The sequence below is a fragment of the Hemicordylus capensis genome, chromosome 7, assembly GCF_027244095.1.
Source record: "Hemicordylus capensis ecotype Gifberg chromosome 7, rHemCap1.1.pri, whole genome shotgun sequence".
Taxonomy (NCBI): domain Eukaryota; kingdom Metazoa; phylum Chordata; class Lepidosauria; order Squamata; family Cordylidae; genus Hemicordylus; species Hemicordylus capensis.
The window spans coordinates 16,441,772-16,507,595 of NC_069663.1; the positions used below are offsets into that span (position 1 = coordinate 16,441,772).

Here is a 65,824-nt window from a genome sequence, read left to right on the forward strand (position 1 = left end):
CAACCCAAGTATCTGCACGGTTTGGCGAGATTTGGGGGCAATTTGGTGTTTTGTTTTGTTTGCTTGCAATTTCAAGGGGTGATTTCCAGGGGTTCGGGAGTGATGTTTTCCATTTTTAACGGTATTTTGTGGTCTTTTCCCAATCGCAATTCCCCTAACCCTGTTCCCAATGCATTTCTATTGCTAACTGCAAAATTAACCAACCGAGTTCCCCAGAATGAAACCCTCGCGGTTTGCAAGGGATGACTGTGATAGGGTTGCTAACTTTCCAGGATCAGTCTCAAGCAGCCTGCTCAACCCTCCTGCAGATGTTGGCCTACAACTCCCATAATCCCTGGCTATTGGCCACTGTGGCTGGGAATTATGGGAGCTGTTAGCCAAAAACAGCTGCGGGGGTGGGGTGGGGGCAAAGTTGAGCAGGCCTGGTCTCTATCAACATCCATCCACATCCATCCCCAGGTGACTCTTGAAAGCAATCCTGTAAATTTTAAAGGCCTGATATTGTGAAAAAATATTGAGGTGGGGTGGGGTGGGCATTAGGAAAATAATCTGCAGGAATAGCTTCAGTCAAGGCTGGCAACCCTGGATCCAACGGGAACCCGAGGACACTGCCCTCTGAGCTACTGATGTCCCCTTGAGTTACCGACATTCCTTGCAGAAATGAAAATCTTCTGTAGAGCCACAAGGCTCCGGCATATCTAGGTGATGCTGTCAGCCCTGATAAACATCAGTCAGATCTCCTGTCTTTTTCACTCACTAGTATGGAGAGTTACGATAGGCATCTTAGCACACACGCTGGTTTCTGCAGGCTAACAAACAGGGACCACCTCGACTGAACACAAACAAAAGCCACACAGGACTTCTGGTTCACTTCTAGGGTTTTTCTTAAAGGGGAAAGGCAAGTTAGCCTCTTTGGATGGCACCTAAAGTAAGGTGTTTGTTCAGTGTTGACTCTTGGCGACCACAGAGCCCTGTGGTTGTCTTTAGCAGAATACAAGAGGGGTTTACCATTGCCATCTCCCACGCAGTCTGAGATGATGTCTTTCAGAGTCTTCTCTCTCTCTCTCTCTCTCTCTCTCTCTCTCTTTGTTCATAGCCCAAACAATTAGGTTTCCTGGTAAAAAATAAAATAAAAATCCTTCTGCTTTCTCATTTTGAGGGTAAAAGCCACACAGAGAGGAAAAAAAACTGGTCTCTGGCACCATCTGGTGGCTGTTCAATATCCCACCGCTGCCACCATGTAGCAGATTTAAAGCCTTTGTCTCAGAGCTAGCTCATGTGAGGGTAAGAAAACACAGAGTCATCCCGGCTGAGCTGCCTGAGTGGGCTTCTCATAAAACTATTCTATATTTCCGGTAGAATTAAAATGCTGCCACCGCCACTCCTCTTATCGACAGAGCTTGAACCTCCCTGGGCTTGGGGTGGAATCCCAGGGGAAACTCTCTTTATTTTGCTATTGTATAAGTACAAAAACCTTCCACATGTAGACTTATATGTGATGAGAAAACTGATAGCTTCTGAGTGCTTGAGGAAGTGTTTGCACCAGAGAAATCCCCCCCTTCACTCCCCCTTTTTCCTGAGTTAGAAACCAACTCTGAGAGGCTTGTAAAAAGAAAAGAACAACAACAACAACCAAAAAAACCCACCCAGTTTTATTCAATTACTACAGACTGCTTCCATCTGAGGCTTCTAGCTTTCTTAGATACACTCAAAAATACTTAGTAGGTAACAAAAATAGGTTGTCTTAGGCTTCAGTTTAGGTTGCATTTAGGTACGCTCAGATCTTTATAGAGCCTTTTGCAACACCATGGGTTGAGCTTAGGCTAGTGTTTTTTATTTGAATTACATTACAGGTAAACTATAATAGAACAGTATCAGGGATATGAAGAGCACACACACACACACACACACACACACACACACACACACACACACACACACAGAGAAATAAAAATCCCTAACGCACAGTCTGACTAAGCAAACTGTTCTCTATGCTGAATTCCCTTTTCCTTGAAAACTCACCCAAACTCCAGATGAAAATCAAGCTTCCTGCAATCCTGTCTTTCAAGAATCTGTGGAGTAACTCAGTGAAAGAAATCTTAATGCTGGCCTCTGCCATGAGGGAGCAAACTCCATGCCCCTCACTAAAGCCTTTCTGCATGCACTTCTCTCCAACAAAAACTGCCCTTCTGGTTACCAGAATTCCCAGCACCCACTCTCTAGGTCCCACCCACCTGGTGTACTGATTGGCTGCCCTGGAGTTCACCAGGCTGTCAGTCGAGACAAGGGTTCACTCCCTGTTAACACTTTAGACGGAGGCTAAAGGCTAGTCATTACACACATAATACAGTCCCCTTGTTGAAGCGAAATGTTTATGGGTCTGATTAGCATTTGGATGGAAGACCAAATCCTTAGGTATACCATGTTCAGGGGGCAACTCTAGAACAAATAGTTTAGGGGAGCAAGAAGGTAGCAAAGAAAGTTAGCAAAGAAAAGCCAGCGTGGTGTAGTGGTTAGAGTGCTGGACTAGGACCGGGGAGACCCGAGTTCAAATCCCCATTCAGCCATGAAACTAGCTGGGTGACTCTGGGCCAGTCATTTCTCTCTCAGCTTAACCTACTTCACAGGGTTGTTGTGAAAGAGAAACTCAAGTATGTAGTACACTGCTCTGGGCTCCTTGGAGGAAGAGCCGGATATAAGTGTAAATAATTAAATAATATTAATATTAATAATAATAATAATAATAGATGGGGCAAGAGAAACTGGGGAATATTTTGAGGGGAGCACCTTGAAATCACCCCAAACATTGGGGGGAGCACCTTGAAATCGCCCCTGGCCACCCCTGAGCTCTCTCATGGAAATCAGATAAGATATAAAAGTAATAAACTTTATCCCTATCCAAGGCCTCCACACCCCCATCATTACTGCACATGGCTGAAGACTCTAATATACGTTGTCTTCATTTACTTGGCAACATCCTGCCCTCTGCTGATTTAAAAGCCAGAAGGATGTTTATAATGATGATATATTAACCAACATAATTGGCCTACAATGGGTGATTGGCAGTTTCCAACACTCCTCAACAGCTGCAGTGTGTGGGAAATGGCAGGCTGTGCAGAACATTAGTGCCTGTACACCATGCAATACATGCCAAGATGCATCCACCCCGGAGATGACCCTTTCACTCTGGGAGAGGGAACTGAACCCTGAAGGATGCTCATCTAGCCCATTACACTCATACACCAGGGCTGCAGATGCAGAACCTCAGCCTGCCTGCAGATGTTGGCCTACAACGCCCATCACCCCTTGCTCTGGGCCACTGTGGCTGGGGATTGTGGGAGCTGTAGTCCAAAAACAGCGGGGGGGGGGCAAAGCTGAACATCCCTGCACTAAACACACCAGGGCTATAGAACTTCAGCCTGCCTGAAGATGTTGGCCTACAACTCCCATCATCTCTGACTATGGGCCTTTGTGGCTGGGGATTGTGGGAGTTGTCATCCAAAGAGAGCTGGGCGTGGGGGGTCTGAAGATAAGTCTCTGGCCCCATTTTGTCCCTTTTTTTTTTGCCTTGGGGAGGGGGGGTGCCATTTGCAGTACTGAAGCCCATGAACAAGGCACCCCCCCTAGCAAAAACAGGGGGGAAATGGGGTCAAGGATTGAAGGAGAGGCCCAGGAAACAGGGGCAATTGGTAGTCCTTAGTCCAGTGATCCACTTTCTGAAGGGGCAGGCCCCCCTAGGGTTTGCGGGGACTGACCAGGAAGCAGTGGTTGGTTTGCCTCTGCAGCCAAGTCAGCAGGACTCACAGAGAGGTGCTTTTGCTCATAAAGGTAAAGTGTGCCGTCGAGTCGGTGTCGACTCCTGGTGCCTACAGAGCCCTGTGGTTGTCTTTGGTAGAATACAGGAGGGGTTTCCCATTGCCGTCTCCCGCGCAGTATGAGATGATACCTTCAGGGGCATAATAAGGTCGGAGTGGGCCCAGAGACAAGATTTTATAATGCCCCACACCCACTGAAGCTCAGCTCATAAAACCTACGTGCCACAATTGAACATCATCCTAAATTATTGTTAAAAAGGTTTTGTAAATTGTGGACGATGCGAGTCATTTAATTGTACTAGAGAAAGCCATGCTGTTCTGGTAGCTCCAAGTCTTAACACTCACATCAGTTTCCGAGGAGGAATACAACTGAAGGAAGCCCAGGTGGGTGCGCGGCTGGGGGAGTCAATCATGTGACTTGCCACGGGGGGGGGGGGGCAAGGCAGTAGGCCCCCAGACAACTGTCTCCCTTTGCCCCATTGTAGTTACGCTCCTGGATACCTTTCAGCATCTTCCTATATTGCTGCTGCCCAATATAAGTGTTTCCCATAGTCTGGGAAACATACAGCGGGGATTCGAACTGGCAAAGGATTTCCAAGTAGACGCCTCTCCTCCTCATCAGCAAGCATCTCTGCTTAAGAAAGTAACAGCCACTGCAGGCCCAGTTACACCGTCAGGGGCATAGCAAGGTGGCCCTGCAGCAAAAAGTGAAGAGGAGTCCTTTTCCCATGGGCAGCTGGACGGCGGGGGGGGGGGGGGGAAGAGGGAACAGTCACCCCTCCCAGATTGAGCCAGTTCTTATTGAACTAAATGCAGCATACTCCCAGGAATGGGGGATAGGAAGATAGGAAGCTGCCATATACTGAGTCCAGCCATTGGTCCATCTAGCTCAGTATTGTCTTCACAGACTGGCAGCGGCTTCTCCAAGGTTGCAGGCAGGAGTCTCTCTCAGCCCTATCTTGGAGATGCTGCCAGGGAGGGAACCTGAAACCTCAGATGCTCTTCCCAGAGTGGCTCCATCCCCTCGGGGGGATATCTCCCAGTGCTCACACATCAAGTCTCCCATTCAAATACAACCAGGGCAGACCCTGCTTAGCTAAGGGGACAAGTCATGCTTGCTATTTGCTACCACAAGACCAGCTCTCCTCTCCCTGGCTATTCCAGGGCATTTTGGGGGATTGGGGGTGGCAGCTTCCACTTGTTTTCCCTGGAATCACACTTATGTTGGGGGCATTGCAGGGCCTAGAAATGGTGGGCCCCTGGTACCTCCCTACCTTCTTCTTTGGAGAGGTGGTGGGGCGGAGGGAGGGAGTGAAGAGCAACCTACCCTTTAGCTCAGGGATCCTCAACGTTGGGCCCCCAGATGTTATTGGACTTCAACTCCCATAATCCCCAGCCCCAGTGGTCTTTGGTTGGGGATTATGGGAGTTGAAGTCCAAGAACATCTGGGGGCCCAACGTTGAGGATCCCTGCTTTAGCTAATGGGCCCCTTCTCTCTCCAGGGCCTAGGGACATGTGTCCCCCTTTGTTCAACTATAACGACATCCAGTGGGCTGGGAAACCAGCCCACACAGCTCTTGCTGACAAGTGGCCAGCCCAGAGGCAACACAACTCCTGTTTATGCCAGTTGGGAGTGTTCATGCACAGGCTCCATTTCTCTTGTCAGGTTTATCCGACATTCAAGCAAGTCAGCAAGACTACTAAGTGTCTTGAGACCTCATTTGTATCTCTACACCCACGGTAGTATCCCTAACATATTTTCCAAAGCTAACTTTGACTATATCTTTATATTATTCTCTGAAAGGACAAAGAGCTCCCTGCTTTCTAAAAGCCTTTTAAAATATTTCCAAAAATAAGGCAGCTTCCTGCCCTTCCGAACCAACTGACACAATAGACATCATGTACCTGGATAGAAGGGATTCGCCTCCTAAACAGAACTACATGCGATACCATCAATAAGACATGTGCCAACGCACCAGTGACTATGTACCCAGAGTGCATCTTTGAAGCATTGTTTATGGAACTCGTGTTCATTTTTGGATACAGACACATTTCTGTAAATCCATTATCTACAAGATCATTTGAAGTTAATCGAAGGATGCACTTTCATAGGTTTTTGACCCAATTATTATATTTGTAGGGTATCAGTGATATACGATTGTCCTCCTGCCGATTTACAAATCATTCATACGCTTTTTCATGATTTTCATGGTGTTATTTGTATGGTTTTCCGATTTTCTATATTCCTTTGTGTAATCTTCTCTCCTCTGTAGACAGTCAGAATTATATATGCTTTTTGACATTATACAGTAATAAATTCCATCTGCACCATTTTTGCAAAATGTTTCATTTTTCTCGAGTATAAAAATGACAAATCAACCTGACAGGAAGTATACAATATTAAACACTGCCCATTTTACAATTGTCAAGCTATTTCAGTGACACCAAAGCAACCTGAGCAGCTGAAATGAGAAATCCTTATAAGTCCATCTTGTAAACCTGAGTGATTCTACACCACAAGCCTTTTATCTTCTCCACAATATGGCCAAGAATTCAAGGGGGGTGGGCGGGGGGGAAATCTTCTAATGCTTGGCTGGTTAACATCCAATTCTGTATATGGCGGCGTTTCTGCAGCCTCTGCATCTTCAATTACTATGTACAGAGCGATTCAAATTGGTTCGAAGCAATCCGATTTGGCAAATCCATCACGGCCATCTTCATCCTCACTGGATCTCTCCCATATACAGCCTTTTGTCACTAGATGCAGAGAGTACTGATGGGAAGGAACACAAATATGTTTTTAAAGAAAAAGTGAAGGCTTAGTTCATCCTAATCCTCCCCCCTGCTTTCTTCTCCAGCATCACTTCATGACTAAATTAGCTCCCTCACTAGCCTGTCTCAATGGACTAGCAACTAAGTGCCTTATGCTTCAAGCAGATGCTTCTTAAATTTCCTTGGATTTAAAAAATAAAAAATTGGATATAAACTTACTGCTGTACAAAGAAACGAGTTAGCCAAACCCATGAACACAATCTAGTTCACCATTACAAGATACAAAGATGGAAATGTATATTGAGTTGGACACATCCTTTCCCTTCTCGAGTCTCTAGAAAGTCCAGCAGCCACACATTTAAGGATTTTGTCCGACTAATTCAAGAGTCTGCATTCCCAGACTTGGTAATGATCTCCTTGTCTTATTTAGCCAATCCCTACATGAACTTTTCCATCTATGCATCCAAACTATTTTAGCCAGGAAGAAGAGACTTTAAATACACATTTTATGGAGGACTGTTTGCCTCCAAAGCTGCAATCCAGATACTGCATATTATGTTACTCCATTACCTTGCTGGCAGTTTATTGATAAAATATTTGTTATGTTTCCTTTCAGGAAACAATCAGACCTTTTTTTTGCAAAACAAAAAAAATGCCAGTACACTTAATATCAATTGACAGCCACTCGAGATTGCATTGTCTACTAAAGGATCTCCTTTTCTACCAAGAGAATAGAGATTACAGATGGACCTTGATATTCATGGGGGGTCCATTCCCGGCTATAGCCGTGGATATGGAAACTGCGAATATCAAGACATGAACACAATGGGTTCATGGTGGTTAGGTTCCTGGTTGGCTAAAAATTGGTTGATTTTCGGGGGGGGGGATTCAGAGAGAGCTCCTTACCCTGCTTTGCTGCTCCCCTCAAGTTGTGATGTATCCTGGAATGCCCCCAAATCGACTGAAAATTGCCAACGTCTCCTTTTAAAAACTTAAACTGAGCCATTCATTTCATTTCACTGTTCATCCGGCGAACAAAATGGCAACTGAAAATGACCTCTGCAGTCATTTCCGGCCACCCCCGACCAGCGGATATGCGAGGTCAAATGGATCCCCCCTCCCCCGCTTTTTTCACGTGTACGCCAAGGTTGGATGTCTTTTATCTGACCATGGATATGCGAATCCACAGATAACTAGGTTCTCCTGTATTCAACAGCCCCTTCAATTAATGGAAGCTTCTTTCATCCAGAACTGTGTCTGAGTACATAGCGTTCAAAAAGCAGCAAATCTATTCAGATATATGGAAGAGTCAATAGAGATTCTAGGGAAAGGAGCCAAACTTCCAGCACTGGGCTTCTCGGGTTACAATGCATGTTATGTATGCATGCTTACTTCAGAGTAAGCCCGATTAAACTCAGTTGCATTTACACCCAACTAAATATGCATAGAATTGATAAAGCAGAGATGTACAAATGGAACTCATCTTAATGATGAGAGAGATGGGTCTCTACTTTACAGAAACACTTTGGGCATTACTTAAGTCTAGTTTTATTGCTTCCTTAAACTATCCTGAAGGTTGGATTAAGTGGCCGGTAAGCCTTTGACTGCAGCGGTTAGATCTGGGCAAGCATGGCATGTCTGCGTCCAGGAGGATCTGGCTGCTACTACACTGAGGCAAGATGAAATTCTGAAAGCTGAGAAACAGCTTTTGAAAGCTTGTTCCCAGAAGACTTCCCTCTCCCAACCAAAAAGGGAGGGCAGAGCCAGTAAAAAAAGAAAAGAAAAATGAAACCAAGAACAGCTCTCTATATAGTACGACACTGGTCTGGCAGATGCAAAGATATTGGCAGACATCCTAACTGTGTGCTTGTGCAATGAGCAAAGTTGCACCGTCACAAGCCTGCTCCACTTCGGCCCTCCTGCAGATGTTGGCCTACAACTCCCATAATCCCTGGCTATTGGCCACTGTGGCCGGGCATTATGGGAGTTGTAGTCCAAAAACAGCACCGGGGGGGCGGGGCGGGGAGCTGAGCAGGCTTGCACTATCACAAGAAAACCACATAGCAGTATGAAGACACGGGTTTTTTTCAAAACTGCAATATAGAGCCGGCATAGTGTAGTGTTTAGAGTGGACCGGGGAGACCCGAGTTCAAATCCCCATTCAGCCATGAGACTTGCTGGGTGACTCTGGGCCAGTCACTTCTCTCTCAGCCTAACCTACCTCACAGGGTTGTTATGAGGAGAAACCTAAGTATGTAGTACACCGCTCTGGGCTCCTTGGAGGAACAGCGGGATATAAAATGTAAAAATAAACAAACAAACAAATCAAGCACAAAAGTTCCCTTTAAACCATGAGATATGCCACAGATTGTGCAAGCACAAGCATGCACCAAACTAGTCTGGAACGCAAGCTCCAGTCCTAGCACAAGGACACAACACTGAATTTAAGACAACCTCCCGATTTGTAATAGAAAAGAAGTTGGGGGGAAATCTAGTCTTGGATTCAGGTACATACAGTAGCTAGTGTAGCAGCCTCACACAAGTGCAGAGTTAGCCAGAGTATCAGCCATTATTTCTGCAATCATTACAAGCACATTTAGAGCGTCTCTTACCTCATAAAGGTGCCAAACGTTCCAGGGAAGAGAAAGATGCAACTCAGTGGGGCTTAATTAAAATTAACACACACATTCCCCAAGAACATTCTGCTACTTGTGTTCTGTACATTATTGGAAAGACAAAGCTCACAACCAAGATGAACTGATCTAACGGGGGACGGGACGACGCCTTCAGAGCCCAACGGCTTTTCTCTAGGATTACTTCAGAGAAAAGTCACGTCCTCTCCCTAAGCACGTGCTTTCAGGCTGCTTGAGAATTCAGAAGAGGACTTACTAATTGGTTCCTCGGGATGAAAAGCAACTTCATTTATTGAACCGGCATGGCCCGGCAGCTTGTAGAGGATCCTTCTAGAGGTTGTATCCCACACGTAAACAAACCTGTAAAAGGCACAAGCATTGAATGAGAGTTCCCCAATGGCAGAAACTCAAAGTAGGAAGAAAGAAAGAAAGAAAGAAAGAAAGAAAGAAAGAAAGAAAGAAAGAAAGAAAGAAAGAAAGAAAGAAAGAGCAACCCACACCTGACATCCTATATATCAGGGTCCCTTATAACCCAGTTATAGTCTGTTGTGTACATCAAGCAGTTCAGTTTTATTTGCACTGGACACAGATCATCCCAAAGCCCTTCTGTTGTATTAAGATCTGTGCTGTATCAGTCCATCATATTATAACAGAAGACAAAGCTGTGGCCAGTATGACATTCTCTTAATTCTGTCAATATGCTAATGAGAGCACATCGGCGGTCTAACTTCTGGATCTTTGCAGAGCCATGGAGGAGGCAGGAGGTGGTGCATCAGGCTTTCAATTTCATTCCAGCCACATATACAGAAATGCTCAGCCTGTGGAGTGTTCTTAGATTTCCCATCTGCCAGAAACATGACTGAAAGCATCATCTAATGAAAAGTCTTCTCAAAGAGGGGTGAGAAAGTTCAAACATCTGTGAACAATTTCCAATCAAAGCGATACCACCTTAATTGTTGTTACACGGCTCTTTGGATTTTTGCTAGGTCTAGCTTAGTAATGTACCTATCCGTTCTTTGTCCTTGACCAATTTTTCAGGCTGAAGAATCGATAGGAACAGCTGCCAAGTTACATTCCAGCATCGCCCTCTCACACCGGCCCAATCGCATGTGGCTATTTGTTATGCCAAACACACATTTTTCAGCATAACCGTTTTCATGAAGGCTCTGCAATTTCTGCTGTACAATCTCAATTTTTCTTTGCCCTGGCTTCCAACGGGGGCAAACTTATCACTGCAGCTGAACTCGACAGTACAGCTCTTGCTCCACAATGTAGGCAGAACATGCCACTGAGGAGTCAGTTTTGTAAAATCTCTGCGGAGTTCAAGTCACTATGGCTGCCATCCCAAACAGAAAAGGGATAAACTCCATTTAACACAGTGGGGCTTGCTTCTGTGGGGAATGAAAAGCCAAAAATAAAATAAGTTTTTAGGAAAGGTTTCCGATGTAATGGGCTCTGTTTTAAAAATAACCTAGTTTAAAGTGATATCTGAACTTAAAATCCCATTTTTCACCCTCTTAACAAGAAGTTGCTCTTCTTTGTAAAGAAACAATTGTGAGAAAAACATTCTACAGGACAAAAGTTCAGATGCTTACATTATGGCTTGATACTGGGGAACAAGGACCACTAGCAAGTCCCTATAGGTGTCCACTAATCTATTTTATTTATGTTTATTTATTGTTCAGTTTCTATACTGCCTTTCATAATGCATCTCAAGGCAGTTTACAAGAGTTAAAATACAATAAATTTCCATAAAAGTTGCATCTAAAACCTTAAAAACAGTAAAAACCATGAAACCCTCCCTGGCTTCTACAAGATAGGGCTGGGAGAGATTCGTCCCTGCAACCTTGGAGGAGCTGCTGCCAGTCTGTGAAGACAATACTGAGCTAGATAGACCAATGGTCTGACTCGGTATATGGCAGATTCCTATGTAGGCTACAATCCCGTGTATGTTTAATGGGGAGCAAGAACCCTTTAACTAATTCCAACACACATAGGTGCTTTTACTCATTCAGCACACATGGGAATGAACTGCACACTGCTGAGGCATTAACGTTTTATGTAATAGCTTTATCTGCAATATTATAAAAGACGGACATAAGCTGTCACATAGACATACGGATAATGCCTGCAACCCATTTTCAAGGTGCACCAGTTTTATACCAGACCGAGTTATGTAGATTGCCAAGAGGGGGACGGGGGAACAATTAAATATATACTGTATATATATATATCCCAATATATATGGCTAATTAAAATATTAGCATACAGATGTAAACTATTTTGTGTACACATACATCATTGTTTATTTCTACCAACAGTCCTTTTACTGAACTTGTATCCGGTTAAGATATTCATTCACCTTTGATGCTTTCATTATTAGGTCCCTCTTTATATCAAATGTATCAGTTTCCAACTGTTACATGCTCTTGGGTGAAGTATTGACCCTGCCAATACTTCATGCTGATACACGTGAAAGACTGAAGATTGCAGGATTTAGGGTGAAAATGAGTGCCACAGTCTGGAGCCTTTAATCCCAGCATCCTATCTTCAGATTCTTATTGTTTCCACTAGCAGACCTCTCAAAACTACTAAAGCTATTTCTATGACTCCTGCTATTGTAGCAGATTTCTGCACGGAATGGTGTGGGGGGCGGTGGGGAGAGATAGGCTAGAATACCTCCAAGGTCCCAAGCAGTGTTCCCTGTAACAGAGATTCCCAGATGTCGACGACTACAACTCTCAGGATCCCTAACCAAAGATCACTGCATCTGGGGATTATGGGAGTTGTAGTCCACAACATCTGGGAATCCTAGGGAACACTGGGGCTCCGACGTCTAAAATTCTATGGTTCTCCTACTTCATACATGCCCGACCTGGATACTGCCTCAATGATATGTTTGCATTTCATTTCTCCATCAGTTCAGCCCAGCAGATTGAAGAGTGGAGACGCAGGACTTATGCTGCAGAATGCCCAATAACTGAAGCTCTCCATCGGACTCCAGTTCAGAGTTAAGAGACTCCAGCACCGAAGAAAATCATGACCTTGTTTCTGTCAGATCTGTTAGTTAATATTTCTCGAAATGACAGCCCTACTCCTTTCATGCGTCTCTGGTTGTGCCAAATTGGAGTAACAGGGCAACTGAACACTGTCAAAAAGCCACAACAGTGTTGAATACGTTGGTTTGAAAAGGACACTGATGGTACTAAACACAGCCTAGCTTTTAAGCTTATATTTACAAACTAGTCAACAGGGAAAGATTTTTCTGGAAGTCACAGTAAGTAAGTTTACTATTGTAACCACAGGTCATAACACTCATATTAAAGCATAATAAAACATTAAATGTTAAATGAATGTTAGAACAGTTAATATGCAGAGCTAAGAAGAACTAGTGCCTGGAATGCATTCATTCCATCAGAACTTCCATAATGGTTACAAACAATGTTCTCTCTAATTTTTTTCACCTGTGTGTGGAAAGAGTTTTGTTCTGGGCAGCAGTTATCAAAACAGTGTGTGCACGTGCAGTCAGAATGGGGTCTTCCTGATTCAACCTGAGTGGGATCTAAAATTAACTGAGTGGACATCAAAAAATCTGTATGCAGCATGTGCACATGAGCACGCCTTAGAGGGAACACTGGTTTACAAATGGTTGCTGAAGGACTGACCTTTCAGGGCTGGTTCACACAATCATTTCAATGTCAGTTAAATGAAAATCAGAGGTCCCTCCTAGTGATGTGTGTCCTCTTGTGGAGCATGTCATGCGAATTCAGGATTTTCCATCGATCTCAGATTGGCACTATGACCAACATGTAACCTAGATCAGCAAGTCAAATTCGAATCTGAGATTACTGGATCTTGGTTACATGTTTGCTGGTCACGGTGTCAATCTGAGAGTGGCAGAAAATCCTAAATTCACACGACACACTCCACAGGAGCATGCACTTCACAGGGATATGTGGTTTTCCACTTAATGGACATCGAGTTGATTGCATGAGTTACTTGAGTTTCTTGTTGCAGTAGTTACAAGTTTCACCAGAGGCAAAATGGGAGGCCTGTCTTGGCTGTAGTGGAATTTGCACCATTTTCTGCATCAGGAGGTGTTTTATTTATTTGATTAATATGTCACCTTTATGCAAGAACTGGAACTCAAAGAGGTGTACAATAAAAATAAGCAATTAAAATACAATTTAAAATAAAGCTCAATAAACCAAACCAAGCACTAACAACACTACACTATACTCACACCAGACCAAAATCAGAAGTATTTCAAGTTAAAAAGGCTGAATGTAACAGTAGTCTTCTTGCCTGTGATAGGACAGGCAGACAGAGGCCTGGCAAACCTCAAGGAGCAGCCACAGAAGCACCACTACTGATAAGGCCTTGTCACAGGTCATACTACATCATGCCTCAGAGGAGTAAAATTCAGAGCCAGGACCCCCTGCTCCAAGGAGATCTCAATGATGGGCAGTGCTCCCTCTAAGGTGTGCATGCGTGCACGCTCACATGTTTTTTGATGTCTACTCAGTTAATTTTAGATCTGGTTCAGGTTGGATCAGAAAGGTCCCACTCTGAATGCATGTGCGCACACCCTGCCTTGGTACTGCCACCCAGATCAAAACTCATTCTGCACACAGATGGAAAAGAAAGAAGAAAACACTGAAGGGGTAGGCACATATGGGAGGAGGTGATGGTCCCTAAGGCACTCTGGTCTCAAGCCATTTAGGGCTTTAGAAGTGAGACCCATTCCTCCAATTGTGCCCAGAAGTCAACACAGGGATGATAAAGGAGCCAACATAGATGCAAGTCACAGGCACCCTACCCCATGTGCTCCCAACAGAAATCTGGATTGGCTGCAGTTTCCAAACACTTTTGGGGGTTGCCTCATTTGAGCATATTAGTAATCAAGCTGCGATGTGATCAAGGTGTAGATTATCGCAGCCAGATTTGCTGTCTCCAGGTAGGGACGTAGCTGGAGCACAACATGAAGCTGCGGACAGGCACTTCTGGCCACCGCCAATACTTATCCAGGGGCAAAGCTGGAGAGGAACCCCCAAGCTGTGAACCTGATCCTTCAGAGGGAATGCAACCCTGTTCAGAACAGGTAGCCCTACGCAACATCCTGAAAGCCAAGCCAAGCTGCAGCATATCCACCACTTCTTGCCAGAAATCCTACTTATTCCTTAGGAACATAGGGAGGAAGGCCTCTACTGACTCGGACTATTGGTCCATCTAGCTCAGCACTGTCTGTTGCTTCTCCAAGGTTTCAGGCAGGAGCCCTCCCAGCCCTACCATATGCATGCAAGTACCACTGAGCTAGGAGGGAATCATCGGAGGGGAATATCTTACAGCAGACAGTGCTCACACAGAGACAAAGGAACCTAGGAAGCTGCCATATACTGAGTCAGACCACTGGTCTACCTAGCTCAGTATCGTCTACATAAACTGGCAGCGGCTTCTCAAGGTTGCAGGCAGGAATCTCTCTCAGCCCTATCTTGGAGATGCTGCCAGGGAGGGAACTTGGAACCTTCTGCTCTTCCCAGAGCGGCTCCATCCCCTGAGGAGAATATCTTGCAGTGCTCACACATCAAGTCTCCCATTCATATGTAACCAGGGCGGACCCAGCTTCACTAAGGGGACAAGTCATGCTGGCTACCACAAGACCAGCTCTCCTCACCCAAAAGCAGACCAGGGCAGATCCTGCTTGGTAAAGGGGCCAATTCATGCTCACTGCTGCAAGGCCAGCTCTCCTCCTCCCTTATTCCATGCAAGGCCACCAGACACACATCACCGATCACCATGAATCCATCAACAGGACTGAAACCAACTGGCGTTTACACACCAAGTTCAGAAAACCTTGTCGTTCAGCTTTGAAACTAACATCTTCTTTCTGTAAACATCTAAACATTAAGGCTATGCACACGAGCAGCCAAACCCAGGCTAGGGCAGCCCAGCCTGGGTTTAGCTGCCCATGTGCACTGCTAGGATCAAGCCCGATCCCGCTGCTACCCTCGTGGGTAGACCAACTTTTAACCCCAGCCTTTAGCCAGGGTTAAGGACATCAGTGCATCCTTAACCCCAGCACTGGGGTTGGTGCATTTTTGGATTCCAGGAGACTGGGACACCAGCGATCCATGCTGCCATGAGCAGCTTGGATTGTGTGGATGAACAGCAGCGCACCCCAAGCAACTCAACCATTGTCTGGGGGGGAAGGTAGGTCTATCCTTGTTTTCCCTGCCCATCCGGGGAAATAGCCAGTCATGTAAATAGCCTTACTGTCTGCTAAATGGAAAATAAAATCCTCATAATAAAGTAACTGTCTGGGCTGGCCAGGCCAAGGTGGCTTTGAAAGCGAAGCAATCATTTTTATCCATCCAAAGATGCCTTTTCAAATAATCCAAGGCCGCTGGCTGAACTGCAAAGCTATTTCTTAAGGTGCTCTTTAGCTCAGAAAATCAAGTCCTTCCTGTCCCTCTCAGTTCATTCATCATGACTAATAAAAGAGATTCTGTAATTACATTTCCATTCCTACAGATGTAAAATTCGAAGAAGAATGGCTTCTACATCCTCTAGATATTGAAGTAATCTGCTGAATAGAAACAGTAACTTTTTAAGATTAGGGCTACATTTCCAAACGACGGATGAAGTAAGGGCCACACACAGTTACTACTTCTGCCCACAAATTACATCAGATGATTTTGCAGAAAACAGCTCCAGGTACCTTCTGGGATGGAGCATGTTCTCCTTCTCTGCCTATTCTAACTTTACATTGATCTCAAACACAGACAGTTTCTAGTCAGATTCTATTTGACTCTGAACATTTTTTCAACTGGTCATAAGCAAGACAATCAGAGGCATGGTATGAACAACCAAAGCAATATTGACCAATATACTGGGGAGGCTGGAATTTAAGCTTCCATTCTAGATAGGAACATAGAAAGCTGCCATATACTGAGTCAGACCATAGGTCCATCTAGCTCAGTATTGTCTACACAGACTGGCAGAGGCTTCTCCGAGGTTGCAGGCAGGAATCTCTCTCAGCCCTATCTTGGAGATGCTGCCAGGGAGGGAACTTGGAACCTCCTGCTCTTCGCAGAGCGGCTCCATCCCATGAGGGGAATATCTTACAGTGCTCACACTTCTGGTCTCCCATTCATATGCAACCAGGGCAGACCCTGCTCAGCTAAGGGGACAAGTCATGCTTGCTACCACAAGACCAGCTCTCCTCTGATGAAGAGATCATCACTGTCCCATAAATGCAGCTTATATGGGACAATGTCAGCTGAATGAGTTCCAGTCTGTGTGCATGCATTCATATTTAAAAGGGCCAGATTTGTGAGTGGAAAACCTTCAGAGGAGGAAAAGTGAAAAGGAGGTCTGAGGTATCCAAAACAGATCAGGGTCTTGGTGGAGGGAGGGTAAAACTCCCACTCCCTGCCCTGCATCCCGTGTCCTCGCCACCCAAAGCTGCTATTTGCAGAACAGAGGAAAACCTACAGCTTCCTGCAGCTGCCTTTACCTTTGAAAAAAGCCACAAGACATTTCATCACAAACACGCAGAGGTCACATCTAGTTTGGCCATTTTAAGGGGCTAGTTAAAAACCTTGTATTAGCGGCTGGAATCGTGACTATATTACTCAGTGGAGGCCCCACTGAAATTAATAGGTCAAGTTAGTCATGGCTAAAGTCCTATTAATTTCAATGGGACTTGCACTGAGTAATTTAGCCAGGATGTCAGCCAGTGTATTTAAAAGTAGTTAATGGTTTTCAGATAAAGATAACATGATTTTTTTTACCTGTCTGCAGATCCGGCTGCTATTTTACTTCCATCTGGTGACCAGGAGCATCGCAGAAGATTCTGGCAAACACAAAAACATGCCATGACTTCAGACCAGTCTTCGCGTCCCCCGTGGCATCCAATATTAACAACCCTGCCGTAATGCTTTTCCTTTGGAAGCTTAGTCTGCAGTTGTATATTTTATTGCCAGAAATATCCAGTATCTTGTTATCGTACATGAAAGAGATTGTAAATGGCAAGATTCTTAATTTATAGACAATTTAGAGCTGCACTTGGAGGGGAAAAAAATCGTAGTAACAGCCTTAATTGGAATTCCACCTTGTACATTAATCTTAGGTGCAGCCTTCGCTAAAGGGTTTGAGGCGATCTGAAGTTTTAGAAGCCATTTACTTGGAAATTAAATTTCAACTGCCAACCACAAACAAATGGCATTTCAACTAGCACTGCACTCACCTTCTCAAAATTGTGCACATTCCCTTGGAGAATCTTCACACATCTCTCTTTAGGAGCAAAGGGACGGACATCCCATATACGAACTATAACGAAGTTCATACAAGCAGTTAAGTGTCAATATAACCAGGTCATATTATTATTATTTATTCTGTTTCTATACCGCCCTTCCAAAAATGACTCAGGGCGGTTTACCCAGAGAAATAATAAATAAATAAGATGGATCCCTGTCCCCAAAGGGCTCACAATCTAAAAACTAAAAACTAGCCCATAATATAACAGATCTGATGCTAGGTTATACACTTAATGCAAATATCATTAAAACCAAAAGTTACAGCTGTAGATTACTTCTTGGCTCCCATTGATTATAAATGTTTGAGGCAGTGTACAAATGTGATAGATAGATAGATAGATAGATAGATAGATAGATAGATAGATAGATAGATAGATAAGATGAAGGAAACTGACATCAATGCTTTGTAAGAAGTGTGATTAAGGCTTTCAAAATGAAACCATACATGATCACTACACTTCACTGGTTTTGAGGGTGGGAGAATTTGGGCAAGCTCTCTTATACTGGCAAAGTGCAGAATCAAAGAAATAATGTACCATAATAAAAAAAGTGAATTCTGACTGAAGCAGCTGGCATCAAAGGTAACACTGTCTGTGCCTTCAGATATTTTCTGATTGCTGGTGGTACCTTCAGCTAAAGGAAAGCAGCTACTAGATGTCTAAAGTTCTCACAATAGGAGATTACTCCCTTGAGTATCCCCTTGTAGTGCACACAAACGGAAGAATCTGGGATCAACATGGCATTGTGCTTGTGGCTGTGAAACCTCAAACATTGACTGGCCAAGCATGCAGGTTGGCGTGGATCGTTGTTCAGTGGAGTAATGCAGTTTGTCTTCCAGCTTATGCGAGAGAAGGGAAGTTTGTCTGAAATTCAAGCCTCACATGAGGCAGGCGAAAGACTGCGGAGATGTACCAGAAAAACGGGGAATACAATGGTCAGGATAGGTGATGGAAAGATTAATCAAGGAGGCAACAGGAAAAACAGGAGTGCTTAAAGGCAGGGAAAGTGGTATGCTGGGGAGGGGTCAAGAAGGAAGCTGGTCACAAGATACGGCATCTAAAGGAAGCTGTTACTTCCCTCTTGGAGATGTTGGCCTGCAACTCCCATAATCCCTGGCTCTGGCCACTGTTGCTAGGGATTATGGGAGCTGTAGTCCAAAAACAGCTGGAGAGCCTAAGTTGAGCAGGCCTGGCTTAGATTCCAATAGGGGAACTCTGATCATTGTGGCTTAAGCAGTCATTGTAGCATTCTGAACTGGCAGCCTCAATAGGGCAACAAGGAACAAAACAGCAGCAGGAGAAGGGGAGCTGAATGTTGTAGATTGATTGGAACCAAGCAGCATATGTGACTGTGGATTCCTAGCTAGAGCATACTGCACCATGCTTCACTCTTACAATTTGGGCATTCGGCTCTCCAAAGTCTATGAAGCCTCTGGCACACAGGCTGCTAAGTAGCAACTGCCTGCTTGGTGTACATATCGCTTCCATCCATATCTAGGCATGAGAAGTTACCTGTATTATCCATGGCATTGGAAAGCAAGTAAGAGCCTTCTGAACTTAGACTGAGGCCTGTGACAGAGTCGGCGTGTCCTCTCATGGTATAGGTTAGCTTGTTCTGACGAAGGTCCCACACCTTTAAATATATAAGCAGACATATGGTGAGTTTCGGGGGTGGGGAGAAGAGAGACACCTCCTAAAAAGCAATTGCCCCTATTATGAAAAAGGAATGTTGAAGATCTCAAGTGAAGTTGGGACATAAGAAGCCTAGTCCACACATCTGCTCAATACACGGAGAGCTATATTTGAGCTATGGTACAGCGGCGCAGCAGGGGAAATGCTTGACTAACAAGCAGAAGGTTGCCGGTTCGAATAATAATAATACTGTATCGGGCAGCAGCGATATAGGAAGATGCTGAAAGGCATCATCACATACTGCGCGGGAGGAGGCAATGGGAAACCCCTCCTGTATTCCACCAAAGACAACCACAGGGCTCTGTGGGTGCCAGGAGTCGACACTGACTCGAGGGCACAACTTTTATTTTAGATTTTTGCAACGCTCACAGTGGAGTATCAGCAAGATTGTACTGGAAAAACAGCCAACACATTCTCAGCAACTAATGTAGATAATGAAATGAAGCAGAGGAGAAAAATAGCTTCCCCTCCCCATGTCCCAGCTCTGCAATACATCTCTGCAACAGCAGTGAACAGCACGTCGGCCAGGATAGCGAGCTTATGTCAGATCCCCCAAAAGCCAACAGCACAGCTCTGCCTGTACTAGGCCTCCTATCCCCACAGGCCAGGGGTTCCCAACCTGATTCAGCATTCCTAGCTACCATTTATGGTGGCTGGAGATGATGGCAGTTGAAGTTCAGCAACATCTGGTGGACCACAGGTTGGGAACCCCTGCCATAGGTGACTGTAGCTGGAGTGCCCCCTCCCAGCTCTCACCTTGTCCCATGTTCCTGGCAAGGAGAACATAAGAACAGCCCTGCTGGATCAGGCCCAAGGCCCATCCAGTCCAGCATCCTGTTTCACACAGTGGCCCGCCAGATGCCGCTGGAAGCCACAGGCAGGAGTTGAGGGCATGCCCTCTCTCCTGCTGTTACTCCCCTGCAACTGGTACTCAGAGGCATCCTGCCTTTCAGGCTGGAGGTGGCCCACAGCCCTCCGACTAGTAGCTGTTGATAGACCTCTCCTCCATGAAGTTATCCAAACCCCTCTTAAAGCCATCCAGGTTGTTGGCTGTCACCACATCTTGTGGCAGAGAATTCCACAAGTGGATTATGCGTTGTGTGAAAGGAAAGAAGTGATGCCGCCCATTCACCCTCACAGGAGGGCCGTGCTGCTTCTGGCCAGAGAAAACAAGGACGCCACCATGCCAGCTCTGCTCCTTCCTTGTTCTGGCAGCAGCCAAGTGTTCCCAGGACAGCAGAGTGGGCAGACAACTGCTTTAACACTAACTCCTGCCTTTAGCACAGGCGTGTTCTTAGTCCAAATGAGAATATTTAATTATAGGAAAAACTCAAGTTTAAATTATGACACTTCCTGCTATCATGAGGATGATTTTAAACATGTATCTTACCTTGATATCGTTGTCTATGCCTCCAGATATTATCTGATCACTGGTATCATTGAAGGTCACTGCTAATACTTGGTAAGTATTTTGAAATGTCTGAACGGCAGCTTTCTTCCTGATGTCCCATAGCTGGAAACAGAGATGAATAATTCATGTTCTATTTAAAAGAGTGTAAGCGGGGGACTCTAACATGGAAGCACCATTAGCACGGCAACATAAAGATTTTATGAAGGTTACGGTAACTCCAGTTTGCAAATGTCCAAAGAACCTGAATTCTTAAGGAGCTCATCTACAACAACAAAAGGAGCACAGGATCTTGCAGATTTTTTATTTTTTCTTCCCACCTTTAGATGTGACTGGGCCACAGCTAGGCATTTCTATGTCTGAGGCTGGCTTCTGTTCTATATCCCTCCTGCCTCAGGAACCAGCACCATACGTATTTAGAATGAGCAGCTGGGACAGAATAGGCTTCAAGAGAAGTCTGTAGGGCTGTTCTCACGATTGGCATCATCATCATCAAAACAACTTTCTTTGTTAGCCACCCCATAACAAATTGTTCGCTGGGTAGCTCACGGTGAAGAAAACGGCAGCCAGAAATGACCTCCGTGGTCATTTCCAGCCACCTCCAACCACCAGATATGCGAGGTAGATGTGGTTTTTCCCCTTTTTCCTCCACGTATGCCAAGGTCAGGCGTCTTCCCCCCCCCCGACCGCGGATACGCAAATCCACAGATAATGAATCCATGGAAAATGAGGTTCTACTCAGCTCAGTGTTACTATAGTGCTCTCAGCTGGGCTGACAAGAATAACAGGCTTAGTGTCCAAAGAGGAAGAAGCAGCACTGTATCTTTTTCCAAACCAAAGAAGGCACATCATTTCACAGAAAGCTGCACTCTGAGGAAACCAAGCCCAGAAGGACAACTGTTCATTCTCCATTTTGACCAGATCACACAATACAGATACTGACCTTAACGGTCCCATCATCACTGCCTGTACAGACCAACTGAGGTCCACGCCTTGCTGGGTAACAGGAGTTCACAAACGACGTGTGCCCTTTGAGCCTTTTCACTCTCTCTCCCGTCTCACTGTCCCATACAGCTACAGTTTTATCCGTGGAGGCAGAGAATAGCATGCTGGGGAGGAAAGGCAACACGTATAAAGTGCTGGAAGCTGGTATTTACTTATTTATTGTTACATTTATACCCCGCCCTTCATCCAAGGAGCTGAATGGTGCACATGGCTATGCATATTATCACAACAATCCTGTGAGGTAGATTAGGCTGAGAGATAAGTGATTGGCCCAGAATCACCCAGTGAATTTTCATGGCTGAATGGAGATTTGAACTCGGGTCTCCCCAGTCCTAGTCCAGCATTCTAACCACTACACCACACTGGCCCCAAAGCACCAAACCCGATCAATTAGGTAAGAGTGGCACCAGAAACTAGTATAAAGGATGGAAGGAACCAGCTCCCATCATCTGACAGTTTTGCCTGAATTTTGTCGGACTTCTGAGGCAGTCACCTAGATATTGGTATGCCTGAAGATAGAGGGAAGACAAATACCTGGAACTATATTAGATTAGGAAAGGGGAAGATTGTGCCGTCAAGCCAGTGTTGACTCCTGGCGACCACAGAGCCCTGTGGTTTTCTTGGTAGAATACAGGAGGGGTTTACCATTGCCTCCTCCCGCGCAGTCTGAGAGGATGCCTTTCAGCACCTTCCTATATCGCTGCTGCCCAATATAGGAGTTTCCCATATTCTAGGAAACACATCAGCGGGGATTTGAACCAACAGCCTCCTGCTCTCTAGGCAGATTGCTTCCCCGCTGCAAAATCCTTAATCCAATCCCAGAACGCTCCCAGAGAATTCTATAGTAGAATGAATCCAGTGTATAGTATGGACACTCGGAATATAAGCCATGAGAAGCTGCATTATCTTCTGTCTCAAGTCTTGAGACAACCCTTCTCAACCGTTTCCCTCTACTTTCCCTTAGAGCAGAGGACTAACACAGAGATAGTATGCCATGGTTTGGCACTGCACATGATCAGAGTTACCATCTTCAACCCCCTTGTAGAGGTCTAGCGCTAGAGGGATGGGGGATAGGTCAAATAAAGTGCCCTACTGTGCTCCATGGGTCTCTAAGCATCCAGCAATGTCCCCCAAAAATTCCAAATGGGGGGAAATCACAGGAGACCCCCCCCACACACACCTTTTAAGGAAATGAGCCACAAAATGGCTCCTGTGGGCAAAATGGCAGCCGGAAATTACCTCCATGGTCATTTCCGGCCTAGGACCTGTAGATATGCACATTTTAACCCTTTTGCCTCTGCTGATAACAAGACTGGGTGTCTATTTTATACCTGCAGATGTGCAAAACCATGTATAATGAGATTTGCCTGTATGAGTACATTGCAAAGGGATCTGTTTGGGGAAAACAACAGGAAAAGCAGTATTGTGGGGTAGAAAAAAAAATCTAAAAATGCATTTTTTCATTTTAAAAGTTCATAAAATGCTATCTAGTATATTGCTGATTTATACTGCCTTAAAATATTTACAAGTATTCCAACAGCAATAATTTCCAAATAAAGTTTTGCATTTGTCTGAAAAACAAGCCCCATTAAGTGCACTTTATTGAACTATAATTAAATTTCAGTTTAAATACTTACTGTCTATTGAAAAAGTAGCCAGAAAGTATTCTTTGTTGTTCTATTATTTGTACAGTGTGAAAAACTGACATGGCAAACATTTAAAGATTTGTTTACTAAATACAAGTCAGAGATGCTAAGTCAAATTCCACCTGACTTAGGGAAAGTTTTCTAGAAATCTTTATGAAAAGTTTTCCAGATTCAAAAATCTGGAAAATCCACCTCACTGAGGAAAAATAGTGGTAAAGAACATATAATATGAAGCTAATCTCATTTCCTCATGTTCTTATCCAGTTCTGTTTCTCAAATCATGCAAGATTCGCTTCTTACACAAACTCGGAAAATCTGTTGTGAAATATTTTCACACATTAAGAACAAAACACACCAATTAAGATGCAATAATTCACAATGGGCAGAATGTTGCTAGCGAAAGCTTTAGCAGTATTTTGAATTTCCACAAAAAAGTTGTTGCTAAGCAGTTAAACAAAGCAGAAGAGTGTTGATGAGGCAAAATGAAATAAGATAGCCAGTTTATTTTTGCAGTACCAACCTGCCATCAGTATTGTAGTGCAATTCCATAACTGCTCCACTATGCCCTTTGAGGGTGGCATAATTATCACAATCACCATACACATTCCACAGCACTGGAATCAAAATGAGATCAAGAGTAAGTATGGAGCAGGGTCACCTTTGAAAACCAAACTGGAAGGCAATGCAGTTGATATAGTCTTGGTGCTAGATTCTCTGATGGCTTTGATAATCAGTAGTACGGTACTGCATTTTACACCAACTGAAGACAACACTTTTCAGAGGCAGTCGCATTTACAGCAACCTAACTAAATTTAAGCATTATTTAAGCTTAATATTTAAGCATTACAGTAGCTTAATCTGGGTATAACCAAGACACAGAGATGTGGGGTGGAAATCTTTCCAGAACAGAAAGTTTTCCAGTAATTTATTTTCTCATTGAAAAATGTCCATTTCTAAGATGTCTTAGCCACTTGGAAATCCCCCTCGCCCAGCTTTTTTGGGTGAGTGTGTGTGGGCTGTATAAATAGGTCAAGTAATATGCCAAATTAGATCACAGTCTATGTAGGGCACATGGAAAAATTCTACAGTATTTTTTTTTAAATAAAAAATAAAATGCAAATTTTATGAAAATGAGAAGGGGAATTTACATGGCAACATTTTCCAATTCAACATTTTCCAGAAAACCTCTGCCAAGACACAGGTAGTTATGGCACGATCTGCCTTCTTTGGGAGTTCAAACAGCTGAACTTTGACCAAAACACCCGGCTGTCACTTGTCTATCTAGGAGTATTCCTAGATCTGTCACTGCTCCTAAGTCACAATGCTAGACTCCTATTCCCAGATTGGTCACTCTCCCAAACAAACAAACAAACAAATTCTGTCTCAGTTAATCCTCAGTTTGTCTGCCCACAACTAGTCCTTCACTAATTTTGTAGGTGCCAGCTCAGGACCTATAAAGCTTCCATAGATGTGGATAGAAAGAAAAAGGGGGAAGGAGAGAGAAAGAGCAGATAACACTGGATATTTTCACCACAGAAATGACACAGAGTCTCAGCTCTCCACACAAACTCTCCCAGCCGTTTTATGAAGAAGTTGCACACCACAGGGAACAATATGAAACCTTGATGAACACACGAGAATGAGCAGCCAGCCCTCAACACTGTCTTTTGGCAGCTGTTGTCCATAAATGGCTGGAATCACTGTACAACTAGGTCTTCAAGATCCATTTCTACCAGGCAGCCCAAGAAAATACCAGTCAAAACAGCAGTCATACCAGAACCAACAGGGGTGTTTCCCGCACCTAGCTCATCAAACCACAGCTATTTCTGGGCTCAAAACCAGTTCAGAACTTTGAAGCTACTGTGATTCCCTCTCCCACAACTTTAGTTTTCCGAATTTGTGAATTGCTTTTTGTAAACACACATGCTTATACGCACAGCTACCTTATTCAGAGAGGCTTTTCCTTCCTTTTTGATTGTACCCATCACAACATCCTTTTCCTAGCAGAATACATCCAGCCTGTTCACAAAGTAAGTTCTCCCAACTTTTACAATCGACTTTGCTCATCTTTGCACTATGTTCTTTGAGCAAAGGTGAACCACACTAGGTGCAGGATTCCAGATGTGGAATCAAAATCGACAACCTTGCACATGCAGCATTTGCAGTATTAAACAAGGCTACCTATATACTGAGTGCCAGATGGAAACACAGATATTAAACAAATATTTTATCAAAGAGAAAAATTCATGATACGGACTTACAAATCAGCCTGTCAAATCCAGCGGATGCTAAGGTGGCTCCATTAGGATGAAATTTGCAACAGTAAACTTCTCCTTCATGTCCAGAAAGCAACATTATGGGTGCCTGCAGCGAGGAACATCTTGGGGGCCCCTAAAACAATGGAAATACAAAATATGTCAAATTATAAGTGACTGCAGAGAAAGGGAAGGCCACGTCCCTCAAATCTTGTAAAAACAGCAAAACAAGGTTCCTTTAAATAGTTTACAGGCGCTTCATCTGATGTAGTTTGCACTGCATCCATTCCAACAAGTATTGGCTAGCTAACAAGTTGGAGGGAGAGGAATAGATAAATTTTTAAAAAGACATTATCTTCCCTCCATTGCCTCCCCTGGGGATAATCTGAGATTATATACTCCTTGGGGCAGGAACCTGGCTTGTAATTACTTTGGAGAACATCCTGCATACCAATAATATTATATAAACAGTAACATTATTATTATTCAAAGCACATAAAACATAGCATGGTGTAGTGGTTAGAGTGCTGGACTAGGACCGGGGAGACCCGAGTTCAAATCCCCATTCAGCCATGAAACTAGCTGGGTGACTCTGGGCCAGTCACTTCTCTCTCAGCCTAACCTACTTCACAGGGTTGTTGTGAAAGAGAAACTCAGGTATGTAGTACACCGCTCTGGGCTCCTTGGAGGAAGAGTGGGATATAAATGTAAAAATAATGATAATAATAATAATAAAAGTAATATTACTTCGGTACATAGGAAGCTGTCTTATACCGAGTCAGACCATTGGTCCATCTAGATCAGTATTGTCTGCACAGACTGGCAGCAGCTTCTCCAAGGTTGCAGGCTCTCTCAGGCCTATCTTGGAGTTGCCGGGGAGGGAACTTGGGAACTTCTAAATCCAAGCATGCAGATTCTTCTTCCAAAAGCTGCCCCATCCCCTAAGGGGAATGTCTTATTATTTGAAATAAAGCAAAAGTTTTCCTTAAAATCACAGTTAACCATGTTGGTCCATCTGTTTATTAGAACCAACTGAAACATGCACATGCTCTCCAGGACCACTACACCACTGGCTCCGCAAGAGATTTTACCCCAATGATGAAGCCACTGTGGCGTAGTGATTGCAGTGCAAGACTAGAAATGGGGAGACCCAGGTTCCAATCCTCACTCAGCAAGATGAAAATCCTCCCTGGGAGACTTTAGAGTTCTTGGAAGGACAGAATAGAAATGGAATAATGAGCAGCAGCCAGACTTGTTAGCCACATGACTTTAGTCAAATGAGAAAAATTAGCCATGAGTAACTTATGCCCCGTTAATGCCAATAGGGACTAATAATTACTAACTTGGGCTGGCTGCCACACACTAATAATTACAGTTATTACTATAACCAAGAAATTGCGGGAGGGCTAAAGTCCAAGGCCCAACAACACTACTGGCCTTCAAGAAAGCCTTTAAGGCCCACTTTTTTAGACTGCCCCCACAGTTTAATAAATTGTTTTGGATTTTAATTCTTTGATTGTCAATTGCCATTTTAGTGGACTGTAAGTGTTTTTGTTGCTTTAATTTATTTTAAGCTGCCTGGAGCTTTTAAAGTGTGTGTGTGTGGGGGGGGGAGACAAGAAAATCAATCAATCAATCATAGTCATTCTAATTAACTGCAAAAAATTGCTGCTTTTATTCACTTTTAAAAGACTAGAGCTTTTTAAAACGGGGCAATTAATAAATAAATTAAGGACGTGCTGTTCTTAAAAAACACTAAGTAAAGCCACGATGATCGACCGCATTAACGATTCTATATAGTATTACATCTCTGGACTATAACTCCCATCATCCCCAGACCTCAACTTTGTGGCTGGGGGTGATGGGAGTTGTAGTCCAGCAACAACTGGGGACCCAAGGTGAAGAAACCCCGAGATATTGGAGAGTAGATAGATGTCCCGGAAGCCCACAGCGGCCGGCGAGGCGAAGACACGACGTCGTCCCCGAGTGGAAGGACTCACCGCCTGCAGCAGGGCGCCCGGAGGCGGCTGCCCAGCCCCGGGGGGGCCAGACCCCAATATAAGCTCGTGTCGGGGCTTCTTGGCTGCGGATGCCGCCGCTACCAGGGCCATGTCCGGGCCAGGGGCCTTCCGCTTCTGCGGGTCGATCATCGCTGCCACCGTCGCCCCTCAGAAGCGCCTCGGCAGAAGCGAAGGCCTCAAGCGGGGCGGCCGAGCAGCAAGCGTCCTTCCACCGGATTGGCAGTTCCTTCAACTGCCCCCGCCCCACTTCTCCTCGAAGCGCCGATTGGAGGACGCCCTCACGGCAACGGTGACGTCATGAAGCACGCCGGCGGAGATGTTTGGCGTCGACGCCACGTTTTTTGCCGGTTGGCGGGTTAGGCGAGCTGTCATCGTCCTATGGGCCACGTGACGTCGCGCGGTGCACGATGGGGCATTAAGACGGCGGTTGCTGTGGTGATCTTTTCTTCTCTTGCCCGGAGTGTGAGTAGTTACTAGGCCTTGTGGGAGGAAAAAGAAGCCCCTAGAGGCGGAGGAGTGAGGGGGAAGGGGGAGAGAAAATGGTGGGTCAGATGGACCCGAGGTTAGGGCTTCCATGTGGGAAAGAGGGCAGGTGTCTCCTGTACCTTTAAGAGATGCCCAGAAGAGGGAATTCTGGCTGGGGCAGGGTGGTTTTTTTTGCCCTGCAGGGCAAGTGGCACCTGCTGAATGTCCCTCTTCTGGGCATCTCTTAAAGGTACAGGAGACACTTGTCTTCTTTTCCATAGGGTCTGGCTGGCTCGGTACAAGGCAGCTCTCTATCTTCACATATGTATTATTTATTTATTTGAAATACTTCTACTCCGCTTCTCCAGTGCGCTACTGTTTGGGGTGGCTCGCAACATTCACAAAAAGATAGAATGTAAAATAAAACTCTTCATTTTATTAGATGCACCTCAAATCGCACCTGTTCTCATAGGCTTTTAACTGGAATTAATTTTAATAATGTGTTTTAACAATTTGTTTTATGAGATTTGTTTTAATTGTGTGTTATAGATTTTTAATCTGGTTTTTTTTAAAAAATATTGTTTTAAATTTTGTACAGTGCCTGGAGATGTACATACCAGGTGCTATAGAAATATGATAACCAAATTTAAGTTAAACAAGTTAAATTACTTGTTTGTTTTCATTTGTTTTCAGCAATATTCAGTATTCCATCTTTTGGCTAAATTTCTCAAAGTAGTGTACAGCACATAACCATTGTGCTTCATTGCAAGGCTGTGGTGGAGCCAGGGCAACTCCCATCAACTGTAAGTGTGGCTTCTTGGGTCATTGTTCATTAAGCGTGTGTGAATCTTCATCTGAAGAGATTGTGTGGCCTCCTGGCACTACACAAAGGCTCTCATGGCCATCACACAGTGCTGTGTGTTACTTGGCATTGGCGGGACCCTTGATGAGAAATGGAGCTCTCTCAAGCTCCAGCATCATTTGGAAGGCATCGGTGTACCTTCTTAAGGCGTGTGCACGCTCACAAGTTTTCTGATGTCCACTCAGTTAATTTTAGATCCCGCTCAGGTTGAATCAGCAAGGCTCCATTTGGAATGCACATGTGTGCACACTGCCTTGATACTGCCACTCAGAACAAAACTCATTCAGTATGTAGATGAAAAGGATTAGAGGGAACACTAGAACTTTAATGGGAAAATGTCATGAAAGACTACACTTCCTAGTGCTTCATGTGCACCTCCCAAGATGATACTGTGGCACAAGAGGGTTCCATTTCTCTTGCAGAACCCCACCAGCCTGGGCACAGCACAGCACTGCATGATGTTCTCTTACACTGTGGCTCTTGCATTGAAGACTTTTTGCCAAAGTCACCCCACCTGAAAAATAATGAAGATTGCTGTGTGATATTGATGTGCTACAGTGATCAGGGTGTACCTTTTAATGCATAGATGGACTAGAAAGTCTATAACCTTGAACTCCAGCCCAAGCAGCGTGGTGTAGTGGTTAGAGTGCTGGACTAGGACCGGGGAGACCCGAGTTCAAATCCCCATTCAGCCATGAAACTAGCTAGGTGACTCTGGGCCAATCACTTCTCTCTCAGTCTAACCTACTTCACAAGGTTGTTGTGAGGAGAAACTTAAGTATGTAGTACACTGCTCTGGGTTCCTTAGAGGAAGAGCAGGATATAAATGATGATGATGATGATAAGTGTAAAAACATACATTGGATTTGGACATGATTATAATGACTCAAAAGAAGCAGTTAAAAACAAGCTTTAGGTTATCTTATAGACTATTTGGATATGTTTTCATACTTTAAAAAAATTAATTATTGTTTGATTTCATTACAGATATAAAAGACATAACAGTATTTTTCAAGATAACAAAAGGGATAACAAAGCATATAGAAGTACAACTGGCCAAGATATGTTGTGTGACTAAGAACTTCCTTTGTGATTTAAGGCAATGGAAGTGCTTCCTGAACTCTATGACATTTTCCAAGGAGAGGTGTGTGCTGAAATAGTTTATTTTTAGAATGATATGGAGGTAAAGGTTTTGGAAAGCTTTTCAATTTGACAATTGGATAATAATTTTTTAAAAATAGAAGGATTTAAGATTGTAATCTTTTTACTCGCATAGATTTCAAGAGGACAAGCCTAAAATAAACTGTGGTTTTAATGGTTTAAGCAAAATAAATGGTTTTAGCTTGCTTCTAGAGAACAGTTATGTAGCTTTCAAGTATTACAGCAGCTGTTATTGGTTAGATACCTTGTACTTCTTAACATAGACTAAGAAATAAGTAAGTGAGTAAGTAGCAGGTAGGTTTTGAGATCATGAGCAACATAGAACAAACAAAGCAGTGAATGTCACATTGTCAGCCAATAATTGTATTATTTTCTTTACAGGTTGCTTCTGTGACAGAATATGGAGCATTTATAAAAATTCCAGGAACAAGGAAACAAGGTGTGTGATTGTCAGATGGATCATATGATGGTTTGTTTTGTCTTGAGATTAAAAATTAATAGTAATAGGGTGAAGATCAACTTCGATATATTTATTTTTTAAGAACATGGGCATATCACAAGGCTGCACATCATAATTCCCCCTGTAGATGTTTTACTACAACTCCCATCATCCCAACAGCTAATAATTGGGGATTATGGGAGCTGTAGTCTAACCACAGCTGGTGGGCTGAAGTTGTACAGCCTTAGCATACATTGTTGTTGTGTTCTGATTTCTATTGATTTTATCTATCAAAGGACAGAATATTCAAAGAACACTTTCCTCCCATGTTTGTTAGGCCTTGTACACAAAAGTCACATGTCAGCTTGCCGGGTGGACAAACCCTCTGAGCTAGTGGATGTTGGAGAAAAAGTATGGGTGAAACTCATAGGAAAAGAGGTAAAACTGCTGATTTATTTGAGGTCTGTGTTCATAATTGTGGTTAGATAAGCACATACATGCTATTTGCCCTCCCTGGGAGTTACTGAATCAGCAGGGATCCACATACTTGGCTTACTTTACATTATTTGTGGTTCACTTCTCCCAACTCTTGCGTTTTCTGGTATGCACTGAGTACTTGAAGGAGTGTGAGGTTGGCCCCTTACTTACAGCAGCCCGTAGGAGAAAGTAAGAAGCTGAATTCTGGTGAGTGCAAAGCTGTCCTGCTACACGGGCCACTACTTGGGGGGAGTGCCGCTGTTCGGTACCACTGCTGGTAAACACCTTAGCATTTACTCTTACAAGTGTGTCTCACCAACCCCCCCCCTCTCCCCCCAGCAAGCCCTTTAAAAAGAATCCCTCTTTGCAAGCAGCACAAACCATTGGACTGGTTTGCCTCGAACTGGGCTTGATTTGGCTCAGTCATGCACCAACCCCCTTTTCCTGAAGGCCGGTCCAGTTCGTGATCGAACCAATGAACTGGCCTGGTTCGTGATGGAACCTACTGGCCTGGTTCGGTACTGAACTGGCCTGGTTCAGTTTGGAATCCTTCGTGCACACCCCTAGTCTGAGAGACCTCAGCACAACTTCGGAGTCCAATCTGGGTAGCTCAAGCAGGGAGTTGGCAGTGCACTGAAACAGAATCGCAGCTCACTCCTGGAGCTTTGCTACACATATTTGCATTCCATGCTGGATGAAATAGGTATCGGCTCCCTTCTTGAGGCTCATTGCTGCCCCCCCCCCAGCCAAAGTTCCTTTTTGAAGACTGTACATAGTATCCAGACTGAACCATCTTGGCAAACACTGATCCAGAACCTCATCTAGCCAGATTCTGTATAACATACAAGATGGATAGTAGTGTATTTCCCATAAGGACAGTTCATACAATTGACATTAGAGTAGGAAAAGCCTCCTACACTAATTCGGGAGCTGTGCATGCTCCTGTTTTAAGATCAGATAAAAACAAGGTTGGAGTGAGGGAGCTTGATTGTGAGCTAAACCCCAGCTGGATGAGATGATCTTTCTTCCTACCACATTCTGAAACTGGGGATGGAATCTGGTTAGGGCACGCTCATCCTACCTAGCTGGGGCTTAGCTCACAATCAATCTCCCAGCCTTCTCTAAAACACAAACCAGGAGTGCAGGCAGCTCCCAAATTAGAGTAGGAGGCTTCTCTTACCCTGATGCTGATCATGCGAACTGCCCTATAGTCTTCTCATAGATGTCTTCTTGCACTAACTTTTTATTAAGAGTGGAAGACCAGATGGACACTAACCCTTGGCACTGGCGAAAGATCAGATGTGACAATGAAAGAGGCACTGCTTGCCTGGCTTCCTTGTCCTTCCTCAGCTTTACTTACAATCCTTAAAGCACTTTAACTTGCTCATCAGAACTCCACTGCTGGTTTATATCCTGAAGCCAAGTATTTGCACAAGAACCAAAATTATGTTTTAATCTTCTTCTTTTTTCAGAAGACAGATGACAAGCTGAAGCTGTCTCTTTCCATGAAGGTTGTTAACCAAGGAACTGGGAAGGACCTGGACCCCAACAATGTTGCCCTTGAGTAAGTGAAATATTCCTTGCACTCTTAGAACAACTTCTATATAGCTTCTCCTTTCTCTTTTAACTATCCCAAAGTCTGTCCTAGTGTGTCTAGTATCAAGAGGGACTCTGGTTTTTCTAATGCTCGTCTCACATGGATAGAAAAAAAATCTAAGTCCTTTTTGGTTCATGTTGAACAGACAGAGAGTAATATTTTTGAAATAAATACCTGCATGATGCTTTTTTGTTCTTTTTCTGGACAAAATTTGTATTTATGATCTGACTTTGCAGAAATTCCCTGGTGTTTCCAAACCTGCCACAAAATGTGCTCACCTGTCCTTTGACCTGCTGAGTGACAAATCTCTCTCTTCATGTGCCTTCTCTGATTGGGGGGTTGGTGGCCAGCAAAAGCCATAGATCGTGGCCCCTAGAGTCATGGATGATAGCTTCTGTGTCCATTCTAGCCACTCTTTCAGGTCATCCATCCATCCCTTCTTCCTCTTTCCTCTTGGTCTTTTTCCTGCTAGCTTTCTTTCTAGTGTTACTTGTGGCATTTGATAATTTTCTCCTCTGAGGATATGTCCACAATACGCCAGTTTATGTCTCTTGATTGTCTGTATTATTTGTTTAAGTATTTTTGCTTTCCAAAGTACTTCTTCATTTGCTGTTCTGCTGGTCCATTTAATCTTAAGTATTCTTCTGAGACACCACATCTCAAAGGCTTCCAGTTTTTTATGTGCTTCTTTCTTGATGATCCAGGTTTCACATCCATACAGGAGAAGACAAATGAACAATTTTAATTATCTTTCAGGAAATGGTTTATCCCAGGATAATAAACTGGTACAAGGGGACTGTGTAACTTGGCTTTGTGTTCATAGTCTAGAACAATGGCCTAGTTTATGAAAAAAGAAATGGTGCCCAGTATCAGTTTTCTGAAAGGGGTGAAAAGTTTGGAGAAAGTGTAGCAGATCAGAGCCAGGCATTCTAAAAATTCTGCAACTATGGGCATCCTCATCTTTCTTCAAAATGGTGAAGATTTCAAATAGAATTTTATAAATTTGGAGGTTATTTTTAGTGAAACATTAATAAATAGTGAGGTCATTCACACAATCAAAAAACCGTTCTACCCGGCTTTGGAAGCCATGTGTGCTCCCAATTTTTGGTTGTGTGGAAGCAACGCAAGAGGAAAACCTGGGTAGAAGTGAATGTGTGGAAGTAAGGTAGGAGGAAAAGCTACCCAGGTTTTCTTCCTACCTTGCTTCCACATACCCGGAAATTGGGAGCACAACAGCTCCCAAACCTGGGTAGAACCCTGTTTTTGATTGTGTGAATGACCTCAGTGAGTATAATTAATAGGACCTTAACTTCAAGAAGGCCACCTTCAAAATCTGGCTATTATGACTTACATAAGTCACTTAGAATTTTGCCTTTGTCTTCAGTGGAACCAGAGTGACTCCCCACTATTACAGATGATATTGTCAGTGACTCACACAGCTCTTGTGTCTCACACAGTCAAGATGCACGCAAGAAACGCTCATTCAAAGACTACACCAGTCAGAAGATCACTCTTGAAGCTGTCTTGAATACAGTCTGCAAAAAATGTGGTTGCCCAGGTGGGTTGAGGTCAACATCTGATTTTTTTTAAACAACGCTTTTGTTGGGTGGTATTTTCAAGGTAATCATTTCATCTCCCCAATCCCAACTGTCTTGATTTGTGCAGGTGCTAAAGGTGTCTACTCTCTTGCTTTTAAACAATTAAAATGCTTATATCCTACTTTTAAACAATGCCCAAAATGCCTGACAACATCCTTTGGAACTACTAGGAACCAAGAAGCAACATAGAGATCAAATCCAGAGAGCCAGAAATTTAAAACCAGCTTAGTGACTGTTGGTAAAGGAAAGGCATGAGATAATGAAATCAAAAGGCATCCAAGAGGAGGCAAAACAAACTTTCCAGGCAGGGAGCCTCAGAAAAGGCCCTCTCAAGAGTTCCAGCCAACCACACCTTGGTCGTTGGTGAGGTGTGCAAGAGGGCCCCATCCTTGGATGTCAATAGATAAGCAAGCTCGTATGCTTTGTGGTGGTGTTGCTACTGTATTGGCTGCGGACTGAAGAAGTCAGATTTTCACTTGGTCACAAGACTGGTGATTCCCAACTAAACTCCTCTCTCAGTGCTGTTGTGAGAATAAAAAGGTTGGAGTAGTGCAGGGACCCACTCAGTGTATCATCCTGAGTGTCGTGTCAGAAGAGTGAGATAAAAGTGCAATAAAATGTTTTGGGTTTTTTTGTTTGAAATAGAAAACTTCCAGCTAATATTTGCTATGTTTTCTGTCATGTGATGGTTGCTAGCTTAGAATTGTCAAATTTGGTTGAGACCCAACAGCTCATCTGAAATAAGAGCAAGTCAGTTTGAAAATGTTGCTATCATGTTTTCAGACATAAAGGATAGGTCTCTTTTTGACTTTTGGCTGTTGTTTTTAAGTTGGAATTCTAACATAAGCTCATGTGTTGCCTTTTTCTGACTTGACGGGGAGAAGCATTAAAGTCATGGAGTAGTTAAGTCCGTAATCCAAAGCATACATTTATTTTATTTATTATTTATTTAACATATTTTTATACTGCCCCAAACTTACATCTTCACCAGTAATCACACTTAATAGCAAAAACCAGTTTCCTGCCTCCTTGTTTAAATACTCAGTATACTTGGAGCAAAAATGTCCTCCCAACTTGATGTAGCCCTGGTTACTTGAATTTTATATATAGAACTTGCAATATTCAACATGCTGGAAATGCCCGATTTGCTTAGCAAAACTAACCAAAAGTTTCTTACAGTTCTTGTGTTTAATATTGTCTCAAAGGTCATTTTGCAAAAGAATGCTTCATGCAGCCAGGAGGCACAAAGTACACCCTTATACCCGAAGAGGACGAAGAAATCCCTCAGGAAGCCGAAAAGAAGACTCATCAATCTGAGAATTCTGCAAAGAAGAGAAAGAAGGTAAAAAAAAAGAGGGCTATAGAGCAGAGTTTCTTAACCTTGTGTCCCCAGTTGTTGTTGGAGTACAACTCCCATCATCCCCAGCCATGCCATTTGTGTCTGGGGTAATGGGAGTTGCAGTCCAACAACATCTGGGGACCCAAGGTTAAGAAACCCTGTTATAGAGCTCCATGGAACCAGAGGAATAGCAAGCTGGGGTGGGGCGGGAGGACAGTCCCCCCCCCACCTCCCCCCCACCCCCAGCCATGGTGTTTCTTTCCCCCAGCATCACTGCCTTTCCTCCAACACATTCCTTCCACCACTGCACTCCCTCCATCATGGAGCTCACACACTGACCACATAAATACTTGCATATTTACTTGCAAATACTTGCACTCCCATCATCCCCAGCCATGCCATTTGTGTCTGGGGTAATGGGAGTTGCAGTCCAACAACATCTGGGGACCCAAGGTTAAGAAACCCTGTTATAGAGCTCCATGGAACCAGAGGAATAGCAAGCTGGGGTGGGGCGGGAGGACAGTCGTCCCCCCCACCTCCCCCCCGCCAGCCATGGTGTTTCTTTCCCCCAGCATCACTGCCTTTCCTCCACCACATTCCTTCCACCACTGCACTCCCTCCATCATGGAGCTCACACACTGACCACATAAATACTTGCATATTAGAAGCGGAAGGTTCTAGTACAAGTAAAGGTAGGTAGGCAAGTTAGATTTCCTGGCACAAAAACATCTAGGCCAGGGTTAGGCAACCTCCAGCCATTGCTGAACTACAACTCCCATCATCCCCAGCTACAATATTGCTTACCCGTAATCTAGGCCATATTCCACCTTATGGTACATCAGGGTTGCACAACTTCAGCCCTCCTGCAGATGTTGGACTGCAGCTTCCACCGTTGCTGACTACTGGCCAGTGTGCCTGGGGATGATAGGAGTTGTAGTCCCAAAAAACACCTGGAGGGCCAAAGTTGTGCAGCCCTGCACAACATTACGTTGCAAGCGTCATCAGTCTCTTTATTCAGTTTGTACAAGAATCTTCTTTTCTGCAAAATACAGCTTTTTAACTTAGTGAGTCAAGAGAAGAATTTACTAATGCACACCATTTTGTCTGACCAACTCGAACAGGAAAAGAAGAAGAAGAAGAAACACAAGAGTAAAACTTCTTCTGAATCGGAGAACTCCAACACTGGAGATTCAGATGATGACCAGCCAGCCAAGAAGAAGGCAAAACGGACTGAAAAAGCCGATACGTCCAAGAAGAGAAAGAAAAAGAAGCACCATCGGAAGAAGCACAAGGAGTGAGGAGCAGATGCTAGGCCACAGGCTCTACTCCTGGAGCAATGCTCCCGCCCCATCCCTCTGGCGTCCTATAAGTGGTTGGTGGCAGCGGGGGAGAACAGCTGAGCCTTTGCAACTTTGCATTAAGACAAAAGAATATTCTTCCCCCTGAAAAGCAACACTGTTCCCTACGAAACTTCACAAGGACTCCCATTTTTTCCCTGCAAAGAAGGAAAAGAGAAGCCAGCTGCAGTTGGTTGATGTTCCTTGCCCCAGATGTTGCAATCGCTCATCTGAAACTCTGAGTCTGTGGCTTGTTTTTCTGCTGGGCACAGTGCCAGGATTGCTGTCAGCTCCCTTGGAACAAGCCTGAGACATCTACACAAAGCGTGCGTGGCGTCGGCAATCCAGGCAGTCTCCTTAGGACGGGATGGCAGCTGTGTGTCGATCTGGCATCTGCCAGCCCTTCTCGGCGCACCAGCAGAAGGAGCTGTGTGAGCCGACAATCTGGTCGGGGGCTGATTGGTGGAGAAGGATCACTCCACTGCATTTAATTGTCCCATTTGCCTGCAAGACCGAAGGAAAGAATGCTCTGCCACTTCATACAGTGGCACTTCACGTTGTTTGTTTTTCCTTAAATGCAAATGATCCATGCAATTGTTGTTCGCTATTTCAAATTATATAATAAAAGTGTCTTTGTTTCCTGCTTTCTGTGTAGCAGAAGTCATAATTTCCCAGAAGTGTTCTGTATTGAGAAACTTGTTATAGGCTGCTTTTTGGCCTTGGGAAGGGATCTCCAATGCAGTAATAATGTTAATAGTGCTACTAAACATAGGAAGCTGAGTCAGGCCATTGGTACATCTGGCTCATTATCATTTACATGGATTGGCAGCAGCTCTAAGGTTTCAGGCAGGAGGACCTCCCAACCCTACCTGGAGATGCCAGGGATTGAACCCGGACCTTTCTGCATGCAAGGCGGCTGCTCTGTTTCTGAGCTATGGCCCCATCCCAAAAAAGAAATCCAAAAAACAAAAGAGCGGCAGCTCAGACTCCCAAGAAGAAAAGATTTAAACCAGCCCCAAAGCATGGCAGAACCAGTTTAGTTTGTAGAAACACTAATGAAGAGGGTTCTCTGGTCCTCTTCTCCCAGAATAAGAAGCTCACACTGTTTTGTGACTTGGGTTATGGTTCGGTGTAACTTCTCATCAGAATACTTGGAAAGCAACTCCTGATATAGATCAGATCTGACTTCCTCACCTTTCGTGAGATAAAATACATCTAGTAACATAAGTCCCTGCTGGGAGGCACTAACTGTACTTTGGATTTCCACAGGAATCCTGTTGAAATTCCAGTTCTGCAAGTTCACCTGGATCCAGCTTCTTAGAGGTCGGAGTGGGGAAGGTTGATGGGAGACAACTCAGCCAGTGGGGACATGCCTGCCTATAACTTCTCTGTAGACAAGCAAACAGCATGCCTCCGGAAAGATTCATTTTGTCTTTGGAAAGTATTATTTATTGCCGGTAAAAATCCCAGGACAGGTACCAACCTGGTATCTCTTCTAAGGTTACAGGTTGCCATAATGTCTTTGCTTAGGAAACAGACCACAGAAGCAGTCTTAATATCTCCTCCCAAGAAAAACAGATATTCTAGATTTTATCTAAGACCTGTTTCTTTGTTTCCATCCATCTGGTTTCGGTTCTAGGTCAACTTTGCAGATCTATAAAAGTTACCACCACCCTGCAAACCAGTAGGGATATGCACGAACTAGTTCGGAAGCCCTGTTATGGACCTCTGAACCGATTTGGAGGGCCGGCTGTTCGGCCAGGGGTGAGGGGTTACCTTTAAGGAGCAGAGAGAATGCTATTACCCACCCCCCCGCCACATTTCCCCCACCTGCATGGTCTTAAAGGATCCCATGGGGTGTTGGCATACCTCCTTGCTGCCCTGGTGCACATCAGATGGGGGAGCTGGTCTTGTGGTAGCAAGCATGACTTGTCCCCTTAGCTAAGCAGGGTCTGCCCTCGTTGCATATGAATGGGAGACTTGATGTGTGAGCACTGCAAGATATTTCCCTCAGGGGATGGAGCCGCTCTGGGAAGAGCAGAAGGTTCCCAGTTCCCTCCCTGGTTTCTCCAAGATAGGGCTGAGAGAGATTCCTGCCTGCAACCTTGGAGAAGCCGCTGCCAGTCTGTGAAGACAATACTGAGCTAGATAGACCAATGGTCTGACTCAGTATATGGCAGCTTCCTATGTTCCTAAGTGCCTGGTGTGCGCACACATGCACATCACACTCGTGTGCATTTTGCACATGCACTGGGCACTTCTCGGCTGGTGTAGGAGGTCACCCAACGTGGGATTACATCCCTCCACATGCTCCAGAAGGCAGGAAGTAGAAATACTTGAAGATCCTTAACCCATAGCATGTGGGCGGATCCCCTTCAGTTCTACTTCCTGCCTTCAGCTCCAGAGGACACATTTGCTAGGCTCGCTTCATGGTCTTCATGTTTGTTACTTTTTTGGTGTCTGACGTGCACCAGAGCAGCAAGGAGGTATGCTGCCGCCCCACGGGACTGTGTTTTAAGATAGCACTGGTAAGAGCACCCTCCCTCCTCCTTAAAGGTACCCCTCCACTGTTGAAGCGGCTGCTACCAGTTCCGTGCACATCCCTACAAACCAGTGTTTCTGGTAACACATCCACAGTTGTTTACAACTCCCAGCATCCCCAGCTACAATGGCCTGTGTCTGGGGTTTATGGGAGTTGTAGTCAACACATAGAAATCTCCGTTGCCGGGCTTGAAATTTCCATCACTGGAGGGGTGGCTCCATTCTACCCACTCAGCATCTGTGGCTCCCTGCATGGACTTTTCATATCCTGGGGTTTCCCCATCCTGTGTTTGGAAATGGCTGTAAATGGAGCCAAGTCTGCCAAAGCAGACAGGAGGCTGTGCCAGTAGTTCTCTGAACAGTGCCAGGAAAGTAGGACCAGAGATTGTCTGGCTTTCCTTAGTGTGATTCATTGCCTTCTCTCACTGAATGAGGGGAGAAAATTAGAATTTCCAATGGGCCTTAAGTGATGGAGAAGCCATCAGTCCTCCCAGAGGCTTGTCACTGGGGAATTCCAGACTGCTCAGAGTTGCAGAGGTTGTCTTTGACATGCCTTGGTAAGGTAAAGTGTGCCGTCAAGTCAATTTCGACTCCTGGCACCCACAGAGCCCTGTGGTTTTCTTTTGGTTGACTACAGGAGGAGTTTCCCATTGCCTCTCCCGCACAGTATGAGATGATGCCTTTCAGCATCGTCCTGCATTGCTGCTGCCCGATATAGTACCAATGGGGATTCGAACCGGTAACCTTCTGCATGTTAGCCAAGCATTTTCCCACTGCACCACTTAAGGTGATGACATGCCTTGAGGACTCTATTATTTCAGGGCCTCCCGGGGATGCACTTCATTCACTCTTTATGGCAAATTGCATGTTACGTTAAGCACCTGCTTGGCCCAGGCCTGCTTTTTTACATTCCAAGATAGCCACAGTGGCCCCCAATTGTGATGGGAGGGGGATTAGGCTTTAACCCTTTCCAGGGATGGCTTTAGGGGTAGTAGGTACTCCCCTCAAAATATTTCCTGCTCCCCAATTACAGGCAAGACTTGGGTATTGTAACAGATACTTGTTCTAATGAGATGAAAGTCCCCTTATTTTGTTTGTGTTTTTCTTTCTCTCTCTCTCTCTCTGTGTATCTTATGTTGTAAAAAATTGAATAAAAAGTTATTTTAAAAAATTTCTGCTCCGCCTTCCATGCTATAGCCAAGTGCTAATGTAATCATTGTATATTATGGTCATATAGTTTGCATTAACTTCCAAAAGGCCTCTTTTGTTTGAAGAAGCCCCATTCACCCACTCCTCTACCCCCAGAACGAGCAGCAGAATCCAGTCCAGCCAGATAGGTGGGCTGCACTCCAGCCTCCTAGGAGCCAGGTTAACCCCTTCGCTGCCTTCCTGGCAGCAGGGGTAGAGGCTCATCTCCCCTGCCGATTTGAGCCACTGATCTCTCTCCCCACTCCTCTTTCCTGCTACATGGTATTAGACAGGAAGGTCTGGCCTGATCCAAGAGGAACCAACCTGGCCCATTTTCTGAATACGTTTGAAAAACCATCAAGAAAGCTTCATTAATAAGCTAAACTAATTTTACCTTACCTCTAAGTATCTGATGTGTCAAAATCCTCACTCTCCCAATCATGTTCTTGGATATCCCTTTGCTCCTCAAAACTAGTCACCCTTCCTGCCACCCTCCCCTCCCAGTGGAAGAAGGTCCTATTGCCACTATTGAACTATCAGTGAAATAATTGGAAAAATGATCTAAAAATATCCAATGGACTTCCAGAATTAGAGACAGACATACCTCAACATCAGGTGAAGGCATCACCTTAAGTATAGAACTTCTCCCATGGCTCTAATACAATGACCACCAGAGCTGCAGGCAAAGGTGAAGCCATAGTAATAATTCATACCTACGATTATAGCAATTCAGATGTACAAATCTAAGATGCTGTATATCAGCTGCCTTGAACTGCCATTTTGATGCAAGGTGAGTATATGTTTTCTTACACACACACACACACACTTATCTGCTCAGTCTCTGTTTCATACCAGTAATAGCTTATAAATTCTGCCTAACAAATGATCAGTGTTTGGGGTGATTAATTCTTCAAAGTCAGTCAAATCTTTAAGTTTCCCACCCTGTAACTGTAACTCTTTCTGAACTATTGAGCTGATCCGAGCTTGCTGAAACCAGAATGGTTGTTGAGTTGACTGCCCAGAGGAAACAGATTTGTCCAAAGCTAAACATTGGGCCAAACTTTGTAAAGAGAGAGTATACGTTTTCAAGTAAGATAAATACTTTTTGTTGTAAACCACCCAGAGACTTGCGTTTTGGGCGGTATATAAATGTGTTAAATAAAATAAATAAATAAATATTGCTCGATCATCCCAACTGTGGCATCAACAACAAAAAAGAGTCGAAGCATACACCATCATGTAACAACCGCCTCAGTTTATTATGTTCCACACTTTTTTTTTCAGTATTAAAAAAAGCAATACACCAAACTCAAAAGATCAGGGTGACAGGCAGTTGTGCTCCAGTTGGGTTCAAAGTTTCAATGACTATACAAAACACTGGAAAAAGAGCCACATGGGCAATTTGGCAATGACTTTGGCATTGGATGGCCAAAGGGAGAAAGCAAATGAAGGCTCTATTCTTGTTTATGGTAGGTACGAGTACAGACCACACTGCCCATCGTCAGAGTCTGAAAGAGAAACAAGTACAAGTAGGACTGTCGTTCCATTAAAAGGCATCTTAGTTCAGCAGAATGTGGATGTTTAGTCAGTTAGATCTATATATATTTACATACAAGGAAAAAACCAGAATGCTTTGATGATGATCTGTCAGCTAAGAGGCATTTCATCATAGAGAGGGGGATGCGTCCGAGGGCTCCTCCTCACGAACCAGGCTGGTGGGAAAGTGGAAACCCTAGATTCAAGTAGTAGACGTGCTCCCAATTTCGTGTTGCGAGAACCCAGAAAAGTACGGCTTGCAGCTGTGCCTAGCCCACATCAACCCCAGAACAGCCACTCTGGACCAAATCCGAGATCACCAGTCTGGGGTCAGTGTGAGCTGGATGCTATTGCAAGCTCCGCATTTCAGGGCTCAGACACACTGCTTGGATCTAGGGTTTTTGTGTTCCTGCCAGCCCAGATCATCATGAGAACATACTCTGAAAATTATTCAAAGTCATCCCATTGAAATTAAGAGAACAAGTGTTTCTTCAGGAGCAGTCAAAGGCAATGTCAGCTTGGCTTGATAGATAATTCCATGTGGGTCAAGTCAATATAACCAGACAATAGTACAAGTTATCTTCTTTCGATGAGGCTACTTTGAGTAATTTGCCTAATGTCAGCCCATTTTTAAAAAGTCAGTTTAACCAACTGACTGCCTCTTGTGGCTACAAGAGTGATTAGAGTAACTGTTCAGGGTTCCCACTTCACCAGAGTTGCCCATCAATTTGTCAGACTCTATTGGGTGCTACAGGGGTGGCCAGATAGTTTCCACGGGAGTGTGACTTTCCAGACCTTTCAGCTTGCTCAGGTTTCAGTAATCAGAAACATCCTTTCACCGTCTTACCAGAATTAGTTTCCCATCCTTCAGTTCTCGGACTAGCGAGGTTTCTTTGCCATCCCATTTCTGCACGTGAACAAGCTTCCCTCCATCCAGCGTCACAAGGGACTGAAGAAATAAATAAACAAATAAAACCAGTTGATAACTGCAGGATTCGTGGATTATAACAAAAAACGAGACATAAGAACAACCCTGTTGCACCTGGCCCAAGGCCGATCTAGCCCAGCATCCTGTTTCCCACAATGACCCACCAGTTGCCTCTGAGAAGCCCACAAGCAAGAGGGAAAGGTATGTCCCCTCCTGCTGTTGCTCCCCTGCAACTGGTACTTAAGAGGCAGAGGTGCTCTTGCCCCTGGACTTTGGGGCCAACGCCCAGGGCCTCCACAGTCCCAGGGGGCCCCCAAATCCTCTTTAGTATATCCTGGGTGGTTTGGTCACCCAGCGGAGTGTAATTTTTCTTAATTTGCACAGGAGGGGGGCCTCCAAAGGCCTTTAGGTCCAGGCTCCAAAATTACCTAGGTGCACTTCTGCTTAGAGGCATCTTGCTTCTGAGGCTGGAGGTGGCCTATAGCCACCAGACTAGTAGCCACTGATAGACCTGTCGTCCATGAATTAATCTAAGCTCCTTTTAAAGCCACCCAAGCTAGGGGCCATCAAATTCCATAGTGTGAAAAAGTTCTTCTTTTTGCTGCTCTTAAATTTCCTGGCAGTTTTACGGGATGACCAATTTTGCAATTTAAAAAAAAATCAGTGGTCTCCAGTGACTACTATCCTCTCATATTTACACTAGTCTCATATCCTCTCAGCCTGTCCTTTCGTATTTACACTAGTCATTTATGATTAGGGTTGCCATATTCTGGCTTTCCAAATCTTTTTGAAAGAAGAGAAAAGAGAGAGAAGAGAGGAGAGAAAAAAAGGCTGAAATCTGGGCAAATCTGGGTGGGCTAAGCAATCTGGGTGAAACCCATAATTTGAGGAGGCGTGATCACTCTATGATACATCAGTGCCTGAAAGAAAAAGAGAGAAAGAACCAACTCTATTTACAAAAGGCTTTCCTGGTGGTTAAGAGGCAATTTGTACTTGCCACAAGCATCCAGAAAAGTAGATATTTACAAGTTGGAGCTCGACTCCTACTTGAAGGCCAGCGGCCTCCTCTAATCTGAAGTGATTGCTCATGATTGCCAAGGGAGTGTCTGCTCATGAGGGCTTTCAAAGAAAAAGCGGTTGTGTTTGGCAGAACTGAAACCCCAAAGGGCAAGGCGAGGATGGACCTGCAACAGATTACAATGTATCCTCAGGCCCTGCTTTTGTTGGATGCTTCAGCCATCTGAAAAGGAATATTGTGTTTTAAGGTTTACAGAGGGGTTGGGAAGAGAAGTAGGGGAGAGAGGTGGCTTTTCCCCCTTTCTACCCCACCCCACAAAGCTTCTCCTGATCTGCTATAAAGCACTAAAGGGTTCACCCACAAACTTAAGCACTTTACTATTTACTAAGATCATTCACACAAAGACTGTGTTCTACGGTGTCCATTGTAGGCCATACAGATAGTGCAAGCCATTTCGCCTCTGGCTGGCTGCCAGCCAGCTGAAAGGCTATACTTTGAAGGTCAAGTACATAGCTTCTCAGTCGTTCACACATAGTCGCTTCCTAGGGGGGAGCCAGACAGATAGGTCCATTAGTCCTTGTTACATTTTAATAACAGGGCCGTCTCTCCAGTAAAGATTTTTAGTTGAGCACTCACTGGGCTCTTTGCAAATGAATTTACACTTGCCTGTGACCAGATCTGTAGTCTATTGACTTATGGGAGAATAAAGCAAGACGTACTATATTCACCTGAATAGAATAGAAGACCCCCTTAAAAAAAGAGAGGCTAGATACAGGCTATACCCTGTATAACCTCCTATTTACCCCAAATAAATAGGACTGTTAGAAATTGGGAGATCATCATATATTCAAAGTACTTGGGCGGGGGGGGGGGGACCTGGGATTGGATTCAGGTAAAAAGCAAACTGAGATTAAATCCAGACAAGACAGAAGTGCTCTTGGTCACATTGGAACACACAGGAACAGAGGAAGCTGCCATATACTGAGTCAGGCCATTGGTCTATCTAGCTCAGTATTGTCTTCACAGACTGGCTGTGGCTTCTCCAAGGTTGCAGGCAGGAATCTCTCTCAGCCCTATCTTGGAGAAGCCAGGGTGGTAATTTAGAAACTAGATGCTCTTCCCAGAGCGGCTCCATCCCCAGAGGGGAATATTTTACAGTGCTCACACTTCTAGTCTCCCATTCACATGCAACCAGGGTGGACCCTGCTTAGCTAAGGGGACAAGTCATGCTTGTTACCACAAGACCAGTTCTCCTCCAATAGGGGTAGGGCGATTCAACCAGCTCTGGATGGTGTTGTACTCCCCTTGAAAGAACAAGTGTGCACCCTGGACCCAACTCTGCTTTTGGATGCTCAAGTGGAGGCAGTGGCCAGGGGTGCCTTTGCACCACTTTGGCTAGTGCACCAGCTGTGTCCCTTTCTGGAGAAGGCAGATCTGGCCATGGTAATGCATGCCTTAGTCATGTCACAGCTGAACTACTGCAATGTGCTTCACATGGGGCTGCCCTTGAAGACTATTCAGAAACTTCAGTTGGTACAGAATGCAGTTTCCAGGGTTCTCTGGATATGCTCACCCTGAGCATATTACACCTATTTTGAAAGGGCTGCACTGGCTGCCAGTTTGTTTCCAGATCAATTCAAGGTGTTTGCGAGGGATTTAAAACTGGGCCTTCTGCACGCAAATGCTCTTCCACTGAATATTTCTTCCCAAGGAAAATATCTTGGAAGTGCTTACATGGCATCACCCATCCCAATGCAAACCAAGATGAATGCTGCTTAGCAAAGAGGACAGTTCATGCTGTCCTCCCCAGACCAGCTGGGCAGAACACCAAGCTAGATGGCATAAGGCAGCTGCTGCTGTTTCTAACATGAGCCATTAATTTCAATGGGCCTGTATCACAACCAACTTGCTTTGGTTACAACCCCTAGTTTGTAAGTGTTTTATGGCCTTGTCACAAGACAGATACTCTTGCCAGGCAGAGTATCAAGAGATTCCACCTGTGAGTTACCTTCAGCCTTAACCAGCTTTAAGAGTCATCAGAAGGCTTTGATACTGTGGGCTGTCATTTAAAACCACTTTAAAAACCAGTAACACAACATTTTACAGCTCATAAACTTAAAGCCATGGAGGTGGAATTGGTTTGCCCAAGATCTGATTAACAGCATACCTGAAGACAGGTTTCAGGCCCAAGAATCTGCTACTCCACATGAAGGTTTCGAGGGGTCAAATGTGATTTAAGGATCATCTGTTTAGGATCATCCAGCTCCGTACTGTCTACACCAGGGCTGCTCAACTTCGGCCCTTCTGCAGATGTTGGCCTACACAGGGGCGGAGCCACTATTGGGAGAACAGGTTCAAAGAACCCGGGCCGCGGCCACTCAGGGCCATGCCTTGTGGCTCCAGACATTCCCGCCATGTTTGATGTCAGATGCAGGAGGTGTGGCTTCACTCCCAAACAGGGCCGTGCCGCCCCGTTTGGGAGCAAAGCCACACCCCCTGCATCTGACGTATGACACGGGGGGCGTGGCTAAACACCCTGCGTCATATGTCAAACACAAGGGGCGGGGCTGGAAGAGCCACAGTGGTGGCAGAACCCAGGCCGCCATTTGGCTGCCTCTGCACCTGGGCCTACAATCCCCACAATCCTTGGTTATTGACTGCTGTGGCTGGGGGATTATGGGAACTGTAGTCCAAACAGCTGGAGGGCCATTGCTGAGCAGCTACAAAGTTGACTGGAGAAGCCGCTGCCAGTCTACACAGACTGGCAGCGGCTTCTCCGAGGTTGCAGGCAGGAGTCTCTCAGCCCTATCTATATATATATTTATACTGGTGTAAACCGCTTTGGGAACTTTTGTTGAAAAAGAGTACATAACTAACCGTCCTAGTTGTAAGAGAGCAATCAAAGGTATTGCCACCTGGCATATTACCCATCACTGCACCCGCCTCTGCTTTCAAGTCTGTTCTACACATGCAACAGAAGGACTATATTGCTGCAAGTGAAATGCACCTTTTTTGATCAGGTAACAGAACCACACATACACACACAAATCCGGGGACTAGGACAAGTTTGAGCTCAGCTCACTCCCTCAAGCAACTTTTCATGTAGGGGAGCAGTTAAAAAGAGGGAGTGGGGAGTGATCTCCTTCCTACCGTCAGCATGTTCCACTGCATTCCCCTCTGAGCTCTATCCTGGCATCAAACTAGAGGAGATGCCAACTGCAAGTTAGCACTAGTGTGTGTGTCCCCCACCCCACCCCGATCTCCAAAAATCAGCCATGCTGATTTCTTGCTCCTGGACTGGAGCAAGATTGTGGCAGGGACAGCTAAAGGTCACAACACACACCGTCCGGGTCACCCTCCCACTGCATTTATTTACACCACCACTGAGTAAATAAAACCAGAAAGTTCAGATAACTAATCTGACTACTTCCCTTTCACTCTAATCTTAATTGATAATTACCAACTCCCACCTCAAACGTTCACACATCCGTCATCCTGAACTGCGGTGGATGACATCACAAACTACCCTGTTGAGGGTGCAACTGTACTACAACTGTACTACAACTGTACTACAACTGTACTACAACTGTACTACAACTGTACTACAACTGTACTACAACTGTACTAAGTGTAGTCCAAATTGGTTAGCGACTTTGCATGCTAGCCCACTTGAGCCTCAGATGTTCATACATCCGCCATCTTGAATTAGGGTGGACGACATCACCACAAACAACACCGTTGTGGTGTCCCTACAACTGTACCCAATTTGATTCATATCTGTCAAGGCATTGCAAAGTTGATAGGGACACACACACGATCTCATAAGCTTACTTTCCTTAAGGAAAGTAGGGTTAAAGAAAGAAAGAGAGACCAAGACTGACAAATGCTAAGTTTGCAATAAATCTCTCTTCTGGCTTGACCCTCATGTTGCTCATCAGCCCCAGGCCAGTGGAATACAGCTGGCCAGGCTTTGGTTTTTCTGTTGCTGTATTGACATGCCAAGAGTAAGACACCAACACATCCACTTTCCAGCTTGCTAATAACAAGTGCCTCCAGCCCTCTGCCAAGCAGGACACTCAGCACCACACACACACACACACACACACACACACACACACACACACACACACACACACCTCTACCTCCACCCCACAGGTTTCATTTCTACTGCTGTTTGAGAAGTTAAGAAACAGCGCGGATCCTTTCTGAGCAGCAGGAGAGATCTCCCAGTGCCAGAAGATCCGCTTCCCTACGTCTTCTTTCTGTGTGCCAGAAAGATTGGAGGGAAGGGAGTGGATTGGAGGCAATCACAGATAATGGCTGTCCTAAATTCGTTGATCCCTGCTCAGAATGCATAGCCCATTTCAAGGCCGTTGAAATGTTATGGGGACCACCACTTAGAGATCTGGTCTATCCAGAAGAGAAACATCACAGCTACGCACCAGCCAAGAAGCTTCACCCATTTAGCTATATATTCCAGGCTGATAAACACATTCCAGATCAAATCGGGAGATATCGGCCATTTCATCCCTACTGCAAGAGCAAGCACGGCTTTAGGCACATCCTGTCCATAGAGATGTTACAGATAAGGGCTTATTTGTTCAGAAGAAAAGGCTTTTCAAGCGGAGCCATAAAGGACGCCACCTTTTACAAGCCATCAAGGAAGCAATTAAAGTTACCCAGCTTTGTATAAATAAAGAGTTCAGCAAGTGGTTGCCTACTCCCTGCTCCTTTGCCCAGGATTTCCCCAATACAGCCATCTTTCCTTGATGTTCCCCGATGCCAGACAGGCAACCACTTTTAGCATTGTGCTTAGTTTCAAGGCTGAAGTGGAGCAGGTTGGGAAGCCGAACCCGTTCACAGGATCTGGATTCAACAAGGCCTGGATTCAACAAGCTGAAGGTCCCTTTCCTTTCTGGCCTCAAACTGCAGAAAGAAGCTCTGTGTGGGCCAGGCCCGCTCAACTTTGCCCCTACCCCAGCTGTTTCTGGACTACAACTCCCATAATCCCCAGACACAGTGGCCAATAGCCAAGGATTATGGTAGGCCAACATCTGCAGGAGGGCTGAAGCTGAGCAGGCCTGGTGTTGGCCCATTCACATGTTATGTTGACTCATATGAGTGTACACAGGTGCAGTTAGACACTTACGTTAAAAGCAGGTTCAGAAGTACACTTCTTATCTGTACCAGCCCCTAAAGAACCCTGTATCCAGGTTAGCTTTTAAAATGGACACAGGTACAATCATTCACACAAACACATGTACAAGTGTACAGACAACAGTACACTCACACAGTATAATGTCTTAATGAGGCTTCTGTTGCATCTACCACAGCAGCAGGCAAATGCAAGGCTTTCCAGGAACACTTTTTGCCAAAGCCCACATGAAATTCTGGCTTGGGGAGGCAGGGTGTTACAAAATGGCAGCTTGGGCTGGAGGAACGAAGACAGAATGGCAGCTTGCATCAACGTTGAGGAGGACAAAAAGTCGGATTTTAGCTTCAAACCCCCTGATTTCTCAGAAAGTGTTGTCATGGTGGGTGTGGAGAGTAAGAGAAGATGTTTTGTGGAAGGAGGGACTGGAGAGAAATAATGGTAGAGAAAGTAAAGCCACTCCTGATCACTCAGTGGGAGAGAGATTAAAAATGGCAGGGCCATGCCACTCCCTCAACCAGCCACTCAGATTTGCAGTACTGGCTGGCAGGAAGGAAACATAGGAATCTGCCTTATATCGAATCAAACCATTGGTCCATCTAGCTCAGTATTGTCTACACCAGGGACTCTCAACGTTGGGTCCCTAGATGTTATTGGACTTCAACTCCCATAATCCCCAGGCCCAGTGGTCTTTGGCTGGGGATTATGGGAGTCGAAGTCCAATAATATCTGGGGACCCAACATTGAGAATCCCTGGTCTACACTGACTGGCAGCGACTTCCTCAGGATACCATGCATGATTTTCTCCCAGCCCTATCCTGGAGATGCCAGGGAGGCAACTTGGAACCTTCTGCATGCAAGCAAGCAGGTGATCTGCCCAGAGTGGTCCCATCCCCTAAGGCAGGCATCCCCAAACTGCGGCCCTCCAGATGTTGCTGAACAACGACTCCCAGCATCCCTAGACACAATTTTTTGTGGCTGGGTATGCTGGAAGTTGTAGTTCAGCAACATCTGGAGGGCCACAGTTTGGGGATGCCTGCCCTCCTAAGGGGAATAATTGCAGTGCTCACACATGTGGTCCCCCATTCAAATGTGAACCAGGGCAGACCCTGCTTAGCAGAGGGGACAATACATGCTTGCTGCCACAAGACCAGCTCTCCCCGCATAGCCATCTTTATGTAGATAGAGGCTTTGACATGATCTACCCTGCATGATCAAGATTATAGCCTGCATGGAAGCCCCCTGTACATCTCCAATGGGATATGTGCTGCAGAGGTCTCAATCTGCAGCCCTCCAGCTCTTGGACTACAACTCCCATCATCCCCTGTCACAGTGGCCAATCGTCAAGAATGAGGAGTGTTGTAAGTCGACAACAGCAGGAGGGCCAATGTGGCGCAGCCCTGCCTCTCCAACAGCCACTACTCATGACCAACCCATTCGTGGACCCCCGTCATCTCAGCAAGGGAGGCACCCCAGCTGCATCCACCAGAGCCCTACCTTGACATGCCGGTCATCCGCCGTCGTCTCATCAAATTCTTCTCCCAGTTTGAAGCTGACCACGGTGCTTTTGAACGTGCTCTGGGTTTTGATGGTGACCTTGTCCCCATCCACCTCAATGATGGTGGTGGGCTTGGTCAGGTTGGCAATCTGTCTGGTGGCGAAGCCCACTTCTGCAGGGAGACAGACAAGGAGAGCAGAAGCCACAGCGTAAGCAGAGCTACTTGGATCCAGCAAGGACAAATCATTAAACAGCAACGGTGGAACTTTAGGAGAATACCAGAATCTGCTTACAATAGCGGAAAACTAGGCTCAAGTTCCTCTTCCTCCCTTCTCTGGAGACCTTCAGCATTAAAACTGCACTAATCCTGCCTCCGCTGAAGCAAGACACAATTGTGAAGCAATTATGGACGCTGCTCACCCACTTCCCTTCTCTTTCCGCTCTACCCCAGATGCTGGCAGAGGTGGGTAGGGATAGCAAACAAGCCCCTCGGCCTTCATTTCCTACAATAATCAAGTTTAAATACGTGCAATTGAAAGAGGTTTATGTTGTTTACCCTGCCTTCATCTCCTGCCCTCCTCCATTGTCTCCCCAAGGTCAAAATGTAAACAGTAAACTCCTCCGGATAGGGATCTTTGATCGTAATAACACTAGTGCTGGAATAAAGATCAGTATTATTTGAAAAGTAAAATACTGAAGCTCTCCTCTGTCGTTGGACCCCACCCAGCAGTATTGCTGGATGGCACCCAACTCCCAAGCAGATTTGCATGAGCAAGATTTTTCCATTCAATGCAGAGGGATCACTGTGATTTATAGGGACCGTCATGCAGTGTTCCTTGTAACAGGGAACCCCAGATGCTGTTGACTACATATCCCATCGTACCTGGCTACAGGGGCTTCTGGGAGTTGTAGTCAACTCCCAGGAATTCACGTCACATGACGGCAGTGCTCCCTGTAATGTGTGCAATCAGATTGGAGAGCTGGTTCAAAATAACTTTCAAGTCCTTTTAAGTGTGCCTCTTTCAACTAGTTATGCCAGTGCAGTATCCCTGCTAACTGAGCAAAGAGGCACCTTTTAAAAGTGGTGATTCTCTTTATTGAGCAGGGGGAGAGCAACTGACCCTATCCAGCCCCAGCACAGTATCCCTCCAGTAGCTGATGCTGGTGTCTATCTTATGTCTATTTCTTATGGGAAGCCCTTTGGTGATAGGGAGCCATTTTTTAATTATAATAATAATTATTATTATTTACACTTTCTATCCTGCTCTTCCTCCAAGGAGCTCAGAGCGGTGTACTACATACTTAAGTTTCTCCTCACAACAACCCTGTGAAGTAGGCTAGGCTGAGAGAGAAGTGACTGGCCCAGAGTCACCCAGCTAGTATCATGGCTGAATGGGGATTTGAACTCGGGTCTCCCCAGCCCTAGTCCAGCAAAGTAGCACTGCTCTTTCAAATTTCTCCCATGTTGCCTTACTGTTCTTTTAGGAAAAAATTCTTGGCTGCATAGTACAAGTAGCTTCTTCCACGCTGCTACCCTTTCTGGTTTTGCCATCTCTACACAAATAATCTGCAACGTGGTAATCCTGGTGGGATACAAAAAAGCTACCAAAGACAGATTTTGGATTGCCCTGAAAAGCCAAGGAAGGAAGGAATAGCCTAATGACAGAAGCGTAAGTAAGTTTTTAGACCAAGACAACGTTTAATTCAAAGTCTAAAATTCAAATTTTGGGAGAATAGTCCATGAGGAAACAGAGTGGAGTGGGGTGGTGGTGCTCACTGTGATTGCTGACAAAGTCTATACCCCTGAAAGGACAAAGACTTCCAACTTATCATGCTTTTATTGTCCTGACCACCGAGTCTGTACTGGCCAAATCTGCAATGGTGCTTAAAAAAAGTTTTAAAGATACACATACTACAATGTCATTTTATCAATTTTGTCAAAGAATGGAAATGAAGATTGGCAGGAACATCCCCTAGAGATGACTACACAGAGTACAACCACTTGTTCATTGTTACCCTGACCCTAACCCAGGGCTGCCCACTTTTGGCCCTCCAACTGTTCTTGGACTACAACTCCCATAATCCCCAACCACAGTGGCCAATAGTCGGGGATTATGGAAGTTGTAGGCAGTGGTGCTCTTACCCCCAGAGGCCTCTAAATCTTCTTTGGTCTGTCTTGGGTGGTGTGGTCGCCACTGGCCCACACTGAGCCGGGTGACTGAGTGAGATGATGATGATGAGTATTTTGATTTCTATACCACCCTTCCAAAAATGGCTCAGGGCAGTTTACACAGAGAAATAATAAATAAATAAGATAAGATGGCTCCCTGTCCCCAAAGGGCTCATATTCTAAAATGAAATATAAGACAGACACCAGCAACAGTCACTGGAGGTACTGTGCTGGGGGTGGATAGGGCCAGTTACTCTCCCCCTGCTAAATAAAGAGAATCACCATGTTAAAAGGTGGGATGTAATAATCCTCTCTAATAAAAGGCTTGGTGTCCGTCCGTGGACAACCAATCGTCTGTCTGTGCCTCCCTCGGCTATTCTGGGCATGCGCGGAGCGCATGCCCAGAACAGGCCGAGGCAGAAACAGACACAGGGACCAGGCAGCCATCTTGGTTGCTTCGCCCGGCCGCAGAAAGGCCAGAAGCTGCCGCTGCGAAGCTGGGGAAGAGGCAGCGGGGGAAATTGACCCAGGCGGCGGCAGAGCCGCCGCCTCGGCCAGAGGAGAGAGGCCAGAACGGAGAGACTGAGACTGGCCCGGGGAGATGGAGAGCGGGGACGGAGCGGAGGCCGGCACGGAGGCGATCGCGAAGGGCCCGGCCACGGAGGCCGGCAGCGGCCCGTCCGGAGACCGCCCGGCCAGTGACTGGGTCTCTGGAGAAAGGGCAGGGAGGGAGGGAAAAATGGAGGAGGGAGCCCGCCGGGTGGCCGGGAAAGGAAGGCGAGCAGCGGAACTCTCCCCTACTAGCGCCCGTTATTTAAACGGGCTTGAAAACACTTGTAATAATAATAATGATGATGATGATGATGATGTGAGCCACCTCGAACAATAGTGTTCCTTGGGGGCAGGGTATGTATATATATAATTTTATTATTTATTTTATAAGGAGTTGGGAATACCCTCCTTTCTTCCTCAAATTCTATGTGAACTTCAGCATAGAAGTTCTATGGTGGGGAAACAAGACCTGCTCACTAAGTCATAGAAGTGAGTCAGGTGTGGCTTTTTCTGGCTGCAGGCACTCTCTGGAAAGGGCTGTTCAGAGGCCAGGGTGTTTGCCTAGTGGAGGCAGCAGATAAGAGCTCTCCAAAGCAGGATCTGGGAGAGCCCCAAATGCACGCCAGTGAATGGAGCGGGGAGAGGTTCTTGCCTCTGTTTCTTTCACTCCCTGCTAATCTGGTTGGCATTTCCACTCAATTGCTTGGAACGATTGCAGATGAGAACAACTGGGCCCCCGACAGAAGCACTGGCTATCAAGCCTGAAGGTCACACTCCAAACAACATGCGAAACTGCCTTCTGTAGTTGAGCCATTAGTCTGACAAGTGCAAATTAGTTTGCTGAGAGGGGTGTCCCCCTTCACCCATTCTGTTCAGTATATGTACAGTAGTGTACTCCTCGATACCCTGAATTTGAGGGGATCTATGTCCAGCTTCAGCCACCTAATGGCACAGCAGGAAATGCCTAGCAAGCATGAGGTTGCCAGTTCAAATCCCCGCTGGTGTGTTTCCCAGAATGTGGGAAACACTGATTATCGGGCAGCAGCGATATAGGAAGATGCTGAAAGGCATCATCTCAGACTGTGCGGGAGGAGGCAATGGTCAACCCCTCCTGTGTTCTACCAAAGACAACCACAGGGCTCTGTGGGCGCCAGGAGTCAATACCGACTTGACGGCACACTATGTCCAGGTTCACTTTTAAACACAGTCATTCATACAAAAACTTACAGATGTGAATAAACACCTGTACACACAAACCTATGCTGTACAATATCTGAAAATGACCAGGAGATGTTTTCCAGGGATCCCTGTCCAAAACTGGCCCTCTCCACCCTCAGCACAGCACCCTTCTCATGACTGTTGCTGGTGTCTGTCTTATGTTTCTTTTTAGATTGTGAGCCTTTTGGGGACAGGGAGCCATCTTATTTATTATTTCTCTATGTAAACCACTTTGGAAACTTGGGTTGAAAAGCAGTATATAAATATCTGTTGTTGTGGATCTGGCCCAGTGTTCCCTCCAAGGTATGAGCACCCTCACAAGTATTTTGATGTCCACTCAGTTCATTTAAGATCCCACACAGACTGACTCAGGAAGGCCCCCTTCTGAATGCATGTGCATACACATTGTCTTGATACTGCCACCCAGAACAAAACTCATTTGGCACACAGATTTTTTTAAAAATGAGAGAGAACACTAGTCTTGTCTATCCCTACCTGAAGATGCCAGGGCTTGAACCTGGGATTTTCTATGGTGCCAGGGGGACTGTGGAGTATTCCACTTTGGCCAAAGCTTCACACAGCCCCAATAGACAGTTAGGCAGGGAGCCACATTTAGGATTGGTGGGGGCTGGTCGCTTCAGCATGTTTAATAGTAGCAGCTCAGCAAGCCAGCTGCTGGCCAGACACCACATTACACAGGAGATGGGACTCTCCAGACATTCCCCCCCTGCCCGCCCAAAAACGAAATGAAGCCAAAGTGAGTTGCAGACCTGCTCCAAGCAGCAATGACATCTAAGGATTTATCAACACGTAACATAGGCAGCTGCCATATACTGAGTCAGATCCTTGGTCCATCTAGCTCAGTATTGTCAACCCAGACTGGCAGCGGCTTCTCCAAGGCTGCAGACAGGAGTCTCTCTCAGCCCTATCTTGGAGATACTTCCAGGGAGGGAACTTGGAACTTTCTGCATGCAGCTATTCTTCCCACAGCAGCCTCATCATCCCCTAATGGGAATATCTTACAGTCTCCCATCCAAATGCAAACCAGGGTGGACCCTGCTTAGCAAAGGCAACAATTCATGCTTGCTCCCACAAGACCAGCTCTCCTCCCATTAGGGGCTGTAAGCCATAGAGCACTTGCTTTAATTTAATTTATTTATTTAAAATATTTCTATGCCACCGAAACCTTGCGTCTCTGGGTGGTTTACAATTAAAATCATTTAACACATTAAATCAACCTTTGCAGGCAGAAGTTTTCAGGTTCAACCCCCAGCATCTCGACTGGACTGAGAAAGAGCCCCATCAGAAATCCTGAAGAGCTGCTGCCGGTCAGAGTAGACAAGCTTGGAGAATCTGACTAGAACCCCAAAGTCCAATCGGAGCCAGGTGCAAATTAGTGGCTCAGAAGCATGAACTTCCAGATGCAGGCGCAGCCAGGGCGCATCTGAGCACATGCACAACCCAGGAATCTGTCTTCCGCCCCAGAACCGAGTTCACACACAGAGATCCACTCCCGAGTCTCCTGCCCCCCGAGTTACTTTTGTCCCAGCAGCTCAGTTTAAGGCGGGCGGGGGGGGGGCACTTTTTCATTTTCGTTAATTGGACTAGACATCAGAAACCTCTGCAGACCACCAACTTCTAATGATCCCGGAGCTCTACCGGTCGAATGTGATCAGCCTTCTGCTCACCCCTACTGCAGGGAATACTCTCTGGGTGATGTGCAATAAATCCACACAGGGTCCTGCTCCAGGACCCCTGAGGGAGGGGGGCACTGCTGGCTGCAGGGACATTCACAGGACTTTTCCCGGGGGGGGGGCAAAGCCAGCAATCCAATACTGCCCCCCCACCCTGCAAGAAGTATGCTCCACTGAATGCCATGGAAACTGGTAGCTGCCTCCCCCCACACCCCCATGGCTGGCTGGGCCACACCTCACTCGTCCTCCCGCCCTCGAGAGCTGCAGCGGCCCATCCTCACGCCTTGCCCCAGGGACCACCACTCCATCCTCGCGACTACGCCCCAGCCCCTCCCGGCAAAGCCACGCGAGCTAACCGCTCCCTGCTGCAACAGAACGCTCGTGATTTGCAGACAGAGCTACAACGCGTTCTCCGCTAGATGGCCGACCAATGGTTGGACAGGCTCGGTAGAAAGAGGCAGCGTCACGCGTTCACACGATCAAAATCAGACCACCACACACCCCGCCCGCCCGCTGCTACTGGTCCGATGGAAGCTAGGCGGCGGGGGTGTCGGGAGATTAAATGCCGGTGCCCTCCCCTCACCGCCTCTGCAGCAAACCTCACCTGTGGCTACTGCCACCGTGACTTAAATCTTTCCGAGTTCAGCTTTTCCCTAGATCAGTTTTTATTAGCCTTGGGCGTCCCCAGATCGCTGTTGTTGGACTACAGCTCCCATCATCCCCCAGCCACAGAGACCATGGCTGGGAGTGGTAGTCCAACAATATCGGGGGGACCCCCGAGCTAAAGAGACCCTGATCTAGAACCAGCTCTCGATCGAGCCGTAGGATAACAAGATGGCATTGAACGGCACCCACGTGGCTGGCGGGGAGGCAGAAAAAAGCCGCAGAGGGAGAAAGGCGAGCGGGGAGGAACTCGGGAGGGAAGGAGAGGCGCCCTCGGAACTCCTGGCTCCGCGTTCCCAACGGCTGCATCCCAAAGCCTGCAAGCTGTTCCACCACGATGCGCCGAAAACATTGCGCCCGCCTTGGGAATGGGAAAATATGGTGGCGGTGGGTCGGATGCAACCCCCTTCTGGGCTGCGAGGTCAACCGGCTGCAAGGTCAGCCTTTATTGCTCAGCCCGACCGCAGCAGCAGGGCATGAAATAGCCCCGGCGGCGCAATGGCATGCAAAGAGATCTAAATCAAAATCAACCGCAAGCGCTGCCCGCCGGCTTTGGGCATCTGACGCGCCGCCCGCCTCGCCCCGGCGGCGCCTCACCGATCGCCTTCATGTAATCGTCGAAATTGCAGCTCTCCACCAGGTTCCAGACGCCCACGAAAGCCTCGGCCATGACGAGCCCCGGGGATGTACGTGCAGCCGCGTCGAGAGGAGGAGGAGGACGGAGGGAGGGAGACAGACCGCGCTCGCTTCTCTCTCCCCGTCTGGCTAAGCTGAGCGCTCTTTTGCAGACGCGCGGCCGGCCGCTTTAAATAGCAATCCCGCCCGATCACATGAGTGGAAAGAGCCAGCGATGAGTCTCTTCCAGTCACATTGCTGCCGCCGCCGCCAGGCTGCAGGTGGGGTTACCGACAGACTCGTCTTCGCAGGGGCGGCGACCCAGATTTCAGCCCCAAATGGTCTGCCTCTGCAGGGATGCCGTGTGTCCCTTCCTTTCAGCGTATGGGTAGGAGCAACCGATGACTCAGATCAAAGCAGTTCTGTCCACTGATGAGGAAGTAATTAATGAGGCCCAACTCCTTTCCCTTCTCCCTGCCTGCTCCTCTGTGGTTCGGGTGGTGGGCTGCAGACTCCAACGGTCCCATACTGGAGACATTAACAAGAACATTAGCCTTAACATTAGCATTAACGACAGGCATCAGTACTGGGCGAAGTTAGCATTCTTCAGGTATCAGAATCATGAACACCACGCAGGTGCTTGTCTGTGAAACCTGTTTTACTGGCTAACAACCCCTGCTAACTAGGCAAAGAGGCACCTTTTACCGTGGTGATTCTCTTTATTTAGCAGGGGGAGAGTAAATGGCCCTATCCACCCCCAGCACAGCATCCCTCCATTGACTGTTGCTGGTGTCTGTCATCTTTTTAGATTGTGAGCCCTTTGGGGACAGGGATCCAGCTTATTTGTTTGTTATTTCTCTGTGTAAACTGCCCTGAGCCGTTTTTGGAAGGGCAGTATAGAAATCAAATTAATAATAATAATAATAATAACAACAACAAGGCTCCTCTTTCTAGAAAATAAAATGATATCACCCAGTTTGGCTATTTTATTTATTTCACACACACACACACACACACACACACACACACACACACACACACACTGTCCAAAATGCAAGTCTCTGGGCGGTTTACAACAAAACAATAAAAACTACAAATAAGGAGATTAAAACATTACAGTATCTAATTAAAAGCCTAACCATGGTTATATCAATAAGCAGAGGAGAAGCAATCTGAGTTGTAACTTACACCGTAGTTTAAGTCTCCTGGTAGCAAGCATGACTTGTCCCCTTTGCTAAGCAGGGTCTGCCCTGGTTTGCATTTGAATGGGAGACTACGTGTGAGCTTGTATGTGAAACCTGTTTTTACAGGCTAACAAGGCTTTTCTAGGAAACAAAATGGCATCACACCCAGTTTGGCTAACCATGGTTATATCAATAAGCAGAGGAGAAGCCATCTGAGTTGTAACTTACACCGTAGTTTAAGTCTTGTGGTAGGAAGCATGACTTGTCCTCTTTGCTAAGCAGGGTCCACCCTGGTTGCATATGAATGGGAGACTACAGGTGTGAGCACAGTAAGATATTCCCCTCAGGGGATGCAGTCACTCTGGGAAGAGCATCTAGGTTCCAAGTTCCCTCCCTGGCAGCATCTCCAAGATAGGGCTGAGAGAGACTCCTGCCTGCAACCTTGGAGAAGCTGCTGCCCTGGGTAGACAATACTGAGCTCGATGGACCTATGGTCTGACTCAGTATATGGCAGCTTCCTATGTTCCTAAGCTGAAAGTGATAAAAACACATTCAGCACTCAGGCTTCCAACCCAATTACTCCCACCCGCGTATGCCCTGCCTCATGTCCCTTATTCAGGCAGTAGGATGCTGGCAGCTCTAGCTGAAGCTGCCAGCCCAGAATGGAAATGGTCACAGTTTTCCAAACAGGGGCTACCACTGTGGCAAAAAACCTTGATTGTGTGAGCCATTTCCGACCCAACCATCCTGTCTTTCACACCATCCTGTGTTTTAGTCTATGCTGGGCGGGCCCTTTAAGAGGAAACCAAAGCCCCGCCCCCTGAAGAGCTTGGTAGGGAGAGTGCTGGAAAGGGCTTTGAATGAAGGAAGGAAGCTTTATTTTGATATCTGACCAGAAGGAAAACTATAAACAAAAACAAATGCTAACAGATACTTGTATACAAATCAACCCAAAGAAGTGACACTGAAAACAAAGTAACTTTTGCAACAGAACAACAGTGGAAGAGAGAGCTGGTCTTGTGGTAGCAAGCATGACTTGTCCCCTGGTCACATATGAATGGGAGACTTGATGTGTGAGCACTGTAAGATATATTCCCCTCAAGGGATGGAGCCGCTCTGGGAAGCGCAGAAGGTTCCCAGTTCCCTCCCTGGCAGCATCTCCAAGATAGGGCTGAGGGAGATTCCTGCCTGCAACCTTGGAGAAGCCGCTGCCTGTCTGTGAAAGACAATACTGAGCTAGATGGACCAAGGGTCTGACTCAGTATATGGCAGCTTCCTATGTTTCCTATGAGCTAGATGGACCAAGGGTCTGACTCGGTATATGGCAGCTTCCTATGTTCCTAAGTTCAGCGTGCTTTCCTGAATTTGCAGGGTAATATCTGTAGCTAACAAAATACAATGGTCTGACTCAGCAGAAGACAGATTCCTTTGGGAATGGGGCTGTAGCTCAGTGGTAGAGCAATTTTTAAAAAATAGTTTTTTATATCCCGCTCTTCCTCCAAGGAGCCCAGAGCAGTGTACTACATACTTAAGTTTCTTCTCACAACAACCCTGTGAAGTAGGTTAGGCTGAGAGAGAAGTGACTGGCCCAGAGTCACCCAGCCAGTATCATAGCTGAATGGGGATATGAACTCAGTTGCCCCTGGTCCTAGTCCAGCACTCTAACCACTACACCACGCTGGCTCTTCTTACATCTTCTTGCATGCAGAAGGTCCCAGGTTAAATCCCTGGCAACATCGCCAGGTAATGCCAGGAAAGACTCCCGCCTGCCTGCAACCGTGGAGAATCCACTGCCAGTCTGTGTGGATAATACTGAGCTAGATGGACCAATGGTCTGACTCAGTATATGGCAGCTGCCTGTGTTCCTAGTATGTCATCACCTAGCCCTGTGGACTGACTGGGCTACTAACTGGGTACCTCCAGCTGTCCTGTGCTGAAGAATATCTCACCTCAGTTGACAGAACCCTCACAAAGCTGGGCTGTTGATCCAGCTAGTTCCCACTGCAGACTGTTTGTAAGGGCACGTTCCCTCCCCAGCAAGGTCACTCTGTGCTGCTGCTGACCCACCCAGCCTTCTGGGAGCTGCTGTTTCCACTGCTGGCTCCTGGCCACGAGTAGATGGAGAGAGAGCCAGACAACCTCTGCCTTTGCCAACTGACTCCATCCTCACAGGCTTGCTTGGCACCGGAAATGGCTCCATTCCTTTCCGCTTGGGACCAATTCCCCTGACTCAGGGCTTCTCTGGCTGGGCTTGGGACAGCTACAGAGCTTGGCGTGGGCTTCGGTCATGAAACCGGAGTCGTGTGCAGCAGGACCAAGGTCACACGCTGTGGAATGCCGCCTGTGCAGTTTTGTCCTGGTTTGCATTTGAATGGGAGACGACATGTGTGAGCACTGTCGGAGATTCCCCTGAGGGGATTGGAGCCGCTTTGGGGAAAGCATCCACATGCTTGTATGCAGAACGTTCCAAGTTCCCTCTCTGGCATCTCCAAGTCGGGGCGGGGAGATATTGCTGCCTGTCATCTTGGAAACGCTGCTGCTAGTCTGGGCCGACAATCCTGAGCTGGATGGATCAATGGTCTGACTCAGTAGAAAGCAGCTTCCTATGAGCCTAGGTAACAGTTTTTTGAGAGCTGAACTTATGGTAAAGTAAAGTTGAGCCGTTGCGACGGTGTCGACTCCTGGCGACCACAAAGCCCTGTGGTTGTCTTTGGCAGAATACAGGAGAGGTTTACCATTCATGGTGCAGTGGGGAAATGCTGGACTAACAAGCAGAAGGTTGCTGGTTCGAATCCCCGCTGGTACTCTATTGGGCAGCAGTGATATAGGAAGATGCTGAAAGGCATCATCTCATATTGCACGGGAGGAGGCAATGGAAAACCCCTCCTGTATTCTACCAAAAGAAAACCACAGGGCTCTGTGGATGCCAGGAGTCAAAATCGACTTGACAGCACACTTTGCTTTACTTTATTTACCAATGCCTTCTCCCACACAGTATGAGATGATGCCTTTCAACATCTTCCTATATCACTGCTGCCTGATATAGGTGTTTCCCATAGCCTGGGAAACATACCAGCAGGGATTTGAACCAGCAACCTCTTGCTCCCTAGGCAAATTACTTCCCTGCTGTGCCATTAGGTGGCTTGGAACTTGTGGTAGCAAGCATGAATTGTCCCCATTGCTTTGCAGGGTCTGCCCTGGTTTGCATTTGAATGGGAGACCCTATGTCCTTATCTGGAGATAATTGCTTAAAGGTTAAAGCAGGGTTTCTTAACCTTGAGTCCCCAGATGTTGTTGGACTACAACTCCCACCATCCCAAGACATGGCCTTTGTGGCTGAGGATGATGAGAGTTGTAGTCCAACAACATCTGGGGGCCCAAAGTTAAGAAACCCTGGGCTAAAGTAAGTAATGGTTTATTCGAAAAAGTTACAAACTTAGATAGAAAGCCTCTGCCCTGGACTAGCTCCCTCATGGTGGAAGGAAGAAGGAAGGAGAGCACAAAGGAGAAGGGAGCACCCTAAGAGTTTTCCAATCAGAAGAGACTTAGAACAGACGATGAAGACGAATATTTATATACCGCTCTTCAACCAAAGTTCACAAAGTGGTTTACAAAGAAAAATACATAAATAAAATGGTCCCCTATAAGGCAGATATCAGCAACAGCCACTGGAGGGATGTTGTGCTTGGACTGGATAGGGCCAGTTGCCCTCCCCTTGCTAAATATAAGAGGTTCACCACTTTAAAAGATGTCTCTTTGCTCAGTTAGCAGGGTTAGACAGAAGAGTACAGAGAGAATGAGGGCTAATGGGGGTTAACTAACTAACTAACTAACTAACTAACTAACTGTATTTGTTAGCCTCCCCATAACAAATTGTTATGCTGCTCTGGGAAGAGCGTCTGAAGTTCCAAGTTGCCTCTCTGGCATCTCCAAGATAGGGATGAGAGAAACTCCTGCCTCTGAGAAGTCAACACTGAGCTAGATGGACATAGGAACATAGGAAGCTGCCATATACTGAGTCAGACCATTGGTCTATCTAGTTCAGTATTGTCTTTACAGAGTGGCAGCGGCTTCTCCAAGGCTGAGTATATGGCAGCCTCCTATGTTCCTATGTACTCTATGACCCCTAATATGACTCTACAGGTATTTCCTGTGCTGAGTCAGAATCTCTTCCTTCCCTCTTAGAGAGCAGATGGAAACATCTCTCTCTTTCTCCCTGCCTATTCATTATGTAGTTCTATAGATTAGGGTTAGGTCTTTCCTATCCAAAGTGTACTTCACCAATAAATCTACATAGTATTTTATTCTACAAGAACCTCCATGTGTCTTCTTTAAGTAGCTGCAACAACTAAACTCTGCAAACTACTCTGTAACTGGAGTGGGTAGCTTCTTTAGTGCTCTGCTAATTTCCTGGGGGATAAAAAAATTACAACTCCCAACACAGCAAAGGGAGCAATTCATGCTCGCTACCACGAGACCAGCTCTCCTCCCTGTTTTGAGTTTAGAAGAGATAATGACAACCTTAGCCTGCTGGATAGAATGAATGACTTTGTAGTGCACCGTGACATGGTTGCTAGGCATTTAAACAGATAAAATCTGCTCCATCCTGGATGCTGTTGGTGAAGCAGTGCCCTGCCTGGATGTGAAGTGCCCATAGCAGCTGTTCGTTGCAGCTGCTGAGGTCAATTTCAGCAGTGGTTGTCTGAGGATATTGAAAAGGGGCTGGAGCATTCAGTCCTTGCCCATTCTGGAGAATCAATGGGAACTGGAGAAAGTTATTTGCATTGATCAGAGAAACCGTGAATTGTGTCTCTGCTGGGAATGAATGTGTAATACGGCAGTCTCAAAACAAGAAGCCATGTTTAGTTCACTGCTTTAAAAACCTGCCTTTGACACTGAGGAATTATTTTCCCGTTTTTCATGTCCCGTTCTTAGGCACGCTTATTGAGTGTGTAGTGGCTAAGCTGATCCAGACGTTGCTGCATGATGCAAATGTTCTGGATCCATTCCAGTCTGGGATCAGGCTGGGTTTGGAACTGAGATTAGAAAGCAGGTGGCCTGGATAAAATTGTTTTTGGAGTGCAGGGTTTTGATCCATCTGCTTCATGTTATGTACCAAAATTTCCCCATTTAGCTTACTATGAAATAATCGGATGCTACTGCACAGATACTAGGAAATAATCAGTTACACCTAAAGGTTATGGAACAAAGCATTACCCATCCTCTCTGTTACCGATCATCACAGGCCTGGTTCACACAGTAGTTCAAATCTTGGTTTGATGTAGGTTACCAACATTAGCACAATGGTGTGAACCCATGCCGAGGTGGTTTATGCCCCGAGATGAATTTCAGATTCCCACCTTGATGTGGGTTCACATAACCATGCTAATGTTGGTCCCCTGCCCCACATTAAACCTAGATTTGAATGACTGTGTGAACTGGGAGTGATGCCATCCACACAATCAAAAACTGTGTTCTACCCAGGTTTGGGAGCTGTGTGTGCTCCCAATTTTCAGTTGTGTGGAAGTAAGGTAAGAGAGAAACCTGGGTAGAAGTGATTGTGTGGAAGCAAGATAGGAGGGAGGGAAACCTGGTAGAAGTGATTGTGTGGAAGCAAGATAGGAGGAAAAGCTACCCAGGTTTTCCTCCTGTCTTGCTTCCACACAACCAAATATCGGGAGTACACACAACTCCCAAACCCGGGTAGGACAGTTTTTGATTGTGTGAATGTCCTCATAGTTTCTTGCCATAATGTGTGTCTTATTTAAACCCCATTCAAGCTGATGAAGAGCAGATGTATAAGAATTTACAGTCATTTGCCCAGTTCCTCACTGTAGGCTAAATGGAGAACATCTGGGTGTATAGTATGCAGCAGATGGGCAAAACACGAGCATACACACAGCTGCACCGCCAGGGTTATGGGTATGCTCAAGCTCTTCCCTGGCTAAAGTAGGGTTAGTCAGGGCAGGCGCACTAGGATCAAAAGCGATCCTGGACCTCCACACGAGCAGCCTAACCTAGGCTTGGCTGCCCTAACCTGGGTTAGGCTGCTCGTGAGAATAGCTTCAATATCTTTTCTACATATTTCTATCGTCATCACCTTGCTTTTCTGTTTGCACACTCGAAATGGCTTGCCAGTCTCACAAATACAATGACAATAAAGTAACTGTTGAAACGCTCGTACAAAATACTAAAATAGCAGTATCAAAAGAAAACGTTGAAATAACCAATCAAAGCAGCAGATCCTCTCCTTAGAATACAAGCTCAACATTCAACAGCTTGCCAAACAAAAAGGACTTTCAAAGGTATTTAAAAACATCAAGAGAGGGGCCCCAACTGATCTAGGGGCCCCAAGGTGGACAGAAGCAATTCCTGGATATTCTGCCCAGCTTCCCACAATTTTTCGCAATATCAGGACATTGCAATTGCTAAGATTGCTTTCAGTCGTCACCTGGAGATTGGTGCCAATTCCTGGCGACACCAGCCAGTCCTGGAGGGTTGGCAATCCTAAGTGCATCTCCAGGGGGAGAGCATTTGACAAGCGAATGGTGCCACCACTGAAAAGGCCATGTCTCTTGCATCTACCCATCTGATCTCGTGCTGTGGTAGGACAGGAAACAGGACCTCAGCTCATGGGCATTTACAGGATTTTTTCCAGGGTGTGGGGCACAGTATATGCATACACAATATACTATATAAATAGAGATCTGAATGGACATCATATCTGGCCATGAACACAGGGAAAGGACTGCCGCCTTGGAGATACCCATGCCTCTGCTACCAATTTTATGTGCCACACAATCTCATGCAGAAGCAGACCCTGAGATATATTATATACGCATTGGGCACCATCTGTTCTGCATCTTATTTGCAATAATTACTTCATTAAATTGTGGATTGCTTCCAGTCATTTTCAACCATCTTGATTGCAAATTAGCTCCAACGTCTGAAAGTGTATGGCCCGAAACTCTTAAACTGGCAAGCTGCGGGAATCTGTATCAGGTCTGTGGCTTTAAATGCTTCCTCTC

The 65,824-nt window shown here is 45.8% G+C and overlaps 3 protein-coding genes and 1 long non-coding RNA gene across 8 annotated transcripts; 1 reads left to right on the top strand and 3 right to left on the bottom strand.

The window, feature by feature from the left end:
• Window positions 1-5,811: 5,811 nt before the first annotated feature.
• SNRNP40 (small nuclear ribonucleoprotein U5 subunit 40) lies at window positions 5,812-27,818 on the bottom strand. The gene is made up of 10 exons (XM_053267275.1): window positions 27,544-27,818; window positions 25,550-25,679; window positions 23,809-23,902; window positions 21,581-21,746; window positions 20,620-20,742; window positions 19,050-19,170; window positions 17,469-17,551; window positions 17,014-17,075; window positions 9,477-9,580; window positions 5,812-6,588 (listed from the first exon to the last, which is right to left on the bottom strand). Exons 1-10 carry the CDS (start codon window positions 27,691-27,693, stop codon window positions 6,539-6,541), a joined length of 1,083 nt encoding a protein of 360 aa, XP_053123250.1. The 5' UTR covers window positions 27,694-27,818; the 3' UTR covers window positions 5,812-6,538.
• A 68-nt stretch (window positions 27,819-27,886) lies between these two features.
• Window positions 27,887-37,482, top strand: ZCCHC17 (zinc finger CCHC-type containing 17). 4 transcript variants are annotated; one of them, XM_053267276.1, is made up of 9 exons: window positions 27,887-28,026; window positions 28,723-28,832; window positions 29,879-30,035; window positions 30,434-30,491; window positions 30,829-30,929; window positions 32,441-32,532; window positions 34,023-34,123; window positions 35,369-35,505; window positions 36,624-37,482. In XM_053267276.1, exons 3-9 carry the CDS (start codon window positions 29,994-29,996, stop codon window positions 36,798-36,800), a joined length of 708 nt encoding a protein of 235 aa, XP_053123251.1. In that variant the 5' UTR covers window positions 27,887-28,026; window positions 28,723-28,832; window positions 29,879-29,993; the 3' UTR covers window positions 36,801-37,482. The 4 variants fall into 4 exon arrangements, with proteins under 4 accessions (XP_053123251.1, XP_053123254.1, XP_053123252.1 ...); XM_053267279.1 differs by lacking the exon at window positions 27,887-28,026 and adding an exon at window positions 28,078-28,106; XM_053267277.1 differs by lacking the exon at window positions 27,887-28,026 and adding an exon at window positions 28,138-28,279.
• On the bottom strand, window positions 35,072-36,724 carry LOC128332688 (uncharacterized). Of its 2 annotated transcripts, none has more exons than XR_008310722.1 (2): window positions 36,599-36,724; window positions 35,072-35,485 (listed from the first exon to the last, which is right to left on the bottom strand). It is a non-coding gene; the product is annotated as an uncharacterized LOC128332688 (long non-coding RNA). The 2 variants fall into 2 exon arrangements; XR_008310723.1 differs by lacking the exon at window positions 36,599-36,724 and adding an exon at window positions 36,307-36,563.
• A 4,321-nt stretch (window positions 37,483-41,803) lies between the features above and the next one.
• On the bottom strand, window positions 41,804-57,802 carry FABP3 (fatty acid binding protein 3). The gene is made up of 4 exons (XM_053267280.1): window positions 57,595-57,802; window positions 50,700-50,872; window positions 42,952-43,053; window positions 41,804-42,076 (listed from the first exon to the last, which is right to left on the bottom strand). Exons 1-4 carry the CDS (start codon window positions 57,665-57,667, stop codon window positions 42,023-42,025), a joined length of 402 nt encoding a protein of 133 aa, XP_053123255.1. The 5' UTR covers window positions 57,668-57,802; the 3' UTR covers window positions 41,804-42,022.
• Between the last annotated feature and the right edge of the window lie 8,022 nt (window positions 57,803-65,824).

Coding starts and splice junctions, on each gene's coding strand:
- SNRNP40 (XM_053267275.1), bottom strand. CDS start 27,693: ATGATCGACCCGCAGAAGCGGAAGGCCCCTGGCCCGGACATGGCCCTG. Junction 25,680..27,543: donor CGGGCGCCCTGCTGCAGGCG/GTGAGTCCTTCC, acceptor CCATTGTTTTAG/GGGCCCCCAAGATGTTCCTC. Junction 23,903..25,549: donor TGGATTTGACAGGCTGATTT/GTAAGTCCGTAT, acceptor TTTTGATTCCAG/TGCTGTGGAATGTGTATGGT.
- ZCCHC17 (XM_053267276.1), top strand. CDS start 29,994: ATGGAAGTGCTTCCTGAACTCTATGACATTTTCCAAGGAGAG. Junction 30,492..30,828: donor TCCAGGAACAAGGAAACAAG/GTGTGTGATTGT, acceptor CATGTTTGTTAG/GCCTTGTACACAAAAGTCAC. Junction 34,124..35,368: donor CAAAAAATGTGGTTGCCCAG/GTGGGTTGAGGT, acceptor ATTGTCTCAAAG/GTCATTTTGCAAAAGAATGC.
- FABP3 (XM_053267280.1), bottom strand. CDS start 57,667: ATGGCCGAGGCTTTCGTGGGCGTCTGGAACCTGGTGGAGAGCTGCAAT. Junction 50,873..57,594: donor CGATTACATGAAGGCGATCG/GTGAGGCGCCGC, acceptor GTCTCCCTGCAG/AAGTGGGCTTCGCCACCAGA. Junction 42,077..42,951: donor AGGATGGGAAACTAATTCTG/GTAAGACGGTGA, acceptor TTTCTCTTTCAG/ACTCTGACGATGGGCAGTGT.